Source organism: Corvus cornix, chromosome 9 (genome assembly GCF_000738735.6).
Source record: "Corvus cornix cornix isolate S_Up_H32 chromosome 9, ASM73873v5, whole genome shotgun sequence".
Classification (NCBI taxonomy): domain Eukaryota; kingdom Metazoa; phylum Chordata; class Aves; order Passeriformes; family Corvidae; genus Corvus; species Corvus cornix.
Window position 1 is genome coordinate 2,254,494 of NC_046339.1, and position 72,089 is coordinate 2,326,582.

Consider the following 72,089-nt stretch of genomic DNA (forward strand, 5'->3'; position numbering starts at 1 on the left):
GGGCTTGGAAAACAGGAAATTTAGTGTTGGGAGATATTGAATTCCGAACTTAAAAATTGATTCTGGATCTGCTTAGGGGGGTCTAAAATTCAATAAATCACCTGAAGGCCGGGGCTTTCAGCAGCTCTGCTGTCGTTGTGAGGTGACCCCTGCTCAGGTGGGGGTGCAGGAGGGGCTTGTGGTCCTGGAGCAGTTCTCAGCTCTTGTAGGAGTTCCCAAACCACACAACAGCTCCATGCCTTTCATCCTCTCTTTCATTCCAGCAGGGAACGAAGTGTGTGGAGAGGGAGTTGAGGTGATTAGATGGGAAGTGGTGAGATGGGATCCGCTGCAAGATTGATCCCAGCCCAACACACACGATCTCATGGAATGGTGTGGGTTGGAGGGACCTTAAAATCATCCAGTCCCACCCCCTACCAAGGACAGGGACACCTCCCACTGTCCCAGGCTGCTCCAAGCCTCATCCAACCTGGCCTTGGGCACTGCCAGGGATCCAGGGGCAGCCCCAGCTGCTCTGGGCACCCTGTGCCAGGGCCTCCCCACCCTCATAGGGAACAATTCCTTCCCAATATCCCATCAACCCTGCCTTCTTTTGGTTAGAAGCCTGGGAAGTTGACACTGTTGACCCTTAGATCCCATCCAAAGAATATTCTGAGGAATGAAGAATATTGGGAGAGCAGGAGGAGGAAGAACAGTTTGTGGTGCTCAGACCTCAATAATCTTCTTTTTTTCCTTCTTCCTTAAGTGATTACAGAGCTGAGGTCGCTGGAGGAGCAGAAAGGAATAAAGAAGAAGGGGGAAAGGAGATGGTTGTAGTCATAAAAGTTGCAGGAGAAGCATGACTTGTTTTATTGATGTGAAATTCCCTGGATGCCCGAGTGACTTCACTTAGGAGAAATCTCAGCAATGTTTCAGGAGGGGATATTCTAAATGAAATGTTTTATCTGCAAAGTGCTAAAATAGATTTTCTCTCAGGTGAGCTCTTTAACTTTGAGCTTTCTGGCCTTGGGAAATTATGTTTGAAGCTCCTGTTGTCTGCACCGCCTCTATGGGAGGTTGCTTCTTAAAAACGGGGCATTATGAGGGAAAGCAATACTTTTCTTGGTTTTCCATTTTGCAGGACAGGTTGTTCCTGCTGTTCTGCCACTTCAGGATCTCTTCCCTCAGGAGCACAGACATGGAAAAATACACTGACACAGCTCTGCAAGGAGACCTGACTGCTGTTGCCAAGGTGTCGGTGTTGTGAGACTTTATTGGAAATCTGGGAAAATTCGTGTCATCCCTGACAAAGATCTGTCCCCAGGGGGGTACAAGCCAACTCTGAGACAGAGAGAGAAAACAGAGCACCCCAAAGATGTCCAGAACATCTCCTCAGCGATTTCCTGCATTTCTCCAAGCACCAGCAGGTTTTAGGATGCACTTTAACACGCTTTTATCCTCCAGAAAAACTGAGCTCTTCCCCCCCACCAAGGTAAGCTCTGAGAAGTCTCTTTGTTTTGATTTCCTGTACATGATAAATATCCCTGTATTCTAACGAGAACCCTTGCTCAGAAATGGATAAATGGATAAATGTGGTGGTACAGTGGCACTTAGAGAGGATCCTTCTCTTTTAAGAAGCCTCGATTCCCTTTCTGAAGCCACTGGGACACCACGAGGGTAAAGCTGCCTTTAAAGAAATCTCTCTTTTCAGGGTTCCCACCAATGGGAGCCCTGTGCTGCTGAAAGGTGGCAATTAATCCTTAAACAAAGATTTATTTCTTGTCAGAGGTTCCTGCTGGCCCAGTCACACCAGAGCCATTTCCAGCTGGGAAAATCTGACTTTATTCTGTGATTGTCTCCCTGTCTCTCATAAACATTATCTCCCAAACAGGACTTTCTCTTTCCTTTTGCCGTTATGGCAGCTCGAGGAGGTGTTTTTCATTTCATAACCACATCCCTGAGGACACAGAGCCAACAGCGAGCCTGAATTCCCTAAAGCAATTTCCTTTGATATCCATACCCTCTTCTCCTTCCATTGGTGCAATCTAAAGCTGGGGATGGATAAAAGCTGCTGTGCTGCAAGTTCATCTCCTGCCAGGGCAGGAGTTGTTCTCTGTAGTTTATTTCTGCTGTTTTGACCAATTTGTTATTTCAAAGTTTATTGTATCTCTCTTTCAGGAAACAGGAGTTGCTCCTGTTATTCAGCCTAAATTTCTGTTGTCCTTATTTCATTTTTTTTCCTCTCCTCCCATTTCTATTTTCTTGCAGCTCGAAAGTAGAGAGCGACACACCTTTAATACTCACAGGGAAGAAACTTTCTGGGAAAATAACAAATTGGGGAAGCCTCATGTAAAGTTTCACTCCTAAATCTTTAGACAAGATAAATCTGGGTATGAAACATAAAGATTACTGGAGAAAAGAGCAGGCTGAGGCTCCTGGTGTCCCTTAAATTGCTGTAAGACAGTCTCTGGCTGAGGAATGGGAGAGAAATTAATCTGACAACTGTTGGCTTCTCCGTGGGTTTTGGAGGGCTCTTTTTTCGGTTGTGACAAACATTTGCTGTCACTGTAGTTGCAGTAAGTTCCATGAGATGATGTAAAATCCAGAAGTGGAGAAGCGTTTTGGGCAATTCTGCTGGCTCCTTTCAATGTCACTCACAGGGCTGGCAGCTGTCAAACCCACAGAGACGGGTCCTGGCCATGCTGAGAGGGATCAACACGGATCTTTCTGGAACAGGGAGTTGTAGGAAAGGCCCCTGGCCACGAGCCTTCAGCTGAGTGGCTTTGGGAAGGAGCAGAGCTGCCTCAGGCAGGTGATGGATGTGGGATGCCACCAGGACTGCGGAAATGTGGCTGCTCTGCAAGGCAGGAACAGATTAGTAAACACTGAGAGAGGGAGGGGAAAGAAATCAGAGCATAAAGGAAATTTCTCAGTGTCTCTTGCAGTCCTCTGGCTCCAGGTTAGCTCTGCTTGGCCTCCCCCTTTTCCCAGTCTATTCATAGCCTGTATTTAACACTCGCGTTTGCTTTACAAACCCCAAGTACATCAAGGCTAAATAGAAGCATCTCTGCAGCGCTTTGTTGTCTCTTACAAAGGCTGCAGCTGAGAGTCCTCCCTCCCTGGCACCTCCAGACACTAATTACAGATGTCAAACGAGGTGTGGACTGCCACCACCAACATCACAGGGGAGTTTGCTTTGATGTCTCACACCTTCCCTCTGCTGACTGAAGTCGCTGCCAGAGGTGCAAGACATCCTAATACGTCCCTCTCTTGCTGCCTGTTTATCTCTGGAAAGCTTTCCAATTAAAATACGGGAGTGAACCAGGGCGCTGGTGATACCCTCCTTGCTTTTGATGTGCTGCTTTTATAAAGTTTTTATGGTTGATGAGCCATTGCTGTTGCAATTCACCTCTGACGTGAGGTCAGATGCACACACAGCCTTTACTTCAAGGCACTTGGCAATCTTAGTTCAATAACAGCTCTGATAAACCCTTTTATTCTCGTGGAAGACAAAACCTTGATGCTTAAGGTAAACTTCGTCATTTTTTTCCCTAATTAAATAAATATCATTTTCTATAAAACTTCTGCAATGATCTCCCTGAAAGGAGATCGTGGTGAGGAGGGGCTCAGCCTCTTCTCCCAGTAAACCAGTGACTGGACAATGGGAAATGGCCTCAAGCTGTAGCAGGGGAAGTTCAGGCTGGATATTAGGAAGATTTTTTTCACTGGAAGGGTGGTTAAGCTTTGGAGCAGGCTGCCCAGGAAAGCAGTGGAGTCCCCATCCCTGGAAATGTTCAAGTGAGTAGAGGTGGCAGTTTGCAGTCTGGTTTAGGGCAGGGTGGTGATTGGTCAAAGGTTAGACTGGAGGTCTTGGAGGTCTTTTCTGACTTTAATTTCATTTAATTCTGTGATTCTGTGATCTGTTTCTTTTGAGAACTAACGATCCTGGTGTTCAGAGCACATTGAAATTCCCTCTCCCTCTGCTTTTTCCTTCCCTACATTTCTTCCCCCTGCTCTCTCTCTAATGTGTGATCAGCACCCCATTTCCATGGAGACTTTCTCATCCACCTGTTTGTGGGGATTAAAGGTCAGCGAGTCCAGGAACCCTGAGATTCCATCTCATACATTCCTCCAGGAGGGACCTTTCATTGAACCCCTCTACACCTCTCTGCTCTTCTGTGAAATCATAAATAATAACACGATGCTCATATCCGAAATATTTCTGCTTTGAATTTAACCTGCAGCAGGGATGTAAAACATCCTCCTGTGTCTGGAGAAAACTGTGTCTTGATGAAGCCTTGGGGCCATCCATGTGGGATTTGTTTATGGGAGACTCAGTGCAAACCTTGAGGAAATGTGTCTTGTAGTAAACAGGTTTCAAAGAGACAAAGCTGCCACAACTTCAGCTTTGAGCAGTGAACACTGTAAATATAAATGGCCATTATAAAATGCAGTAATTGTGATTTCCAGGAGTTTAACTTTCCTATTTTATCCTGCTGTTTATACCCAACCAAGAGCTGGAGCAGAATAAAAATACATGGATCCACTAATACACTGTGTAATTCAAATTGTCCTTAAATAGCTTTCTAAATTCTATTTCGTTTTGTTATTTTTGGATTTATTGCTGCTTTAGTTCATAAAGCTGCTGGATCCCAAAATCTGAATTACTGTCCCTCTCTTTTTTTTTACTACAATAAGTTGTATACAAGTATTCTTGATTATTTTCCTTTAGTTCCTCATGAAATAATAAAGTAACAGCTTTTTATGCTCTATTTAAATTTTGAGTGCCAGCCAAGCTCCGTCTCTCCCTGTTTTAGCATCCATTTAAAGTGAATTTTCTAATCAGCTCTGCCCTGCACATCATAAAGCCTCCCCTCGCTATCTGTGCTGATAACTCCAGAGATTTCCAGGCTGGGAAATTGTTGGTCATGCTTCTCTGCCTCTGCTTCCCCCAAGAATCCAGCCCTTAGGAAATTCATATTCCCTGATCCTGAGATTATACAGATTCCAGGAGCAGATGGTTCCGTGGAATTTCCAAGGTCGGCATTCAAGGAGGTTGGAAAACTTTCACTGAATATTTACACGCTCCACAACCTCAGTAACTTCTCTTTCTGATAAATTTATTTGGTTGATCTTAAGCTCGTTTTCTTTCTGAATGCTCTCCTACTTTCCAATAAAAGCCCTAAAAGGACAAGATTTAGTTTTAAGTCCTAATATTAGTTCAAAACAAGACTGCTGTTGGTTTAAAGGGACCTTTCACCCTTCTTGGGGCACCTCATGATGCCAATGTTTGTTCTTCTGGCAGCGTTCAACCTGTTTGCTGTGTAGTACCTCCAGTTCTGCTCATATGAGGTAAAAATAGAGCAGAGTGACTCTGGACATCAAATTATGGCTGTGATGATTCAAAGGATGGGGAGAAAATTGCAGAACTCAAAGTAACCCCATCCAAAACCGCTACACGATGGGAAAAAACGTGTTCCCCCTCAGCCATCTTCTCTCCTGACAAATGTCTGAGAAATTAAAAGCAAACAAATAGATGGAAAACTAAAATGCCCCCTCACACATGCTATTTTTTGGTTATATTCCCTCACCAGCAATGGGCTGATGTTGCAAATGAAAAACTTGGATTATTGCTGTGAAAATAATCTCTGCAGAGGAGATATCAAGCTCCATTCAGCTCCGAGGAACGGTGCTTAACTGGGGCTGTAAAATGAAAAGGCAGCAGCAGGAGAACGCAGCGCTGGGAGCCGGGTTATTATGCTCAGATTTGAACATTATCAAGGCGTGAGATGCAAAATGTGATTTCTAAACATCTCCACAAGCCTGTGCTTTTAAAATGGATTCATTTTAGGAGACACTCCGATGTCTGTATCCCCACAACGACTCACTAACCCTCTTATTATGCTTAAAGGTTGTTATTAAGAGTTTCATTCATAACACTTTTATTTCCCCTGTATTTTCTGAGATGCTTCTATGCTAAGAATTATCTCACTTTTAACATCGTAGTTGATATTTATGTTTTGTCTTTTTCTCCAATCTTTGTCTTTTAAAGAACAGCTCAAAATTTTGTCACTTGGCAGATGCAATAAAGCTGAATAGATATGAAAATGCTCCTCCTGATCTTTTTTTCCAGCAGTGCTTGTAGCAATCTTCCTTTTCAAGGTCAGTTCCCTCCTTATTTAGACCCAAACTTTGCAAAGCTGCTCTCAACAGCCTGCCATGTGAGATTTTGGTTGCTTTTCTTTGTTCCAGGATGGTTTTGCCTGGGTTTATCCACCTGAGGATAGGAAATCTATTCTAAGGCACAGCAAGGACAAAATCTCTGCCTCGTGCTGCAGGGAGAGGGTTAAAATGCTTCCAGTCAGGGAGTTTTGCTGTAACTCCGAAATGTTCGCTGCCTTCTCCGACCCTTTCTCTTGCTTGAGTTGGTTTCATCCTTTCCCTTTTGTCTGTTTTTGTTTGAAGGGAAGGTCAGGGAGCCACTGGTGTCCCAGCAGAGCAGGAGGGAGCTGCCGCGAGAGCGTGGCCGGAGCGACGGAGGCCGCCTGAAAGGGAACTTCTGATGGGAACAAAGGAAGCTGGAAGGACCCAGAGGTTTAAGCCACAACCCTTTGGAAACAAGAGGTCAGATCAAGGTTTCAAATTGTGTATAGTTTTCTCCTGGCTTTGATGGAAAGTTCTTTTCGAGCCCAGCTGGAAGAAAGGGCTCGGAGTGAGGGGAGGGTTTGCAGCAGCAGCACTGATTTTTCTGCCTTCTCATCAGGATTGCACACTCTGCAATATCCCCGGTCTTTTACTTGGCTGCTCAGAAGTCTGTGGAGAGGAGAGTAAATTATCCCCTTCAATGACAAATTGACTGTGTGACTAAAGTGCACACAGAGAAAATTAATTATAGCAACTTCACCTCAAAGATTTCCTCCTTCCTTCCTCCTCCAGCCTGGGAAAGGCTGAGGTGGAGCTGCCTGGGACAGCTCAGAGCACAGTTGGTTCTCACTCTGTGGAGCTCCACACAGTGCTTTGAGCACAGAAAATGTGGAGAGGTGAGGCTTTCTTTGAGCTGGGCACCTGAGAGGACTCCACAACACGCAGGGAAGCAGCAGCACTCGGAGCCTTTATAAGCAATACCATGGATCTGGAGAAACACGTCAAATAGTCCCTCTTTTCATTTAAAGATTCAAATCATAGAATGATGGAATGGTTTGGGTTGGAACAGATATTAAAGGTCTCATCCCACCCCCTGCCATGGACAGGGACACCTTCCACCATCCCAGGGTGCTCCAAGCCCCTCCAACCTGGCCTTGGACTCTTCTGGGGATGGGCACCCTGTGCCAGTCCCTCCCATCCTCCCAGGGAACAATTCCTTCCCAATATCCCATCTAACCCTGCTCTCTTTCGGTTCGAAGCCATTCTCACTTATCCTGTCATGTAAAAAAAAAAAAAAAAAAAAAAAAATCTATGGACCATTTGAAATTTCCATTTCTTTACCTTTTCTGCTTTATTTTTTTTGGCAGTACGGCTGCAGAAGGGTGATACTCTGACATTCTGCAAAGGACAGCAATTGGATTTTTTGCTGCTTCCAAATTGATTTGGGTTTCAAACATGACTCAACAGACATACAAATCTTACTTAAACTTGTCAGATCCAGAATAAAATGTATCAGTTGATACGGAGTGACATTTTTAACTGAGATGTTTGATTTGCAAAAATGTTCTCAATTCCAGCTTTTTTTCCCTCATGAACTGTAAAAGGAGTAGTTTCAGACATATCCTGACATATCTGAGTGGCCAATGATTGCCTTGATTGCTTTACTAGAGCAATAGATGACATAATTAAATCATGAGGCTTTAAATGTTTATATTTTGTTAATGCAAGGACAAGGCTTTAATTACTAAATTCAAATCAATAAAGCAGAGCATCTGCATTACAAAATTCTGGAGGCTGACAATGTTCCTGGAATGAGGCTGGACTTGCTCAAAACATAAAATGGAGAGAAACTGTAAAAAAAATTATAAAAAACATGTGGACCAAGAGCTGATTGCTTTTGAACCAGTGCAAGGTAAACAGGGTTATCCCAAAATCCATACAGACTCCCAGATTCATTCAGTTCTGCTGCCTCAGAGTCCTGGAATGGTTTGGGTTGGAAAGGAATATTAAAGCCCGTCCCATCCCATCCCCTGCCACGGGCAGGGACACCTTCTGCTATCCCAGGCTGCTCCAAGCCCCAGTGTCCAGCCTGGCCTTGAATATTTCCGGGAATGGGGCATCCCTGCCCTTTCTGGGCAACCCATTCCAGCTTTCCCTCACTCTCAAAGGCTTGGTTTTTACTTCATCCGAAGTCAAGGCTACGGAGTCACCATTGGTGCTTTTTGTGACAACCTTCTGGTCACAAAAAATATAAATTCTGCACTGAATTTATAAATTTTAATTAGTCAAGTTAAGAGCAGTTGCAGCAGCACAGATTCATAACCCTGCTCAGGCTGATCAATGCCCAGGGCTGGTGGAAAGGGTGGGCTCAGTCCTCCACCAGCTTGGGGAAAATAAAATGTAAATCCATACGACAGCACCAGAAACCTTGAGGAGAACTTGGTGCTATTAATGCCTAAAATGCCCCAAACCATGTGAATGAGCAGCAGTGACCTGGTTCTCTGGAAAAAAACCATCCAGAAAAACCTACTCGAGCTGTTTTAATTGATTGTTCAGTCACCTGCAAATGATGCCCCTGGCTAGAAAATGCAAATTGGCCTTGAAATATTCTCGTTCCTGTGAGGAGAACGAGGTCTGGTGTACTCGGAATCTCAATAAGCTTGGCTTGAGGAGCCTCTCCTCTGCACACAGTTATTTATACCATTTGGATATATAGATTATTATATAAATTATATCTTTTAAATGTGGATGTGTCATCTATTTGTATCATCCCTTTGGTCTCCGTGGTAGGAAAACTGTGAGTCTAGAGACAGGACTCTACCACCATTTATTTTCCAGATTGTCCCCTCAGATCCTGGGATATTTGCTGCATGTTTGAGCTTTTGGGGTATTTTCTCCAATCATATCAAGTTCTCTAAATGATAATGTTTTTTTTTCTTCCTTTGAGAGACAATCTGATCTTATAATCTATTTTCACAATCTAATATGTCACTGCCAAGGAGATATTTCCCTTTAAGCTATGCTCCCTTAGGTTACCCTACATCATTTTTTCCCTACTTCAGCTCATTCATCAAACATTTATATGCAGCTTATGCACCTATTTACTCATTACTTAACCACATTTTACACACTTAACTTATCCTTCAGTCTTCAAGCATTTACCCCAAAAGTTTATTGCAGCTCAGGATGGGATTTGATTGCTCGTGAAGAAGAAAGATAATTTTTTTCTAATTTGTGTCACCTTAAATATATTAGAACATTACCTGTCTTATTTACACAGTGCCAGTGCATGGAGAATTGTGAAAAAAGTACAGAAATGGGTCTGTTGGGCTCGTGTTGCACTTTGGGCAGAAGTTGGTGATCTGACGTGACATCCAGCTGAAAAACAGCAAAGAGCAGTGAGCCAGAATTGCTGTGCCTTGGCAAAATCCCGGCTCCTTCTTTGTACTCTGGCTGTTGGAGAGGCAGAGGAACACCTTTGGTCTGTGGGCCAGAACCCAAAAAGTTCATAAATATGGATTTCTGAGGACAGGTATATGTGGGCATGAGGATGGTAAAGAGAAGCAGTGCTGCTCTGAGAGAATGAGTCAAGCACAACCAGAAAATAGCAATAATCAGTGTTTTTATCATCTTTGCATTCATATTGCTGGGTTCCTTTTGCTTTGCTTGGGAAAACACACCTGTTCTGCATCATTTTGCTTCTGTAGGGCTGCTCAAAGTGCTCTGTTGATGTGAAGCCTCTGCTCTGAGCTGGCATGGGGTCTCTGCTCCTGCCCTATCCCAAGCCCTTTAGAGGAAATCTTTGTTATTGATGCCAGCAGTGTGTGAGCTGCCACAGGGCCGTGCTGAGCAGCCCAGTTGATCGATATTACTCATGCTCTTGGACTGGGGGACCTTGTGCAGCCGTCTGCTGAAGGAGGAATGTCCAATCTTCGGGTCTGGTGGTCTGGGGTGTGCTCGGGGAAGTTAAAATGTGATTTCTTTGGAACTCTGCAAATCTTTATTCCTGGCTGGGAACAAGTGTTTGGGGGGAGTGGTGTGTGGGCCATCTGCCAGCGTTGGATGTGTTGCTGAAACCCCAGCCTGAGTCTCTGGGGATGAAGGGAGGGAACTTCTGTCAGTTCTTTCTGATTTTAAATCTTTTTTTTTCAGGCATGAGGCAATTTTAATATTTCTCCAAGAATATCTCATCAGAAGAACTGGAATGTGCATGATGGGGCCATAAAACATCTTAATTTTCCAGGCAAAGGGAGATGTTGTCCCCCACAGGTGTTGTCTCTTTGCTGGGTTTCCCTTCCCACGTGTGTTATTCCGCATTTTTTACCTCTGCCAGAATCCAGCAGGTCCTGGAGCCTCCAGCCCCTGCTGGCACCTTCCAAACGCTGCAGCAGCCTGAGACTTTGGAGTTTGTCACAGTCCCCAAAGTGCCAAACCCATCCAGAGCTCACCCCTCCAAGCAAAGGCACTGACCTTCTCTCAAATATAATGATTTCCTTCCATAAACAACCGAGGGAACAAATGGCTGGAGTTCAGCATAAAAAAAAACCCACGGAGAGTAAAATCAATTTTAAATGACAGTTCTCATTAGAACTCTAAAGCTCAGGCAACGTGTCACCTACATTTATTTATCCCTCTTTATTCCTCCTTCCAAGTCCTCGTTGCTTCAGTGCTTTTCCCAGCTGGCTCTGCCTTGTTTCAGTTCTGTGTTGCAGTTGCTCCCTGTGGTTTTAGGGTTTTTTCTCTTTCCTGTGCAGTTCCTTGTGCTGAAAAAAGTGTCACCTGCTGCTCTGTGCTCACTCACCTGGGCTGAATGGGAAGAAATAAGGTTAAAGAAAGGGAAAGGTTGTAAAACTTCACAGGTGTGGTTCAAAACTATCATTCCTGACAGCTGGATTTCAAATCTGGACAGTGCTTTGATTTATTTACTTGTTTATGTGTTTAATTTCAAACCAGAAGCTGCCCTGCCAAGCTCCCAGCTGACTAAAACTGTGACTTTCCCTTCCCAAAACCAGTAAATAAAAAGGAGAATGTGGTGTCAGCATTGCCAGTCTTGTCCCATAAAAATTTAAACACCATATTTAAGGAAAAAACAAAGAGGGATGCAGACCTTTATGTTAAAAATGGTGAGTTTAATTTGATGTTTTTGTTTTCCCCCACAGAAAAAAGTTATTGAAGAGGAAGAACGTCGTGAGGTTGAACGGGAGAACATTTTCTGGGGATGGACAAGTAGATTTCAGACTAAATTATTTCCTCAATTTATGTAGAAGAGGATGAACTAAACATTCCATGGGATGTTTGCTACAAACATTTTTCTGGGATACCTTTAGGAAAAAAAATGAATTTAAAAAGTAAGTGAGACCAAATGATAGCTATGGTTGAGTTTTTCTACTTTTTAGACTGCACCATAAATAAATGCATTTAAATAAATTCTAAGGTACTCACAGTAAAAGTTCAAAGATTCAGAAATAACTGAGCTACTTTTACATATTTGCACTTTTAGTTCAGATTTTTCATTTGTTTCAGTTAAAATAGCCTTAAAGTTGTTGCTTTACTACAAAGCTTTTTATATCTCTTTAGGTAAGATCTTTATCTTCTCAATTTGGAGGTTTTGATCCCTTATAAAACACCAGCTATAAATGAAAAAATATGGTCCTTTCAATGGTGACCTGGGAAGGGAACATTTCCAATGCTCCATGAAACTTCTGAGCCTGAAATTTCTGAAAAGAAAGATAAATAAGAGAGCTGGGGAGTGCAAATAAAAGAGTGAGAGGTTTATGCTGCTGGATGCCAGGAATGCTGAATGCATTCAGGTTGGAGGGAAGGAACGACAATAAAACACCAGGCTGCAAATCCATAAAGTGATTTCATGGGAAGTAGAGGGACTAATTGTTCTTGTCAGGCTTCAAAGGGAAATGAAGGTGTGGTGGGGATGAATCCCAGACTGATTTGAGGTGGGGGGACCTTAAAGTCCATCCAGTGCCACCCCTGCCATGGGCAGGGACACCTCCCACTGTCCCAGGCGGCTCCAAGCCCCAGTGTCCAGCCTGGCCTTGGGCACTTCCAGGGATCCAGGGGCAGCCCCAGCTGCTCTGGGCACCCTCTGCCAGGGCCTGCCCACCCTCCCAGGGAACAATTCCTTCCCAATATCCCAGGGAACCTTCCACTAGATCATGAGACAGCAGAAAATGGGAGATCTTGATGCTTCCTGTGCTAGGACTGTGTCTTCAGTTATCCAAAGTTTTGCTGGATGGTGACGCCATTGGTTAATTGATTTTTTGATGGAGTTGTGCTGTTCATGGAGTGATAGGACACAGGGAATGGCTTCCCACTGCCAGAGGGCAGGGATGGATGGGATATTTGGAAGGAATTGTACCCTGTGAGGGTGGGCAGGCCCTGGCACAGGGTGCCCAGAGCAGCTGTGGCTGCCCCTGGATCCCTGGCAGTGCCCAAGGCCAGGCTGGACATTGGGGCTTGGAGCAATCTGGGACAGTGGAAGGTGTCCCTACCCGTGGGACTGGGTGATCCTTAATGTCCCTTTGAACCCAAACCTTTCCAGGATTTTAAACTGCCCACTTTCAGCAATAAGATCAAGTCACATTTCAAGGCATAAAAATTATTTTTTAGAAGCAATGTCTGCCAATGTTAGAATGTTTTGGTTTTTTGCATTTAAAAGAATTTTTATATCCCATCTCTTTAATTAAGAAGGGCAGAAAAATAGGAATTCTTCAGGGGAAAGCAAGAAGACACCATTTGATATTTTAAAAGTGCTCAGAAGTTTAGAAAGCTTAATTTAGTAATCAACCAGAAAATTATATTCCCTCTGTCCCCTTTCTTTTCTTTATCTTCCTCAATTTTGGGACCCTCCAAAGTGTCCAGGGAAGGTGTAGGGACAGTGACCAAACTTTTCCTGGTTACCTCCAGTGCCTCATTAGTGATCATGGCCCTGGGGATCTGTAAATCACAGACTGAGAGCAGATATTGGGATAATAAAGCTGCGGGATAACTCATTTAGAAGTTACTTTGTGGAGATGATGATTGCTGAGTCTTGCAGCAATATCCACGTGAATTGTCTCTTGACTTGGATTGAGTCAATTAAAGCTACTTAATTAGTGCAGTTAGTAATCATCTGCTAAAATTACAGAAGTTCTTTTGTGCCAGGGTTTGTCTGGTTTAATAACATTTTAAAACCATTTTTAAAAATGACCCTGTGCAGATGAATTTGGTTAAGCATTTTCTTTAGGCTGTTTTTGCAATAAAGGACAATTTTTACATCTTTTAATATCTGAGACTTCTCACAGCAATATAATTTCTATTTTTCTCCATGCTTGTGGTTCCAGCTTTGATTCCTTGTTACCCCTCATGGTTAAATCTTCTAAAATCTGACATTTGTGTCCATTTTCCTTGGCTTTTTTTGGTTTGTTTTCCCAATTAATTTATTAATCATGAAAGGCCATCAACCTTCCTTATGGGAAATGTCATTTAATGCACCAAACTAAACTCTTAGATTGCACTTTGATTTTGAAATAATCTGTTCCCTCTTGGAAGGAGTTATGGGACAAGGAAAACTGATAATCCCAAATTAAACATAAATCTTGGGGAAAAAGGCGGTGGGAGAAGCAGAGCCTGTAAATCCCCTCTTTTTAGGGGACAACAGGCTCATGACTGCCTGGGAAATCGGTGGGAGGGACTTTGAATCATTCCAGGAAATGCAGTCCTGTAACAAAGCTTTGGGATATTGATTCCTTTTGCCTTCTATAAACATCACAAATGTTTCCACACTGAGCAGGGATTCTGCCATTGTCTCCAGCCCGAACGTTTATGCCCAGTGTGGCACCTGGATCATCCCCAAGTGGGCAATTTGTCCCTGATTAGGAGCTGATTCCCCAGCACACAGAGTACTGGGATGGATGCAGCTTGTGTTTAGTTCTGGAGTTGGTTCTGCCATGACAAATCCCTCTAATTTTGACTTGCTTGTATTTGTCGAGCAAGTGGGAATCCAAAATATTGCGAGAATTATTTTCAAGCCAAGCATTTGTTTTGACAGTATTGAAAAAAACCAGGGAGAAAGCAGAGATATTATCCTGTGACAATACATCCTTTTATACCTGAGAGGCATCGATTCACAGCAGAGCCATTTGCAGCTCTTCACACGCCTCAAAAATTGTTTACAAGAACAAGAAACCTCTGCCAGGCTGATCTGTGAAATCCCGAGGTTTTTTTTCCTATAAAAATCATTCCATATTCAGGATGGGGTGGGTGGAAGGTGGCTTTGAACAATCTCTGTGCTCCTGCTTTGCAGGTCCTGTCAATAAAACCAGACCGGATTTATGGACGGACTGCAGAGCCCAGGAAAGGACTGGAATGCTCAACAGGGGATGAGATCACCACAAATAAACCCAGGAACACAGCAGAGGACACACGAGGTGCTCCAAAGGGTGATAGGACAAGGGGCAATAGCGTTAAGATTTAGGAGGGGAGATTTTGATTAGAGATTAGGAAAAAATTCTTTCCTGTGAAGGTGGAGAGGCCCTGGCACAGGGTGCCCAGAGCAGCTGGGGCTGCCCCTGGATCCCTGGCAGTGCCCAAGGCCAGGCTGGACATTGGGGCTTGGAGCAGCCTGGGACAGTGGAAGGTGTCCCTGCCATGGCAGGGGTGGGATGGGATGATTTTAAGGTCCCTTCCAGCCCAAACCTTTCTGTGATTTTGTGATTTTCTTCTCCCTACAGAAGCATCTGTCCTTCAGGGAGGAGTTTTGTTTCCCAGAGCTCCCATCACATTTAGTGTCAATTTGTTCAAAATGAAGACCCTCGAATCTTTCACTGGGCGAGGAATTGTCTCCAGCTGGGGAGATTCTCTTCGCAGCAGCGTGGGTGTATCCAGAGTAGCCAGGCTGAAGCCAATAAGGTATTTCAGATTTATTTGCTCTTAAAATCCTACATCTGAATTTAAGTTAAGATTCATTGCATAAACACTGCCCAAATGAAATATGATTTAAATGAATCCATTTACTGGGTAAATCTGGTTTTTTTTGTGGTTTAAATATTTCTCAGTTTTAAATAATGTGGAACCATACAGAACATGCCCCTTCCATTTCATTGGCTTTATCCATGCACGTGCATGGCCTTGACCTTGGAGAAAATGCCAGTAAATGTTTAATAAATCCACAGGCCAGCCCGAACTGTAAGAGTTGTTCCAATACATGGATCAACAGCACGTTGGAACACTGTTATTAAATAGAGAGCTGCCTCAGTAATGAAAAAAACACATCAACTTTCTATGAAAAGCTGTTTTTCAGAGGCAGAGTGAGCCATAGATCAAGCTTTGACAAATTCTGCTGCTGTTGAATAGATTAATTTTTTGCTATCAGCCCCTGTTTCTCCTGTAAGAGAGAAAAGGAAGGAATTTGTACTACAGAGACAAAGAGATTTAAAAGGAGGTGAAGGAAGGCACAGCTCCAAACAGCAATGTTTTGATTCACAAGCTTAACCACTGGAGCATCATAAATTGTAAAATGTGTTTATTTCTACTTAGTGATAATTCCTGTTTTAGGGGACAAAGGCTTTCTTTTATATTTCTGACAATCTGGAAAAAAAAAAAAAAAAATCAAGTCCTACTGTCTTTTTGCACGCAAAATTCCGCTCATTTGGAATTCTGTGAAATTTCTTTTCTTCACAAAAAGAAAATAAATGGTAAAATATTAAAATTTGAAATTTCAGTGCCTCCCCTGCTGCTTTGTCCCAACAGCACACGGTTGTGGAGCCTTCAGCTGGCACACGGATGTTCCAGGTCTTTGAGGGAAAAACTGGGAGTGAGCGACTCTGGCAGAGCCCAGAGGAATCCACAAACTCTGGAGTGGGACTGAAACTGCAAAGTTCTTTTTTTTCTTCATAGAATCATAAATGGTTTGGGTTGGAAGGGACCTTAAAGCTCATCCAGTGCCACCCCTGCCATGGCAGGGACACCTCCCACTGTCCCGGGCTGCTCCAGCCCCAATGTCCAGCCTGGCCTTGGACACTGCCAGGGACCCAGGGGCAGCCCCAGCTGCTCTGGGCACCCTGTGCCAGGGCCTGCCCACCCTCCCAGGGAGGAATTAGTTTCTAATACCCCATCTCTCCCTGCCCTCTGGCAGTGGGGAGCCATTCCCTGACCTGTTCCTCCATCCCTTGTAATGAGTCTCTCTCCATCTTTCCTGCAGCTCCTTCAGGCCCTGCAAGGCCGCACTGAGGTCACCCCAAAGCTTCTCCTCTCCAGGCTGAACAATCCCAGCTCTCCCAGCCTTTGCTCCCAGCAGAGCTGCTCCATCCCTGTGATCATCCTGGTGCCTCCTCTGGACTCACTCCAGCAGCTCCTCACCCCTCCTGTGCTGCGAATCCAGAGCACTGCTGGTGGGGGCCTCAAAAATCAATTATGAAATTTTATCAAAAGCATTTTGAAGTTTGATTGTCCTGGGTGGTGCCTTCCTGCCCACTTGGCAAAAGGACGTGGGTTTGAGATGTAAACCCATAAAATGCTGTGTGCTCCCAATCCTGCTGAAAATGATCTCACAGCACAGGACAATACATTCCAAATAATACCTGACATTAAATTATTCATCCTCTCCTGGGTGTTCCCCTTGTCAGTGAGCTCAGTGTGACTTTGGCTCCTCCTTTGTGCTGCCTCCCTGCTCTGTCACTGCGACACTTCCCATGTGTCCCAAATGTTCTCTGGGAGGCAGTTTCACTCAACAGGTGAAACAATCAGCATTTTTCCAGTAGTTTCCTGACGTGTCCAGCTCCACAGTGAGATCAGTTGCAATTCCTCCTATTCCGCTGTCCATCAGCTGTGGAAAATGGAATTATCCTTGTACCCCTCTTTTGAAAATTTGGCCATCAGTCAACGCTGTTTCCATGGCAAAGCCAACCTCTGAAGTCCCCAAAGTGCACCAGCTAAGCACATGTAGCCAAAATATCTCCCAAAATGTGAAATATGATGCTAAGATTATGTCAACAAATCCAGGACAGAGGATAACTCTTCCTATATAGTAACTGTATTATATCAGCAGCCATGAAAACCTTGGAAACACAAGATATTTGAAATCTCATTTGATAGAGATGATTTGTGCTAAAGCAATTTTTCCCAAAGAAATGTGGATCTAATTTGCCAACTGTGATTTGGAAGGAGAAATATATATATATTGATTTTTTTCTGTATTTTTTTTTTTTTGCCCTCACAGGATGGATTTTACTCCAGAGCAGGGAGGGGGACAGGGAATAAAATACTCAATTCTTCTCCCATAGTTCATCAAAATTCCCTGTAGGAAGAGATGTTCCATTCCATAGATGTGACAACCCCACACATCCCCAAATGGTTCATTTTTAAGCCCTGTATCATATTGTAGGTTATGAACTATCTTCTAACAAACACTAAATTTAAGGGGAATTTAACAAATTTTGGCAGAGTGTCCTCAAATCTGACTCCTCCCTTCACGACTTTGAGACTTCATTTGAATTAATAAAGGTATTAATTTACAACACAATGAAAATACTTGACAAAAAAAACCACAAAACATGGAATGATGCTTTTCCTTAATATCTTATTCCTGTATTTTCCAACAGCTGGAGATGGGCACGCTTTTGGAGTCGTGATTCCCAAAGTTTGCTGTGTGAAGCCACAAAAAATAAAAAGACCAAGCGTCTGTCACAGGTTTCTTGATTCCCACTGGAGTCAAAAGAAGTCACATAACTAAGAGCGAGTATTTTCCTTCGTGGGACATGGGAATACAGTTTCCAAGCCTGATTTTTTTGGGAAACTGTTGTGATCTGAAGTTGTTCAGGGCACGGTGGTGCCGAACTTTGTCCTTGTAATCCGTTATTTTAACAATAATACTTTGGAACCTCATGAGTCTCCCCCTGTCACCAAGTCCAAAGAAGATACAAAAAAGCTGGATAGGGATGAGAGGGAGATTAACGGACCAGGAATTCCATGGGAAATCTCTGGCTGTTTTATTCCAAGGCCTTAATGCTCATTTTGTACCTCCTCACAAAGGTGGTGTCCACCAGTCCGTGGTGTTTTCTTTGTAATTATGTATTAATGAGAAGGAATTAATACTTATTACTTCTTTTGACTGTAACTTATGATATTGTTGCTTCTTCCCTTCCTTTTCTACTGTTCTCTGTGTAAGTCAGTGCTAAAAACAAGCAAACATTTGCAGTTTTTCATCAGAAATTCTCTTTAAAGTTTGAGTGCTCTTCCCCAGACCGTGCTTGTTAATCCGGTGGCACGAACACTTCACTGTTCTCCTTGGATATTGAAGTTTAAGCTTGAAACATCGGTTCTGTTTGAAATCAAATACTTCTATTTTAAATCTAAACCAAAAGTATTGTTCTGCTATTCAAACCCCTCCATGCTGCTAAGGAAAAATCCTCTTTATGGTGTTTTGCAGATGCCACTGAAGCCAGAATCACTCCTAACTAACACACTCCTATCTGTGGTCCAGGACAGATAAACACAGGCTGAGGGGCTGTTTCCCTGCCACTCTCTCATGGTGTTTTTCCCCACTATTTTGAGTCCACAGTATGATATATGAAGCAAAATCAATAACTCTCACTTTTCAGGTTAAGGGCACAGCTGAATAAATAATTCATAAGTCATTTGATCAATGTGATTTCAGAGAACATCCACCAGCAGAGACCAATTTTCTCAGATACCCCCATTATTTGAAATTATCTGACAATTGCCTTGGGTAAATTTTTAAGTCCTTATATTGACCAGAACTAATTTGAAATAAGCACTCGCTATTTGTGCTGTGCTACTTCTTTGTGACCTGCCAGCTCTGAGTCACCTTGTGCTACCTGTTTGGATCAGAGCAGCAAATCCTTGAAGAAAAAGCCTTAAAAAAATAGAATTCCAGATTGCTTTGGGTTGGGGGGGACGTTAAATCCCATCCAGTTCCCACCCCTGTCATGGTGGAACTCCATGGAATCTTTCCAAAAACCAGATTGCTCCAACCTGGCCTTGGACACTTCCAGGGATGGGACAACAACAACCTCCCTGATCTGTGCACACTTCCTTGAGTGGGAAAAATATTTGTGCCATTAAGAAAAGTGTAGCGCTTTCCCAGTGATTTTTTTAGGGATAGATTGTCCGGAGTCGTAATCCGTTCTCCTTCCTATTCTTTATTGGCACTGTGGAAACAATGGCTGCAAAGGCATTAATCTTCCTGCAGCCTCTTTTTAAGGATTCACTCTGGAATGTGTAACACATTTATCTCCCAGTCCCACGGGGCTGATCCGAGCGCTCTCGGAATCAATGGAACAATTCTCGGTGTTTTCAGGGAAAGAGGAAATGTATTAAAAGGATGTTGGGACACGTTCCAGTGGCAGAGATTTCTTGCAAGGTAAAGTTCAGCACGATGTCTGTGCTGGTGAGTGGCAGAAATCAAAATGTTTTAATTCAGAAATTGAATGCAAAGATGGAAGAAGAGTAAAAAGAGACATTAATCAAAACTTTTCTGATACTCAGGCTTCACTTGCAGTTTTCCATAGTAGGTTTCCAATATCTCCTTCCACACGTAAGTCTTGTCCATATCACATCTTTTGTGATAAGGGCTATCTTGCCCACTGAAAAACCTGCTGATAATGCCTTTCCCAGTCCATTTTTTGCAGCATGGAATTTAGTCCTATGAATTTCTCAGCCAGGTTTTCTATTTTAAATTGTTTCAGCTATAGGTAGATTTGTTTCTAGTGCTATTAACAGCTTGTACCTCTCTGAAATCTCATTTTTTTCTTGCAGGTCTGACTCCTACCAGGATCACACTGGGACAACAGATCCCATGTACAGCTAAAAAATATTTAGTCCTGAGATCAGTCTTGCAGTTCTTTGCCCATGTACAAATCTACTTCTTTAACTTCTCGCCAAACTCTTAAAACCTGTTTTTACTATATTTACTATAATATTTATAAGCAAAAGAGGAGTCAGGGTGCTGATGGTGCACTCTGAGCACTCTCTCTTATCCTTCTGGCCTTTATTTTCTTGTTTTGGTGTACTCCTATGTTCTATTTTATCCTTAAATTTGGAGGCAAATTCCTGGCTGGGGAGCTTCCCTAGGAAGAGATGTAATTCCTCGTGTCCCTACTCCATGAAGAAAGCTGCAGGCACTGTATTTGTACAGATTATAACTGATTTTATATGTCCTTCTATAATGCATTCTAACAGATTTAAACTGGGAGAGCATTTTGTAACTTCTGTATCAGAGCTTCATCATCAAATCCTATTTGTCTTTCAGATTTCAGTTCTAATTCCCACGAATCCCTTTACAAATGTCCTTTTCTTCACGGAATAATGTCAAGAAACTTTTCTGATTCCTGGGTATTGTTTCTCCTGGAGCATGAGGGACTCCTCTAAGGTAGGATTTGTCAAGTTTTTACATCTCCTTTTCTGGTCATGACTGAGAGTATTACAAGGGTTTGGATTTTTGGATACTTTGTCCTGAAATCTCTCCTTAGTAACGAACTCAGGGAGGTTTTGTTAAGCGGGCTGGGATAGAAGATAACTAATTTTGAAGCCTTGGGTGCACTGTAATCTTGGATATCTCAGGCTGTTCTAACCACGAGTAGTTTTGGCAGTTATTTCAAGAGAAAAAATGACATTTAAAGCACAGCCATGATGATCAAGATTTCAGACATCCCAATGCAACAGCAAAAAGTTTTTTGACAGAATATTGGACTCTCTGTTTAAAATAATTAATAAATCCTTGGAAAACTATTGATATCATCAGTTTGCAGCTACTCTATGAAGGCTGTGCTGCTCTAAGTGCCCACGGAGGGATCTGCTCTGTAAATAAGATTTTACCATTCCTGCATCTCCATTTCCAGTCTATAAAACTGAGACTTCCCATGGAGGAATGGCCCAGTTATCACCAGCCTCATTTTGCATAATTGAGTTCTCTGGTGCTGCAATAAGAACTCCCATTAAATCCTAACCAGGCTGATGAAGCACAGAAGTGAGAGTGGAGAGCAGAAGTGAATCCTGGAGCACTGACATTCCCAAAAGCACCTCTGTGGAGCTGGCCAGCACTAAGACAGTGGGAAATGTTGTAATGGAAAGATGATCCAGATGTCCTGCGATTGGAACTGTTCCCACTGTGCTGTTCTGTGGGTGGATTTTAGTCCTACACTGATGCAAAGCCACTAAAAACTGGGGAAGATCTCCATGTGGGATGTGGGAATTAGACCCATGGTAGAGCAATATCCATAACCAGTGAGTTAAACCAACTGCTTCGATAGTCAGGATTGAATTTTGAATTCAAAGGATGAACAGCTTTTTGGTCTACAGTTTCTTACTAGCTCAGAACTATGTATAAAACCAGTATATCTGTGTATATTAAACTAGTGTAAACCAAATAATCTGTGTTAAACTGAGTTTACTCCCTCTGCTGCCTGTCATGGCCGTGTCTTATAATTATGGGACTCATCCCAACAGTTATATCATCCCTTCTTCCCTAGAACATGCTGTGTTTATTACAAACCTTCAGTTTCTCTGCTACTTTGAATATTTTAAACTTTTTCTTCAAATGCCCAGACAGTTTTCAGATCATTCTATCTTCTCACTCTGCTACTGCAATGATATTTCAGAGAGCAGTAATAACCTACATTTTAGAGTTTATCCTTTTCCTCTCAGAAAACATGATTAAAACTCTGTTCTCTCAGTTCTGAAGGCTTAGTTTATTTGTCTTTCACAGGAAGATTATTTAAAGTCTTCTAATATTCAAATGTAAATAATCAAATCTAAGGCCTATTTGCTGTAGATCTTAAAACAAAATCTCTGTTCTTTAAATCTTTGTTTCCAAGAGAGGAAAGAACCTTATGCCAAAAAAAAAAAAAGGAAAAAAGGAAAATTAATTTGCAGTTCATCTTTTGGATAAGACTATTACAAAGCTATTGGAAGCAAAAAGCCAACCTACAAAAATGCACATTGTATTGCCTCAGGTATAGAAGAATGAATTACAGGATTTGAGTCTTATTTATTTTCCAGAACTGTTTAAGAACGTTCAATCCCATGCTAAAAAGTAGTCGCTAGTTTCTTTGTTCGTGGGTTTGCTGTTGAGTCACTTGGGAGTTTTGATTGGGTGGGTTTTTTACTTAAACTTTAGCAAAGCAGAAGAGGAAAGTAGGGCACTGCAGCAGAGTGAGGGCCTCAGAGAGCAGAAAACAACCCCCAGCCCGTGGGGATGGGGCCATGACAGGGATGGGGCCATGATGGGGGTGGGGCTGTGACAGGGATGCAGCCATGGAGGGGATGGAGCTGTGACAGGAATGGGGCCATGGCAGGGATGGAGCCATATTGGGGATGGACCTGTGCTGGGGATGGAGCTGTGTTGGGGATGGAGCTGTGCTGGGGATGGAGCTGTGTTGGGGATGGAGCCATGATGGCGATGGAGCCATGATGGGGATGGAGCTGTGTTGGGGATGGAGCCATGATGGAGATGGAGCCATGATGGGGATGGAGCTGTGTTGGGGATGGAGCTGTGCTGGGGATGGAGCCATGATGGAGATGGAGCCATGATGGCGATGGAGCTGTGTTGGGGATGGAGCTGTGTTGGAGATGGAGCCATGACAGGGATGGAGCTGTGTTGGGGATGGAGCCATGATGGGGATGGAGCTGTGTTGGGAATTGAAGCCATGATGGGGATGGAGCTGTGTTGGGGATGGAGCTGTGTTGGGGATGGAGCTGTGTTGGGAATTGAAGCCATGATGGGGATGGAGCTGTGATGGGGATGGAGCTGTGTTGGGGATGGAGCTGTGTTGGGGATGGAGCTGTGTTGGGGATGGAGCCGTGATGGGGATTGAGCTGTGTTGGGGATGGAGCTGTGTTGGGGATGGAATCGTGATGGGGATTGAGCTGTGATGGGGATGGAGCTGTGTTGGGGATGGAGCTGTGATGGGGATGGAGCTGTGTTGGGGATGGAGCCATGATGGCGATGGAGCTGTGTTGGAGATGGAGCTGTGTTGGAGATGGAGCCATGACAGGGATGGAGCTGTGTTGGGGATGGAGCTGTGTTGGGGATGGAGCCATGATGGGGATGGAGCTGTGTTGGGGATGGAGCTGTGACGGGGATGGAGCTGTGACGGGGATGGAGCCGTGCTGGGGATGGAGCCGTGCTGGGGATGGAGCCGTGTTGGGGATGGAGCTGTGTTGGGGATGGAGCTGTGTTGGGGATGGAGCTGTGCTGGGGATGGAGCTGTGTTGGGGATGGAGCTGTGTTGGAGATGGAGCCATGACAGGGATGGAGCCATGACAGGGATGGAGCTGTGTTGGGGATGGAGCTGTGCTGGGGATGGAGCTGTGTTGGGGATGGAGCTGTGTTGGAGATGGAGCCATGACAGGGATGGAGCCATGACAGGGATGGAGCTGTGTTGGGGATGGAGCTGTGTTGGGGATGGAGCTGTGTTGGGGATGGAGCCATGATGGCGATGGAGCTGTGTTGGAGATGGAGCTGTGTTGGAGATGGAGCCATGACAGGCATGGAGCCATGACAGGGATGGAGCTGTGTTGGGGATGGAGCTGTGTTGGGGATTGAGCTGTGACAGGGATGGAGCCGTGACAGAGATGGAGCCATGACAGGGATCAAGGTGTGACTGACAGGGATGGAGCCGTGTCAGGGGCAGTGTCACATCGCGCTCTCAGAGCTGGCTCTGCACGAGCAGTGCAATTCCACAGCTCTGAAGAAAGGTTACCCACCCCCAGGACCTGCTGCCCAAGGCACCGTGTCACGCCTTGGGAACTCAGCCTCATCCAGAACCACGGTGACCAGGGAAGGTCAGGCTGGTCTTAGGCAGGACATTGGTATCATTTAATGTTTGTAGATGTTTGAAATCTGTGAAATCCTCCACCTTAGAAAAGAGATTTTTAGGATTGGAATGTTTGAACTTCCATATGGATCTATGGATTATGGCCACCATAAGGTTTCGGAGAAGGCACTGGAGAACAGTGCTGAATGGTCATTTTCCTTCTTGTTATTCCTTCCCTTTTAAGTATTTGTTATCTTCAGAGTGGATGAAAACTCCTGGAGAGGATTATCACACAGAGGAATTTGTTATCACTCTTTAACCCTGTGAAAACACCTCCACTCTGAACAAAGCCACCTTGCCTTTGATGTCTGCAGGAGTCGGGGAAAACAGGAGCGGGTGAGACAGCAGAGCAGAGCTGCTCCCTTTGGAAGTCTGAATCCATCAAACAAAACCTCAGGACATTGTTTTAAATGCGGAAAGCAAAGCAGAGCCCTGATAGGGCACATTGCTTTGTAGAGTTAATTTGGGGAGTTCTCAGATCCTTGGTGGCTGAACAGAAATCCTTCCTTAGAATTTTACTGTGGAGATTCTCCACTTTTTTATAGCCCCACCAGAGGAGGATTCTTGTCACAGATGGTTGATAAAAGCAGGGAAGCTGTGAGTGCCCACAGGTGAAGCGGCTCCAAAATGCTTTTTTTTGTGCACAGGGAATCTGTCATTGTAAGAAGTTTGAGGTTTTTTCAAATGTTGTATCTTTGAATCATGATTAAATTATAGTCTGATCATAGACTGAACATGAGGATGTTGATGAAATAACCTGTGGATAATGCAAGGATACTCATCCAGGTGCCTTACATAGGTCTGGGTGTGCCATCTCTGGAATTGAATTTGATATCTTGACTTTACCTAGAATTTTTTATAGTAATGTTAATAGTTACTATAAACACAAACTAATTTCATTGACAGCAAGAAGTTTGGCTTCTCTATTTATTTCCTTTTATCTAATGCAAAGTACTTTTTGAAATAATCCTAGAAATTTCTTGTGTGAAGTAGCTCCTGGCAAAGACAAAATAAAGGTGTGGTTCTGTTACATTTAACAAGCAGAGAAATGCTTTACAAGAATAAAAAATGATTAATGAATTTCTTGTATTTAACTTTAAATACGTCTAATTATGAGGAGAAATAAGAGAACAGACTGACACCTTTTTCTTTATATTGTCGAAATTAATATTAAGTTTAAAAGATTCGTTTTCATGTGGAACTGGCTTTAAAATGATGTTTTTAACTCCTGGAGTTTAACTGTTGCTCTATGAACATTTGAATTAAATCTCTGCTGGAGAGGCCAAGGTCCAGGACAACAGTGACACAGCAGAGGTGACTCTGAAAGAGAGGGAAAAAACCAGCACAGAAGCTTTAACTCCTTTCACAAGTTCAGACACATTTGCAAATAATTATTTTCAGCATCTTCCTGCTACATCCAAATCTGTCAGATCAACCTATTCTCAGCTGGTGTAGAATCAGATTGTTCCTGCTCTGAGGTGAAGCCTCATTAGCCTTCACGAAACAATATCAACAGGAAATGTCTGGAATGATGGGACTGCAGAGGTGGAAAACTGCTGGTGGAAACACAGATACCTGACAAGCCATTAATGAGATCATTAAAAACAGGCAAAAATTCAATTCCATCTGAAAATGCGAGACTTGTAAAATGCTGAAAAATACATCAAAAAGCTGTTACATAGCTAAAAATGCTCAGGGAGTTTTGCATCCTAATGTAGGGCATTGACTGACACGCAAGTGAAGGAAAAATATCAATATTAAATCAAATGGAATGGCAGGCTGTAACTTCTCCCATCCGTGGGAACATTTCATGTGGGAATTGTACAAGTATTTCAATGGAAGTGCACAAAAATCCCCTTAGGGAGACAGAGGTACAGAGGCTGCAGGGCTGCTCATGCCCAAAGCTACAGCAAGGGTGACAATGCAGCCTTGACAAATGTATTCCTCAATGGATTTTGTCAGGGAATTATATTTTTGGAAATATTGCTGGAAGTGTTTGAGGCCAGGTTGGATGGGGCTTGGAGTAACCTGGTATGTGGAAGGTCCCATGGCAGGGACAGGACTCAGTGGGCTTTAAGTTCCCTCAAACCCAAACCATTCTGGGATTTATGATAAGATTTTATGAAGTTCTTAGGAAATTGATCAGGTTTAAATGATCTGGATTGTGACAAAGGGATCTCTGATGCAAAAGCCTTAGATTAATGAATTTCTCTTACAGAATTGTGGAAAAATTTGGGTTTGAAGAGACCTCAAAGCTCATCTCATTCCAACCCTCTGCCGTGGGTGACTCATGGTGCTCAGTGTGGAATTCCAGCTGAGTAGGAGGTGGGAATGAGCTCCTGTGCAGATCATGCCCATCCCAAGGGACAGTGCTCAGCCTCCGGATCCATCGGCTCCCGTTCGATGGCCGCCTTGTCCGTAATCTCTCGGCAGACTCCTGCAGCTAATCTTCCTATTGATTTTGGTTTAGGAACACCTGGAGCTGTTCAATCCCTAATAAAATCTGAGGAGTTCGGTTTTCGAGCCATTTAACTCATTTGGAGGCAGAGTTTATTTATTTTCTGAGGAGCAATCGAAGAGCTCTGCTTGCTCCTGAGTAAAGGCGTCAGATGGACAAGTGAAAACCGAGCCAAAATCCATCCAACCACGCCGAGCTCCTGCCCTGCAACTGGAATGTTTTGGGCGACCATGCATCTGCCTGGATTTTCCCTCCTTTTCCTTCTCTTCAGCTCTATTTTCCCAGTTTAACTGGAGAGAAAAAGCCCATCTCTTCCTGATCCTGTGTTTCAATCCTGCACCACAAATCCCGATGGATCCGGGTTGGAAGGAATGCCAAACTTTCTGATTGCCTTTCCAATTGTTCTTCTGGTTTCCCCTTCTGTTATTTTCTCCACCCTGCTCCAGATCCAGATGTTTTGTTCAGGAATTCTGGCAGATTTGCTGCGGAGAAACCAAGGTGAGACAAAGCAAAAGGTGCAAATTTTGGGGGATCGGGTGTGCAGATGGGGTCACCTTCCTGTATTCAGTGCCAGATACCCTGGAATCCTGCTCAGTTCCTCAGGCAAGGCAGAAATTACCAAAGCTCAACAGGAGAAAAATCAAGGAACTTTTGCCTGGGTAGAAATTGTTACTGGAATGGGGAGAAGGCTGAGGTATGGAAATGGAAAAAACATGGGAAGAGTTCACACTTCCAGGTATTTATTTACCTTTATTTATGTTATTTACCGTTAAATAAAGCCAATTTTTTAGTGAAAATAGTGTTATATTTAATTGCAAGGCCCTTGCAGAAAGTCTGTAATATTTCATTGCATAGCTGATAAGCTTAAATCTCTGTCAGATAACATCTCACTTTTCTATTTATTTAAATGATGAAAGGTGGATGTTTTATGACTAAAATGATTTAATGACTTTTTCTTTTACGTTTTCTTAACCAGGGTGACATTTAGACAAGGGAAAGGAAAAAAAAAGTCAGACCAGCCATCAATAAATGGTTTCATTGGTTAAATTTTAATGTTATTTTTATGCAAATAATGAATTTGACTAATAACTGCAGAGCCAGACACTATTCATTCCATAATTAGCTTGACAGTCACCATCAATCCTGTAGTTTTGTTCAGCTTATTATAAAATCTTGTCTCCTTTTCCCACCTAACATCTTCCCAAGTTGCATTCCATGAAACAGGAGGTTTCTGAAGATTCTCCAAGCAAATCTTTGACAATGACAGAGCTCCAGCCACTGGAGGTGAGCACCCAGCCCTGAGATTGAGCCTGGAGCCAAAACGTGGGGAATATTGAGAATATTGACAGTCTGGGAGAGCTTTCAGCCTGGGTCAGGGCTATTTTGGTAGGAGAGTTAAACCTGCAAGCTTCAGATGGAAATCTGAATTGAGCCCAGCCAAAACACCTGCCCTGGTTGGGCACAGGCCAGCAGCTCTGGGGGACTGAGGGGACATCACACAGCCTTTAATCACAGGTCTGAGGAGAAGAAATTACCTTGGATGAGAAGCTTTGACACGTTCATGTCAGATGGATGGGAGATTCCTCAAATGCTGAATCCAAATAACAAAGCCTTCCCACTTTTCAGGAAATCAACTCAGTAGTGACAAGATAAGAGAAAATGGCGCCAAGCTGTGCCTGGGGAGGTTCAGGCTGGAGATCAGGAAGAATTTGTTCATGGAAAGGGTAGTCAGGCATTGCAAAGGGGTTGGAGTCCCTGGAGGTGTCCAAGGAATGCCTGGACGTAGCACTCAGTGCTCTGGGATCAGTCACAGGTTGGACTCAATGACCCTGGAGGTCTTTTCCAACCTAAATAATTACATCATTCTACTTCCAGCATAATGCCAAATAGGTGAGAAGATGTGGGGATTTGTGCATTAGGGAAAATGATTGCAACACTTTAATTCATTTGTTTTATTTATTTTTGTTATGAAAATACATCCACATCCATTGAGATGCTGCAACTCCTGTAGATAAAATGCATTATCTCCCTTTGCTCGTACTCCCAGGAGTGGGAGAAATTCTTGGAACCTTCCTGGACTTCCCGCAGTAGCTTGCAAAGTATTTATCATACAGCTGTGTTGGAGAATAAACATTTATTTTCCAATGGACAAAAAAAAAAAGAGTACAAATGTTTTGGTGTGTGTTAATAGTATTTAACACCTGAATTTGGCAGCAGTGCTGCCGTTGGGAAGCCAACTCTCACTGCTCCCTCTGCAAGGAGAAACTCCTCTTGTAACAAGTGGCTCACAATCCTCACGGTGTTTTTATTCTGTACTTCGCACTTGTGCTTCTTGACAGATTTAGAGCACTTTGTGAAAGCAATAATTGGCCTGGGAATACACCTGGCAGGCTTTCCCAGGGAGGAGCAGGAATTGGACTGCCTGAGGTCTTTCATTAAGCGCTAAAACCGACGGAACGTGGTACCAGGACTTCCGTGTCCTTCCAGGAACGCTGGGAGCCTGTGCCCCTCTCCACCCTCCCTGGAGCTTTGTGGCCTCATGCTGATAGAGAGGAGGGTTAGATGGGATGCTGGGAGGGAATTGTTCCCTGTGAGGGTGGTGGGGCCCTGGCAGAGAGTGCCCAGAGAAGCTGTGGCTGCCCCTGGATCCCTGCCCTATCCCAGTCTGGACAAGGTTTGGAACAACCTGGTCTATGGAAGGTGATTCCATGATGACCCAAGAAACCTGGAATGTCCTTTGGTGTAGAGGAAAGTCCAGAGAAGCTGAGCTGATCCATCTCCATGAAGGAATGCCCAGGATGGGCAGGGAGGTCCTGTCCTGCAGCACTTCCCATTCTTTGTCAGGAAGGAAGTTGTCAGGACAGACTTGTCCAGTGGGAAAGACAATCTGCTGGGTTTTGGGGTTGTTCTATTTTGATTTTGGGGGGTTGTTGTCATTGTGTTACTTTTTTTAAAATTTCAAACTGTCTCTTTTCTCACAAAACTGTAAAATCTCTTCTCATGAATTCACAGAAAGATGCTTTGGGAACTGAATGCAACAGGGCCGTGTTCTGGCCGTTAGTATTAATGCTTATGCCTGGATTTGGAGATGCCTCCTAGAATAAAACCAGAAAACTGCACCTCTGGAGGAGTTTTTAATAATACAGAAGGAGAAAAGTGTGTCCCACTTGAGCTGTTCATACTGCGAGCTCCTATCTGAAGAAATATTTCTGAGGGGATTCAAAGACCCTGGAAGAAATCCTATATAGGTAATATTTAGATTTATTGTCGATCGTAAGGAATTGATACCTAAGAAACTAAAAAGCTTTTTCTGTGCAATCATCAGATCTTTTTGAAGTGAAGAGAGATTGGATAGAAGTCAGTGGGAGAATTAAAATAGAATTATTATGTAAAATTGTTTTGGAAGGAAAATGAAGTGCTTTTCCATCCGAGACACCCCAGTTTCTTCCGTTCACTGTGGTTCTCTTTCCTCTTAAAAAAAAATTCTGATTATATTCCTTATGCCTGTTTTCACTCATGGAAGGTAATTTTAGGAAATTAATTTCCCTCATTAGGTTGTATAACTCAATACTAATTTACTGAAATGATCTCAGGAAGGAGAGGTAGGCTCATCTTTAGATATTACAATATTTCAGTAAGAAACCTGGGAACTTTATTATTTCTGTCAGCTTGGGGAATTTGGTTAAGGTCTGGTTTGAAGGATGGGCTATGAAATCCCTAATAAACATCTCTGCCCAGAACACTCAAGTGTTTTAAGGCTGCTCTAATATTCCTCTCACAGATGTGCTACTGAATGAATCAGAACCGAGCTTATACCCTTAGGTTAGGCCCTGTCTCAAACTCAGACTAAAAGTCCTTATTCAGGGAAATCATTTATGAAATGCAATTTGTCCTGAAGTGCTTCTGAAACCTCTATCCCTGAAACGAAAGCATAATTAAATAATAAACCCCCAGAATTAATGCAGAAGGTCTTTTTGGTAATTTGATATTTTTTGGAAGGAAATAAACAAGAGAAATAACACTTGGACTCTTTGGGAGAGGATCTTTCTTAGTAAAGTCATGTGCATTAGATTATAATATAATTACTTGTGTGTGGAAAATATAGATATTCCTATGGGTGATTCAGGCAGTAAAACTATATTAAATTAAAACAAAACTAGGAATTTATATTTTATTCAAGCCAGCAATACCAAATCCATTCCCTCCTTAAATCTCAGTAAAAAACCAGGTTTTCCATGACAGCATAACAAAAAAACCCCCATAAAACCAGATATTATCACCACTATGAGGCAGGGGAATGACAGGTTAAAACTTGAGGTCTAAAAGTCAATATCAAAGTGGAGAGGTTGATTAATGATCTTAAAATACAGGAAATAATGCCAAAGCTTCAAGAAAAGCAGGTTTTGCTGAATATGATTTTCAGCGGAAGAAATGAAGCCACAAGTTGAGAGCAGAACATGAAATAAATATAAGTGAGGAGAACTGGGAATAGAAAAAAGTGCAAGACAAGTTGGTGTGTTCCATAAAACATGAACAAATGCTTAGCAGCATTTTACAGTTAAAAAGAGGGATTTTGTTGAGCATGTACAGGTCAGAGATGTCTGGCCCTGAGCAGTTTGGAATCTGCAGCGCAGGTGGGCCCTAAATTGATGTATTTTTTACATCCATCACACACACACATTTGTATATGGACAAAACCCCCCAAAAATTCAACTTATTAGACAGAAAAAAAGAAATCAACACTGAATTTTGGGGGTTCTTAAAGTCTTTAGTTGGACCATGATTTTAACCAAACGTTTTTTTAGTGCTATCTTGGATTCTGTTGCTGCCTCATTGTTAATCTTCAATCTGGGCCGAAAACCTCAAATAAAAATATTGTCTTGCATATTTGCTGCTTTAAGTAACACACCCAGCTTCTTCCTAACCTCTTGCCTTGCTTTTGATGGCTTCATAAATACATAAAAGCTTGCCTTGAACGTTTTAGCAGTTGTTAAAGCAGCCAGAGAGATAAAAGAAGTTTAAAGGACACGCAAAGATTGAATTACGGCGTTTCCCAGCATTTGGATGACAAAGTTTGACCATTATGAGGGATAAATCAATTTGCAGGTGCTGTGGACAGGGAGCTGAGGCTGGAGCTGAAACTGCTCCCCTGGGAAATGTGCTCAGAGATAAAAGGAGTCATATTTCTTATTTTGTGTGGAGAAACACGGAAGGGATTTTTAGAGAGCGGGAGATACGCAAAAATTTCCCAGGAAAAGGAGAAGGGAGAAGAGAATGTGTATTACAGCTCTAAAACTTCCCAGTTAACAGTCTAAAGATATTTCACATTATTTAGAATTTAAAGTGAAATACGTACATCAATTACAAAAATTCAGTTATTTAGAAATTGAACAGGGTTTCATACATATTTGTGTTCTACATTTTACTTTTAAAGGAGTAAAATTCTGGGTTCCTAGCAAGATTCCCATGATTAGTTATTGGAATTGATGATCTTAGGGTTAATGATTCTATGAAATGAGGAGCACCACGAGAAACTGAAGAACATCCCCCGGTGCTACTGGAACCAAGAGCAAATGGCAGGAAGTGCTGTGGAAGTTCTCCTGTTTGTTATCCAAGGTCCCAAAATGTCCCTGGAAGGAGTGGCCTGGAGAAGGTTTGGAAATCTGGTCAGTGCTTTATAATGAGTAGAAATTTTCCTTTTTTTTTATCCTCTCATGTTTTCTCCTTCCCTTTTTATTCACCAAGAATCCCTAAACAATTGCAGATATTCCCTATTCTCCTCAGAGTAATTTCCTGCCCTTATCAAGATTGTGTCACATAAATGAAGAGTTTAATCCCCTGTAATCACATCTCAAATGGCAACCACTCCATCTCCTCAACCTTTGGAGCATTCTGTGATGGGATTAACTGGAGACTCTCCCCTTCTGCAGCCTCAGCAGCCTGGAAGGACAGGAATGGCAAAGGAAATCCAGCATTTAAAGGTTTAGTGTGGTTCCTCAGGCTGGGGGCTGTCCTGCCCACTTGCTAAATCAGGCACAAAGATTTATTTTCTGTTGTTTTATCAACATGAAACAAACTTGGAAAAGACCAAACTCTGGAATGCCACAAATCAATTTGTGTGGTTCTGGCTGTAATGAGAGAGACAAAAAGCGAGGGGGGGCTTTTTTTTATTCTGCTTTCCACTTCAGCTGTGTGTGTGCTGCTAATTGAAACCCTTCTCCTGGGCTCCAGCTGGAGCTGTTCCAGACGGGAGCAGGGGGAGCCAAGGTAATGTCTGCTCGAGTTTGTAAAGCTTTAACCTGCCTCAGACAGCAGATGAGTCCTTTCAGAGCACATGATCCACGAGAGCACTTGCAAATGAATTGCCACATGTTAGAACGCTATTCCAGCCTGGTGAGAGAGCCTGACTAAAGCCTGGATAAAGGAATCTGGGAAGCCCAGGGGAGGAAAGGGGAAAGGAAAGGGGAAAGGAAAAGTGAAAGGAAAGGGGAAAGGAAAGGAAAGGGGAAAGGAAAGGAAAGGGGAAAGGAAAGGAAAGGAAAGGAAAGGAAAGGAAAGGAAAGGAAAGGAAAGGAAAGGAAAGGAAAGGAAAGGAAAGGGGAAAGGAAAGGAAAGGGGAAAGGAAAGGAAAGGAAAGGAAAGGAAAGGAAAGGGGAAAGGAAAGGAAAGGGGAAAGGAAAGGAAAGGAAAGGGGAAAGGAAAGGAAAGGGGAAAGGAAAGGAAAGGAAAGGAAAGGAAAGGAAAGGAAAGGAAAGGAAAGGAAAGGAAAGGAAAGGAAAGGAAAGGAAAGGAAAGGAAAGGAAAGGAAAGGGGAAAGGCTTTCTGAAGTGGGCAGGGCTGGGGAAATGCTCTGGGAAAAGGAGGGACCACTTTCCTCCCAATATCAGCTCAGCTTTGCTTCTCTTCTTGGGATAGCTATATCCCTGTACTCCTTTGAGAATAACATTCAGTGATTCCAAATCCTGACTGTTTCTCTTTGATATCACAGAATCCTAGAACGGTTTGGGTTGGAAGGGAACTTAAAGTTCATCCAGTCCCACCCCCTGCCACGGGCAGGGACACCTTCCATTGTCCCAGGCTGCTCCAAGCTCAGTGCAACCTGGCCTTGGACACTTCCAGAGACCCAGGGGCAGCCCCAGCTTCTCTGGGCAGCCTGAAATATCAGCATAAGAACTGCTTGAACCCTGATGCAGAGAGAGTTTTCAGGTTAAATCGTGGTGCTCAGAGTGGGGGGTTTAGAAACCAATGTCCTCTGCATCTCAGTCTCAACACAAACAGCACAAAACATCAAAGTTATACCCCAAAAAACTGTCTGGCTGCTAATTCTAAAAACCCACTGAAACACTCTGACTTCAGTTCCACGAATATTTCTCTCCTGATGTGGACATGGAGTTCATTAGTGACTGTCTGGGAGTAAAACCCTGAATATTTATCCATAGCCTAAAGCCCCGGAGTCACATCCAGTGAAATCATCTCTTAACTGTGCACTGGTTGTGCTTGCCCACGTAATTGGGAGAGATGGTAAAATACTTAAGTGCTTCTTGGGAGCTTTGTGTCAGAGTTATTTCATCATGGACTTGTTTTTGGTGTTGTTACGGACCCGGCTGGGGCCCCCTTTTAGAGCACAGCCCTTGTTTCAGCAGAGATGAGGAAATCTCTCTGATCATCCCCCTCTGAGAGGAGATCTTTTCCTGGGTTAATTGGACAAGCAGTGACATTTTGAAAAATTAGAGGATTTGGCCATTCCAAAAATATTTCGAGTATATTTTTGCTGCCTCCAAACTCAACCACAGCTTGACCTAAAAAGTGCTTAACTTGCTGTGGTGCAATGTCATTTCTTCGGGAATTTTTAGTGCACTTTGGATGCGTGATTCCAGCGTGGCCTGCCAATGCTCCAGGAGAGGGGATTTATGTTCTCTACCCAAACCCATTCCAGTTTAATTAAAGAAAGCCAGCCTACACTTCCAGCATGAAAACCGTCAATACTCGAAATCAGTGAAATTCCTATTCATGCTCCACTTAAGACTTCGAGTCCTAATGGGAGCTGCAGTGGCACAAAATGATTCCATTTATTCTGGATAATTTCAGGAATACTCCAGTCAGCGTCTCTTTGGCAAACAGCCTTTAAAAGAAGGTGATTTCAGAAGCAGAACTCCCTCTGAACAAACTATTGTTCAGTGCCAGATGATTCTGCTTGGGTGGAGCCTGGTGGGTGTCTCAGAAATGTTACCACCCCGAGATGTTTACAATTTCTTCATCAGGTGGCTTTTAATGTCTGCAAGAGGCGTGTGACACTTATTTTTAGGTTCTGTCCTTTTCTTCCTCTCCTTGCAGCTCCCCCAATATTGGTGTTTCCTTAGAAACCCTGGCTGTCAGCTGGCATCATAAAAATCTGAGATGACACCGAGCTGGCTTTTGGGGGAGGTGATTATTGTGCAAACAATGTGTTTTCTATTGCTGGCAAAACTCCTGGCTTTAATCCTCATCCTGAAAACTATAATTTCAGTCAAGATTTAGGAGAGGGAGGGGTCTTTCCGTGCTTTTCTTTGCATTCCTGGTTGAGAAGGAGGATTACTCTGAGGGAAGGCTCATTGCTATGCAGAGGTAGAACCTTTTTAAGCCCTGGGTTGATGCTGGATGGATCTGTTGTCATGAGAGCAGCATGCTGGGCTTGCATAACTCTTTGGAGGTGTTTATGTACAAGCTCTCCCAAGGGTGATGTTTTATCAAACCTTATTACAAAAGTGCTCCTCTCTGCGAGCCATCGAATGCTTCGGGAGCATTAAAATGCAGAGTTGTGTCTGGTCAAGGAGAAGCAGAGGCTGTGTTTCATATTCATGTGAAAGATAACACCCAGAAATTTCCAGAAGATTTTATAGGAGCTGCAGCTGTCCTGTGCTGGGGTCACCTACAGGGACCTGCATTAGAATCTCAAAATGTTTTAGGTTGGAAGAGAGTTTGAAGCTCATTCCATTCCATCCCCTGCCATGGGCAGGGACACCTTCCACTGTCCCAGGCTGCTCCAAGCCCCAATGTCCAGCCTGGCCTTGGACTCTGCCAGGGATCCAGGGGCAGCCACAGCTTCCCGGGGCAGCCCAAGGACCCATTAGGATGGGTCGGTAGGTTTGTTTCTGTTTTGTTCAGATTTTTTATTTCTCTCTGCGCTGCTTGTGTGGAAGGGCCTTGATTAACCCCTTCTCCTGCCTCCTCTGCCCTCTGTGTCCCACCAGAGGGACCTCTTGTGCATTATGCCCAAATTCCTTATCTCCTTCTGGGAATATGAATTGGTGTTTGTTGCTGATTTAATCAAAGACAATGAATTCCAGCTGGGGTTTGTGGTTGTTATAAATTAAGAAGTGATCTCCTCCTGTACTTTGCATTGGTGAGGCCTCACTTGATGATCGTAGAGCTCTTTCCCATCCTAAATAATTCCACAATCCAAAGCTGGTTTCTTTACTCTGTCAGAGGTGAGGGATGACAGCGAGGACAGGAGGATCCTGGCAGAGAACTTTCCAGAAGAGACACAACAGCTGAACTCTCAACACTGAGAACCTCTCCCTCACACCTTCGAGCAGCAGGGAGAGCGCTGGGGCAAACCGTGGATGAATTCCTCATGGAGGGAACTGCCTCAATCCCCTGGATGAATTCCTCATGGAGTGAACTCACAATCCCTGGGCTCACACTGCTGCCCTGTGCTCTCAGCTGGGCTCCCTGGGGATTTCCCTCCGGGTTTTGAGGTGGGCAGGTGGATTTGGCTTTATTTGTCCCCAAATGTGCAAATTGCTGCCATCGCTTGTGTTGGAGCACTAAAGGTTAAATCCTGGGTGTGGCAGCTGCGCTGCTCTGCCAGAGGGTTTCTTTTGGGATGTGCCCAGGGAATGTGGGATGAGTGTTGGAGCTCGAACCAGGCTGGGTTTAACCCCACCAGAGCTAATTTCAGCACCTCGGATGTGATTTACAGCGTGATGCTGTCTCATACTCAGGAAGGATTTGCACATTGAGGTAGTTTCTGCTCTGGGTGAGGGCTGTGGCTGGTTAAATGCTGAAAGGAATAAAAACCCAAAACCCGTTCTGCCTTTGAAACAGAGGGATTTCCATGCAGGATCAGGCTGGGAATTTCCTTATTTTAACCTCTCTTCTGGCAGTCGTTCCTTACGAAGGTGTGAGGAGCTCATCACACACAACTGGGGAATGATTTTCTCACCAGGGAATGTTTTTTCCCTAATTCCCTCAGTTATCACTGACCCCTGACCCAAGCACAAGGCTTCTTATCTTTGATACAATTATTTTTATCCCAGAAAATGCCCAAATCTCAGAACTTCCCATACCCTCAGCAAACAGGTGCCCCTTGCACCATTCCCGTGGTGCAGAAAGGAAAGGAAAGCACATTCCTTCCTCTTCTAGTTCTTCCTCTAAAAAAAAAAATGCAAATCAGAAAGAATCAGAGCGAAATACTTGAGGAAAGGTCACTGTGCTGAGCTGCTTTGAAACTCAGGTAAAAGAACAGTGATAATCCCATTACAGAGGAGCCACAGATGCTTTAATTCAATCCTGCAAACCAGGGGAGCCCACACGGAGACGTCCCTGCTGCTCTCAGGAAGTTTTTGTGCTGCAGGAGAAGGTGCTGGTGGCACCTTGAGCTGCCCCCTTGGGCACAGGGAAAAGGGATGGGATGGTGATGGTGGGGAAATTGTGTGGGCGTGGAGATGCTGAGGAAGGGCATCCCATTCCGGGGTGATCCAAAACTTCACCTAAAGGAAACTGCAGCTTTACAGACTTGAGATTTTATTCATTTTTGGCTGATTTGGACAGTGATGCTCTGCCAGCCCTGGTGGGAAGGGACACTTGGTACCTTCTCCTGCTTGAACCTCCTGAGGCCAAGGAGGAGAGTTTTATTTTCTGTTTGCAGAGTTCAATTCTCCCCTCTCTTGAACCAGAAACCTCAATTCTTTTACGAGCCACGGCTTCAGGGCCTGCAACACCAAATCCCTGCCAGTGTTACCAAGTCAGATCTGTCCTCTATTTATGTTTATTTTATAACTGAGCAGGAAGGGTCAGTTTTGGTGTGTGGCAAAGGCCGTTTTTCCATGAGCAGACCTTGATGGACCAAGATACAAAGCGTGATAAAGTTATCACTTTGAAAATGTCTCTTTAGAGTACAGATATTATGAATTCATTCTTTCTTTTTTTTTTTTTTTTTTTTTTTGCCTTGAATTAAAACCCACCAAGTGCAGCTATCTTTGGTTCCCTTGTCTGACACGGCTTTGCCAGTCTGTAAATTTTCTTTCAAATTAGCAGACCGAGTTTCCTTATCAACCCTTAGCCAGTTGCAATTACTGTCACTCTTTTCAGCACAGTTAATAACTTTGTGCCAACTAAACTGAAACTTTTGTCAGGAATTGTGAGTTTCCTGAGTGCCCTGAAGTCGCTGATATTGTTTTAAACATAAGAGCTTTTTTAGACGTGAGGGTGACAGGCAGAGCCAAACTTTGCTCTCTGACTTCCCAAATTGCACTGGACAATTCAGCAGAAGCTGAGGGTGTGAAGGATTAGTTTTCCCCTCATTTTTTGAGGGATTATATACAATTTTTTTTCTGGAACAATACAGTTTAAAGTAGAATAAACAGAACATGCACAAAACAGCTTGTGAAAAATGTGTGGTACAAATGTAGGGTCTTTGGGGAATCAGTGTGATGCATCTAAAATGCTGCTGAAAATGTTAATTAGTCCCATATATCCAGGACAAAAGAGGTAGTTTTCATAATTAAGAAATGTATAGAACTGAGAGGAAAATAGATTCAGGTGCCAGGGCAGCTGGACTTGCCTTGCTGTGTTTTCTCACTAATATTTTTGCGAAAGGGTCTTTTATGGGAGAGAATCCTAGAGAGAGAGGGAGGTGCAGGTATTTCTTCTGACAAGAAAGGTAGTTTCAGCTCTTTTCTGATGTCAGTATCACTAAGGATACTTCACATCTCTTCCTGGTGTTTCCTGCCAGTGAATATTTAGACATTTACCAACTTGGAGGCTTTTGAGGTCGTAGGAAAGGGATCTATAACGTCTCTGGGGAGCTCAGCTGGCGTGTGACACAGGAATGTTTGGGATGGGGACCCTTCTCCATAGGACAGAGCCAGGCCTTGCCCTCTGCATGGGAATTAAAGCTCTTTCTGTAAGAAGTGAGGGGTTTACAAGGGATTTTTTTTGGAAAAAGAGCAAGTTTGCCTGATTTAAGGAGAGCATCCTTGCTCTGGGGCAGTGAGGCAGAAGATGTGAGAGCTCCTTTGCCTCCTTGCTGCTTTTCTGTATTCAGCTGTGGGAGGAGGGAGTTGGCAGCGGGTTTCTTTGCTGAACACATATTTATATACAACACTGGGGGGGATTTTAATGTTTGTCCCAGTGTTTTCCAAGCTTTTTTCTCCAAATGAGCCAAAGCAGCAGTGAGACCTCTCGGGCCCCATTGCAGCACTCAGAGCACAGTGGGAGAACAGCCCTGAGACCATCTGCCCATCATGTCCTGCCTCTGGCAGTGGCCAAGAGCAAATGTCCAGGGCCAGGATATAAAAACTGGGCAAACACTGAGAGAGAATTCCTCTGGATATCCTCTCCCAGCTTCCAATAATCTGCTGTTTAGGGATTTTCTGGGAAGTGGCAGCTACATCACAGCCTCTAACAGCCCTCAGTGGACCTTCCTGCTGCAAAGTCTGCCTCGTTATCCCTTTGCACAACGGGATGGAATGATTTGAACGAGCAGTCCTAAAGCAGAAATTTCCTCTTTTTCATGCTGGTTAGACCACCTCCAAAGCATTGTTCTAATGGGATTTATCCTGATTTGGTAAAACTGAGGGAATGTTGCAGCCAGCTCTCCCAATCATTATTACTGGGGTGTCTCTAAATAGGTGTTTGCTACCAGGGCTTGGCCTCCAAAGGAAAAAGGACAAGAGTTGCTGTAAAAAAAGATGGTCCAAACTGCTAAAAATATGTTGTTCTGGGGTTTGAAGTCACATTCATGCTTCCAACAGAGAAATTAATTTGGTTGTCCCTGACAGAGCCTTTGCTCCCTGTGGGTTTATCCACAGAACTGTTTCTTCAGGGGACAATTAAAGCACACAGTGCTGAGAGTAAGGGAGAAGGGTATGGACACAGTGGAATAATAACAGTGCCCCAAATGCTCCTTTAATTACTTCCTTCTCTTCAGATCTCCTTCCTGGCCTGTCTCTTTGTTTGTATTTGTTTTCCATCAGCAGGATCCAGTCTCTTCCTGAATATATTTCCCTGAGTAACTCGCTAGAAATAGCCCACATTTGATCCTACACTAAATGTTTTCATGGGGACCAAAATCCAGCTGAGTGAAGAACATTGGATCCAAAATATATATTTATAAAAACCAAATAAACTGAAAAACACCCTTCCCCCAACAAACCCGACCCTCAGGAATAAAAGTTCCTGCTGATACCCTGTTTTCCCTTTTTTCCTTCCCTTCTCTCTTAGTTATTTCTAAATGAAAAATAAACAACAATAAATTCAGGATCAGGCTCCCGCTGTTCCTGTAGAACCAGCAAGAATATTTGTTCCAAAATTTTTGCAGGGTAGTTGTGGGTTATTAGGAATAAAACACGGTAGAAGAAGTTCTTGGAAGTCTGGTTGGCCCCAGGACAGTGGAGCCTACACCAGGAAGCTGCCCAGCTTTGGAGGAGGATTTCCATCTTACACTGCTACTCCAGCTCTTGAAAAACCCCATTCTGCTGGCTCTTCAATTCCTGATTTTAAGCCAGGCCTTGGATGAACAATTGTGAGAGAAAAGAAGACACCTCTGCAACTTGAAGTGTAAGATTTTTACCCTTGTGTGTTCCTTTACACCTTTCTGGCTTAAAGCCTGTATGATTTCCCCTCCTGAACTCCCTGTGGTCCCAACCACCACTTTCTGGGCAAGTCTTCCTCTACCACCTCAGCCACACTAATTCCTGGGATATTTTCCATGCAAACATCAGCACTGGCTTATCCAGGTTGTTCTGCAGAACTCGGTGGCAGTGTTTCCTCAGGGTGGCAGTCCCTGAAATGTTCTGGTGGCTTTAGGGGCTGTTAATTTGTTCTTTTTCTGCTGTTTGCCTTTATAGGTAGAAACTCTTGGATTTTTTTTCTAGTGTTTTCTTGGGTTTTTCATTGCCAAAATCCAGCATGAGTGGCTACATAAAATGAAGCTGACTGAGGCTGGTGAAGTGTGCTTGGCTTGCATTTTAATGGCAATATTCAACCTACAGATGGGCTTGGAGAGAGGTCGCCTAAGTTCAAGTGAGAATTTCAGTGCAGATTCGTAGATTTTGAAGGCCAGATGGCACTGCTGTGATCATCTTGTCTGATCTCCTGCAGAACACAGGCCGTGGAATTGCACCCATCCATTCCCACCTCCAGCACAACGTTTTCCCTGCAGATGTTTCACTTCTCTGTCAGGCCAAAATTTCAGCTGACCTCACATCGATATCAGTGCTGTTAATGACCTGGATTATGGGAATATTAAAGAGAAAAGCTTGCAAGGTCTCCCCTGGAATCTTGTTGGCCTGGTTGCAATTCCTTTTTTTTTTTTAAATTATTTGTTGTAAGATCGATAGAGCTGTACAGTGGTTTTCAGGAGTGTTTAGTAAGAACTCCAGAGGGAGGATCTGACAGCCCTGCTCCGTGATGGATTGGAATGTCAGATCAGCATATGGAGAAAGGAGGAAAAAGGCAAGATGGGGAAAGCCAAACCAGAGCTCTTTTTAAAAACACCCTTGAAATTGGGTTGGTGACTAAATAAAGCTTTCTTGCCACCAAAAGTACAGCAACAACAGCAAAAAATTTGATCTGAAAATAAATCCCTTTTTTTGTTCAGAAAATCATCACATTTTCCTTGCACTTTAGGTGATTGTTGTTTTTCCCAGCAGGATTTCTCACTTTCCTGGAGAAACAATGAGTCTGTGAAACTTTTCCAAAAAAAACCAAACCAATTTTTGATTTTCCCAGCCAAATCCCAGTGTTGCTGTGTCACCCAGCCAGGACAAACATTGCATGAGGTACTGTGAGCCCAGCTCCCTTCTCTTTGTTCCCCCAAAAAGGCATTTTTTTCCTTGGAATTGTCTTATTGGGTCTGACAGGAGCTCGGCATGCGAATAAAACATTCTGCGACATGAATAATGATTGCAGAATCAGATGTTCTGCATGTAGCTGGTTTGAAGTAGGAATATATATAAAAAAAAAGAGGGCAAGTATTGTTCATGTTCATTTTGCAGTGTTGGCTGAAGTGAGTTCTCTTGGAGCTGGCTCCAAGCTGGGAATTCCAACCTGTCGAGTGCTCCTGCTCGAGATCAGGGTGTTTTCAGCAGGAGGTGAAATGAGCAATGATAGGGTGGCAAATGGGGACAGGGACTGGGCAGGGAGGATGAATTTAGCGGGAGAATGGGTGATACAGATCTTAAAAGGTGTTTTGGAGATCAGTCATTTTTTTGGAGATCCTCATTTCCTCCTCCCACAGGGAGAGCGTTGGACTGTGTGGTAAAAGGGGTGGAAGGAAGCAGCAAACCCCAGCCCTGAAGCTTCAGCGGGATACAACCAAATCCTGTTGTAGTCCTGCATCCCATCCCAGTGTCCTTCATCCAAAATCCTAGAATTGTTCAGGTTGGAAAAGCCCTCTGAGGTCATCGAGTCCAGCCTGTGACCAATCCCCACCTTGTCACCAGCCCAGAGCACCGAGTGCCATGTCCAGGCCTTCCTTGGACACCTCTAGGGATGGGCACTCCATCACCTCCTTGGAAAGCCCATTCCAATGTCTGACAACTTTTTTCCATGGAGAAATTCCCTTGATGTGTGTATGACTATGCAGATTGTGGGCTGCCCTTGCTTCCAGAACTTTGTTTTCCAGAACAAAGAATTTGGAGAATTTCCAGAACTTTCAGGGAACAAGCGCTAAAAGCAATAAATAATCAAATGCACAGAACTCTACAAACCAAATCCTCACACACAGAACACGTGGAGGACGTAACTTGGGACAGCGTGGGAGGGAACAGACTCTTAGTGGAGATCTTCAGAGACTACAACAAACCTTTCTTGACTGTGACCAGAAACACCTTGATATTCCTCACTTTCTTCCAGGTCAGAACGACTTTAATTTGCAGTTCACTGCATCATCTGCAGGGTCTTGGAGCAGTCTGTGTGCAGGAAGGACGGGCTGTGGGAGGGAGGAGGAAAATCCTCGGTGTTATTCCGCAGTGTTTACAGCTCCTGACAGGATGGCTTTAGGAGTGAAGGTTTCACTGTGGCTTAGCACACGCACGCTGTAATTTGTCTGTCAGTTCTCTAAAAGTTCATTGGCATTGTCGAGTCGTGTTTAACTCAGTGGGGAAATATGGATTTCATCCCTGGTGATTTCATGGAGCACTTTGATAGCCTGAAGGTTTCCCATCAGAAACACAATGTCCCATCTCCTCCCCACCTCCTTGGGAATTACTGCACCTCTTCATAGGAATTCAGCACACAAAGGACCCAAAATGAATGGGGAATGATTCTTTCAAGCTCTGGGTGCTGTTTGAAAGGATGAAATGCCTCATTGTGCAGGGATACCTGCAGGTCTGGAACCTCTCTGAATATATGTGTGAGTTGGTGTTCATAGAGCCAAAAGAAGGGCATGGGCAAAAATCAGTTTTCCTTGGTAGAAGATGGCACGTGCTGAGTATAACAGAGAACTCCACTTTCTGTGCTGGGTCATGTCCAGATAAATATGACAGGAATATTTTGGCACTTTGCTTCCCCTTTTTATTTTTAAAGAAGTGTAGGAAACTCTTTGCAGCGCTGTACCTGCTGGGCTTGGTCCAATACCAACAGAAAATCTCCACATCCATCGAGGAGCCCAAGCCAGAGGTGCCTCTGCCTTTCCACAGCTGTTGCAGACTTCAGATGGAGACCAAGAAACCTTGTGTATCTGGAGAACATTTAATTTTCCATGCTCAACCATTCAGTTAAAAGTGTTTCCAGAGCACATTAACAAAAATAAAAGCTGACGGATTAAAAGGAACTTTGTTCATTTTGGAGGAGTGCTCTGAGCTGAAATAATGTTTGGTGCTGATCCTCCACTGAGTTGTGCAAAGCACTCTCTGTGTGTTTTGGATGAGTAAATATTCCATGTAAAAATAAGGGTGTTTGTATCAAAACAGTCTTTAGTATTTCTTTTTCACTCTTCTGCCATGTTGTTTTTTAAATCTGATTTCATGTGCACATACACAGTTTTTATAGTGTCATTTTACCTGGTGAGTGAAAAGCCAAATTTTATAAACAAAACTTAATGCTAACAAGAAAACTGCATTTCTTCATGGTACAAATGAGCATAATTACAGTAAAACACTGCTTTTAAGAGTGTTCAGCTGCTGTCAGTGTGCCTGACATGCAGCAGAACTGGATACACATTCTGTTCCTGGGGAAAAAAGGCAGGAGACGTGGATTCTGTTGGGTACAACCTGAAGACAACTTTTAACCATCAGAAAACAACGTTTAATTATCAGAAGCCAACTATTAACCCTCAGAAGCCAAAGGGCATGATGCTGCCATTGATTTTCAATCCGAAGTTGGGTTCACAAGTTGGAGGAGGGAAAGAGTGGAGATAATTTTTCTGCTGACTGCATAGAACTGGCTGCTTGTTAAACTCCAAGAGTAGATTATTGCCACGTGGTCTTATTGTTTGGACTAGGCAGATCTGGCTGTGCAATATGGGATGTGCCAGGCTGGATCAATGTTCAATCTCATCTGGAACGCCAAGTGCTCTTTAACAGCACTGAAATGTCCCCACTCCTGCTCCACTGCAGGCTTGAGGGGATCCCAGCCTGACAAGCTGGCACAGCATCCCAGCAGTGGGAGGGGAGAGATGTGTGACGATGGGACTGAAATGAGGACCCCACGTGAAGCCCCTGCAGGGCAGGACCAGATGCCGTAGGCGGAGCGTTGGAGTTGGGTATTTCCCCCCAGGCTTCTCCAGCACCTCAGCAAAGCTTTGCAGGGATGTGAAGAGCCTTAGTTCGTCTCTGCTTTGTTGTTCCAGTCTCACTCCAATCCCTTCCCAGAATTCAAGAGTGGAAAGAACTCCAAGCAACTCGTGATAATAATTCTGTGGCTGTCTTGGTAATGCCTCCATAATTAACATTTGTCCTTACAGATACAATAACAGCCCGTAATGCAGACGTAAATATTCCATTTTAAATAGGCACCTGAAGTCCGGAGATGAGTGGTGTAAACTTTAATTACATTTCACAAGTGCATTTCCCTCATAATCCCATATTTTTCGTTAGACACAAAATAACATTTCTGCTCACTTTGGATAGGGTTTTTTTTCTTTGCTTTGTTCTGTTTAAATACAAAAAAATGTGAACAAGTAGAGGAAAGCCTGTTGACTTAGCCAAATTAAATATGTACAGAGAAAGTCATACAGAAAGTTTAATTTTTTCCCTCCGTCTCTATAAAGATATGATAATTTTCTGAATCAAAATCTTAAGCTCCATATTGCTGCCATCTCTTCAGGAAAACAAATGCTAGATTCATTTGAAAGTTCTTGTTTAACATATTACAAAGATTAATCTCTCAGTTGTTATTTAAAGCACATGTTGTTGAGTTTCAGTAATTCAAAGAAATATAAATACAATTGAATTTGATGAGGGTGTCTGCTGATGGAATATAGACTTTGCTTTCCAACCAGGATTTACCTGCTGATCTCATTTTTCCATGTAGGAAATCACAGCTGAGTTTGTGCAGAAATGGAACTTGAGTTTTATTCTGAAGGTGCGTCCCTGTGAGTAGAAACATCAGATTTTACTTTCTCATGGATTTTATACAAAGCCTCGGATCAACAGGACCCAGGGAATGGCTTCTCACTGCCAGAGGGCAGGGCTGGATGGGATATTGGGAAGGAATTGTTCCCTGGGAGGGTGGGCAGGCCCTGGCACAGGGTGCCCAGAGCAGCTGGGGCTGCCCCTGGATCCCTGGCAGTGCCCAAGGCCAGGCTGGACACTGGGGCTTGGAGCAGCCTGGGACAGTGGGAGGTGTCCCTGCCCATGGCAGGGGATGGAACAAGATGATCTTTAAGGTCCTTTCCAACCAAACCATTCTGGGACTCTGTGATTCGCTGAGATAAAAGTTGAGCTGTCGTCTAAAGCGATAAATCAAAAGTTGGGATTTAAAGCATAAATTTCTGTCATTTCTGAAAATAGACTCAAGAGCTTTAACGTTGCATTTTTGGTTGTTTCCAATTGACAGATCCTTTCTCTCTCCCTCTATTTATTGGATATTATCTCTCCATTCTGCTTGTCATGGCACTACCTGAAGTTTTGAGATACGCAGGCTTTGGCAGCGTTATTGACTTGGAAAGTTCCCGTGTCCTTCACATTCCATTGTGTTCAACTCCCCAGATAAGTTCATGGTTATATTGTATACATCTGATCCAATTTATTTCAACAACAAGATATTGCTTGGAAGGAAACAGATTCTGCTCTCTATCTTTAGGAATTACCTAAATGTGCTAAAATCCAAGCCTAACGATTTTTCACAATTAGGCTGATGGGCCTTGATGCCTTTCTGAGGGAAAAACCTGAGAAATATGCCCAGAATAACAAATCATTAGATGTGATAAGCCAGGAGGTCCAGTTTTCCTGATAACTTGTCTTAATTATCTTTTTGGGTTTTTTTCACTCTGGGCTACTTGTTTATATTGGAAGTAAAAACGATCCCTCTGTCATCCTTGGATATTCCCAGCAGCCAAGAAAGTCTTTTCCATCTATTTCCCCTCATCCCCCCAGCCCCTGCAGCCAAGCTGCCTTCCAAGGCATAATTAATTTATAGTTTGTACCCCAAGGAGGAAAAGTTGAGTGCTCATCAGTGTGATATTCTAGCACTTCAGTGCATTATTTTGGGAGATCTTATTGTGTTTATTCCAATACCCATGGCAAAAAAACCTGGATTCTTTGCCCTTCATTTCCTTCTTGAACGTAATAAACCTAATTCAAGCACTAATCATATTACAACCACTTATTATTTTGGTAATTCAGACTAAAAAGGGCCTGATTTTGGTGTTTCCACTGCAGTTGGTTGGGAGGGAGGTGGGTATCCACTGAAATAGTAAAATCCAAAACATCATGCCCAGAAATTGGCTCTGTTCTGAAAGAAAATCTCCAATTTGAGTTCCAGCCACTGTGTTTTAAAGTGCTTCGTGACGCAGAGTTCCTGCACAGGGCAAGAAAAGCTGCACAATTCTTGGTCCAGCTCATGGCACACTTTCATACAGGCTCGGGAATCTGAATTTCAGCACCTCATCTGGGAGTGTCAACCTTTGTAGGCAGTGGTAGAGCAAAAAATCCCACTGCCAGCAACTCTTGTTGTAATTGTCTGCCCTATTTTAGCAACTCCAGGTAAGTTTGTAAGGAATTTTCATTTTACAGGGACTGAAAGGATGTTTTTCAAAAATAGTGAATAGTGGTCCCATTTTCATCCAAAGATTTTTATTCATTTTATTCCTTTTTAATTTGGCATTCTGTTTTCTCTTCCTGTTCTAAACTGAGCTGTCAAAAACCAGTGCAGTGTCTGGAAAGTGTGCAGGGAGAAGGAAAAAAAAGTCACATTTCTGTGTTCTTTTATGTCCTTAATTTTCCAGGAGACTCAGTCTCAACCAAGACTTCAACTGGGAGAAAATACATTTCTATAACAACACTTGAAAAGAAAGAAAAGAGTAAATAGTTATTAAGTGAGATATTCTGGTGCATAAGTCTAAAATTATATATATATTCTATAAATTCAATCAGAAATCTTAAGTAGCTGAGTGCTGGTGAACTGTGGTGAGATCATGAAGGGGATACTGAAATTCTTAGCCCAAAATGACAGAATTTCATGTCCCTAAAACTTGGGAAAATCCTCCTTAAAGAGGCCATCTGAAGTCATCAGCAGAAACCTGATGTTTATTTTTCACAGTGAAATATGGTATTTTCTTACTTTCTCCTCTGAATACCAGGGAACTTTGTTGTTGTTGTTTGTAATTAATAATTCTTGGCATTTTTGCCTCACATTTTACTGGCTGTATTTATAGAACTGAATTTAATTCAACCTCACATTAGGAATACAAATATATTAAATCCCTAAGTCATGGTTCCTCTTCTTTTTTTTTTTTTTTTTTAACTCCTCGCATGCATTTAGTAAAAGCAACATTTCCAAAATTCCCATCTGTTCTGCATGTACACGCAGCTAATTATACACTGATTGACAAGGCTATAAAAGGACATTTTGGGGAGATGATGGGTTTAGGAGCTGCACTAAAAAATTCCCATGTGGAGGCATTCTGCAGTTTTCCCATGGAAACTCTGTGTGGGAGTCAGGGAGATACAAATACACACAACAAATTGTGCTCTGGCTGTCACCCGTGTGGTGTCAGAAAGGTTTGGGGTTGTTTGTGTGTATTTATCTGTGCTGGAGTAAATGTGTGTGTGGGGAGGGATCAATAACCCACAAATAATGACACAGCCCCGGCAGGAGCAGCCCTGCCCACCCCTCACCTGAATCCGCAGCAGTTCCTCAGGGCTCTGCTCCTGGTTGAAGGGATGCTGGAGGGATCCCAAAGAGCTGTGGATGGCCCCACAGGCACTGATGGGATCAGAGAATCCCAGGATCACTGAGGGTGGAAAAGATCTCCAAGGTCATCAAGTGACCGATGCCCACCTTGTCCCCTGCCCAGAGCACTGAGTGCCACCTCCAGCCCTTCCTTGGGCACCTCCAGGGATGGGCACTCCAAACCTCCCTGGGCAGCCCCTGCCAAGGCCTGAGCACCCTTTCCATGGGGAAATTCCTGCTGCTGTCCACCCTGAGCCTCCCCTGGCCCAGCCTGAGGCCGTTCCCTCTCCTCCTGTCCCTGTTCCCTGCGAGCAGAGCCCGACCCCCCCGGCTGCCCCCTCCTGTCAGGGACTTGTGCAGAGCCACAAGGTCCCCCCTGAGCCTCCTTTGCTCCAGCCTGAGCCCCTTTCCCAGCTCCCTCAGCCACTCCTGGGGCTCCAGACCCTTCCCAACCCCACTCCCTTCCCTGAACACACTCCAGCCCCTTTATTCATAGCATCATATCCAAGGGATGATGGATTTAGCAGCAGAGCTGCAACAATAAATTCTGGGCATCAGCAAACCTTGGATTTGAACCTTAAATGCTGAACTTCTGTCTAAAAATAGCCCTGGTGCAAGATGAGCCACTCAGTTTCTTTTAAATAAATCACCCACTTTTACAGAATAATTTATTTTATGTTTCTTTGTCCTTTCTGTTCTTCCTTTCTAAATTTTTTAATTTTTTTATTTCTTCTATACATAGACCACTTTTACTCTAGACAAGGAAGAGGAGAGCTTGTATTTTAAATATATTTCTGTGTGAGCAGGGCTATGCATGAGACAATCTAGGAGAAACATTATCAGAAAATTTTGACAGAAATGGAAGAAAAATTGGACACAGAAAAAGGTCAACCAAAAAGCAGACAATTTCTTAATTGTATTCTTAACAAGGGTAATTAAGCACTGGAACAGATTAATAATGGATGTGGTTCATGCAGCATCAATGAGGAGTCTTAAAATAAGATTGAATCTCTTCCTAAAATGCCTGATCTAATTTCAGCACAAGTTATTGGGTTAGATGAAGGCACCAAGAAATAAAATCCCAATCTGTGGCACAGGAGAAACATTCACAACATTTCTGATGGCCCGGAAATATCTGTTTCTGGAAAAATCCAGCAGGAGAAAATCCAATTGTTCTTCTAACGTGGAATGTGAGTATAATCAGGTCAATTTATTAACACATTGCCTAGACCAGAGAATAATATTGGCGTTGTGGGTTTCTCTTTGTTACATTTTATTTGTTCTTTTAAAGATTATAGACAAAAAGGATCAATCTGTATTTTATATTTTCTGATTTCACAGAAAAATGTGATGCGATGCTCGTTGATGACATCAACAAGGAGTTCTTGGCTGTCGTTCCCAGGTATTTGTAGGGAGTTCTAGAACATTTTAATTGTTTTTTTTTAGGATTTATTTGTAACATTGAGAGAGGAAACAACAGAGTTGAAATGCTGCTCAGATGCAGCCACAGCTCCATGTCACGGCCGTCCTGCCGTTCCCTGTCCTTCAGTGAAATGTGGGCGTGCATGGGATGCAATCCAGGGGCATCATTTAGTCCTTGTGGGAGCAGCTAAATCTGGGAACGATGTGTTCTGGAAATGGTTTTCCATGGATGGAATAGTTCATCCCCTTGTCCTTCAGGGGGCTGCACAGGATGCAATCCGGGAGCGTCATTGAGCCCTTGGAGGAGCAGCTAAATCTGGGAATGAAGTGTTCATGGAATGAAGTGCCTTTCCGTGGATGGAATGGTTCCTCCCCCAGCAGGTGACAGCCGGGAGCTCTGCTCCAGATGGGGAATGTCAAGCACCTCACAAGGTAATTAATCTCCCCCAAACTCCCGTCTAATTTAATGAGTCGTAGTTCATAGAGCGGTGTCAGTAAGGACCAAAACATTGGCTAAGGTCTGTGGGGAGCCTTAAATCAGGGAAGAGCACCACTAACGACTCCTGGAAGTCAATCCAAAGGCTTCTCTGAGCCTGGAATTAGCAGGACAGCTCCTGGTCCCTCCTTGTGGCACTAAATGACCTTTAAAAGTCCCTTCCAACCTAAACCATCCTGTGATTCTCTAGTGTTACACCACATTTACAATTCCATGTAATTTGGTGACCCACATGCACTGAAAAGGGGGAAAAAAATGGAATATCTGCAAATTTTCAAACCAATAGGAAATTTAGAATTGATTTTAGAAACAATCAATCAAAAATATGAAATTGAAGATTGCTATGGAGAGCTGAAAGGAGCAACCCAAACCACCTGCTGCCTGATGGTGTTGTCCAATTTCTGTATAAACTCAATTTAAATTTCTATATTTTGTGTTCAGGTAGCACAAAAAATAAACTCAATCAAGGAGGAGGTTCCAAATACCTCTCAGTAATGGAAACAACAATTTCAGGGCTCTAGTCCAGAAAATTCTGCAAAGAAAAATGATTGGCGTGAGCAGTAGTTGTCTCTTTGGGACTGTCACTGGGAATTGTTGGGAGCAATTCCTCTTGGTTGGTGATAGTGATTTACAATAACTCCCCCTTCACAACTGAATACATCCCTAAAATGATTCCTTGACAAAGAAAGTGTAATGCTTATTTTTATTTCTTTTTTACAGTGGGCTTGTTAGAATATTGAAGCAACCGGCCATCAAGGGAGCATCCAAAACACAGGGCACAGTCAAACCACACATTAGAGGGAAAGCACAAGATGTGGAGCTGTCAGAGAGAGTGTTGGACTCTGGGGACGGAGAAAGGACAGAGAAGGAGGGAAAAGAAAGGGGTTTGCAAATTATTTGCTCTATATTATCTCTTTATTTAATTTTAAAATGGTAGTTAGCTTCATTTTAATTTGTGTTTATTTATGTAATTGAATATTTATTTATATAATCAAATATTCATTTATTTGTGTGTTTACTTATTTTTATAGTAGGGGTTCACCTCTCCTTTTTTATTGAGTTTCTTGGAAAGTTCTCCCTCTGGAAAGATAGGATCCTTCCCAAGAAAAGTTCAGGCTGGGGAGCCCAACGTCCCACCCAGCTCAGGGCTAACTCCCAGGGATGGGTAGGAGCTGGATCCCTCTGCCAGTGATATTCCTGCTTTCCAGCAAACAGAAATACATGATCTTTCCTCTCATTCCCAGGAAACTTCACTCTTTCAGTGCTCTTTAATTCTGTTGCTATTGTCTCAGGGAACCATAAATGCTTAAATTTGGTGGATTTGATGCCATGAAATCCTGTAACTGATAATTAGACTGCAGGCTGGATGTTTACAACCCCATGCTCCGTGTTTTCAGCCAGTTCTTTCCCACTGAATTCCGTGAGGGTCTGGGTGCAATAACAGGAGTGTGTTTTCAAATAATGCAACTTCTGGCTGAATGAGATTTTAATTTTTGCCTTTCTTACAACCAGGGCTGCAAAAATATTTGGGTTTTTTCCTCGTAGCCTTTAATTTCTACAAGAACCCTTAATGACTACTGCTTAGCCACCAGGAGTCTGCATTTATTTAAATCAATATCTAATTAGCTTCCTTAATATATTACCTTTCACTCCAGAAATTTAAGGAATTTAAGCAATTAAGTTTGGGCACTGATATCCTCCTGCTTGCTTTTGTTTCTGCTTGACTAAATTTTGCCTCTATTTGATCATTTCTAGACCCCCAAATCCCATTGATTTCTTTAGTTTGTTGGTTTACTTGTGTATTTTTAAGGATTTTTTGTTTAAGGATTTTGCGGTGGAAGAATCTTTCCCTCTTAACTTTCATTTTTTTTTTCCAGCCAGTGGATGATGGAGTTGAAGGATAAGAAGAATGATTTTATGGATTCACAACACGATGCAAAGGTGAGATTTCCTCTTACTTCTACCTTGAAATTGCTTTGATTAAGAGAAAAAAATTGCTTCAGTAGAAAGAAATATTTGTAAAATGTAGAAGTTCCTAATCATAGGCAAAACAGAATATTTGAGGAACTTTTTAGGGTGGTGGGGACAGAGAAATCCATTTGAGGAACTTTTTGTGGTGGGGACAGGGAAATCCATCCTATGATACTTTATGTGTTTGATACAATTAATTTTTAAACCATTTAATAAATTAAAATCTTCTTTCTTTTTTTACAAGAAGGACCTGAAAAGCAAAAATGAGAAAGATGAGTTTCCCCCTTTCAGTATGAATATTAAATATATGAAAAACCAGAGCTGGGGCAAAATATTTCCCCTGTGTTCTTTGTAAAGCACCTGGAAGGCCTCACAGTAGAGGCCCATTAGGAAGGATGATTCCCTGCATGGGGATATGTGGGAATGACAACTTTCCAGGAAAAATGGAAGGGCTGGGGTTTTTTTAAAAGCCACGGAAAAATGAGCAACCATTTTGGGTGGAACAGAACAGCTGATACGCTCTTGCCAAGCTTGTTTCTTTATATAAGTGGTTTATTTATATTTGCAGATGTATGCAAATCCTCGACACCAAAACCACCCTGTAAGCAACGGAATTTTCAGGAGGTCCAGGAATTCCTGGAGCTGCCAAAGAAACTCTGCAGAACCAGAGACTCCCATGCAGGAGGCCCCTGGTTTGGAGTTTTGGGATTGTTTTCAGAGTTTTCAGCTTCTGATGTGAAAACCTAAGGTCGATGGTTGGACTTGATGACTTTAGAGAGCTTTTTCAACCTGAATGATTCTGTGATTCTGTGATTTTGGGGTGGCACACATGGACTATTCAGCACAGCTATGTCTGAGCAGATTTATTCTCTGCCAGTTCTCAGGACCTTTTCCTAAGTAAACTCACCATGGAAATGGTGCATTATGGAGGATGGATATCACTGGATTTAATTAGCAGCCTTGACAGGACAAGTGGCTGCCTGTTGTATTCCAGGACGGAGAATGGTTCAGAACAAACATCCCAGAAGGAATTTCTCATTATTACAGCACTGTCAACCTGAAATTGGACTTTCTAGGACTTGGAAATCCCATTCACACAGAGATATCAATTGTAACAGATAATCTCTTGACTCACTTTATTCTTATTCACCTTATTTAGCCTTATTGAATTAGGGAAACATAAGAATAACCCACTTGCTGAATGTTTCTGGATACATATTTGTCATCCATGTCAGTACAAAAATAGCTCGATTTATCTGGTGTGTCTTTTATTTTTCTTCCCCAAAAACTCGAGAACAGATTTTTGAGCTGCCTCAAAAAAAAGTTGCCTCAGAGATGACATTTCAAAGATCCAACCCAATAAATAAAGATATTGTGGCCATTTCCCTGTATTTCTAAGCTCGTTGTTGGAAACAACAGCCCGATAATTGTGGCTGCTCATGCCATTAATGAAGCAATGCCATCTGAAGCTCGGATTTTGCAATCTTTTCTGCATATGAATAGTCTGAAGTTCAATGTAAGCTGATGATTAAGACCCACTTGAAACATTTGATTCTGCAAGATGTTGTTTTGTGCCGCGGCTTTCGGCTCCCTTTGACTTCCAAGTGGCTGGAACGTTGTGAATCACGAGTGGGAGAGCAGCTAAATGGGGAAAGAGAAGTAAAGAGATGAAATATAAAAGAGTGTATTGGATTCTCTCTCCTTCCATCCCAACTCTGGGCACACAACAGCAACTCTTGACTCGAGGGACGTGAGGGAAAAGCGCTGGGGTTTCCAACGAGCCTCTGACATTTTTGATGTTGTGCATTTGTAGGATGACTCAGATTTGCCAACTGCTGCTGCCGTGGGTTTTGGATGCTCCATGCTCAGGGTTTTTTTGGGTGTTTGGTGCAGAGTCTGACCCCAGCACCTGCATCCACAGTTGCACCCTCTGCTTCCATCCCGAATTTTGTGGTTCATCCAAGTCCAGCAATGTCAATCCATGCAAAGATTGAGGTGAGATGACTTTGAAGTGCACAAGGAGCACACACAGGTCCTTGCTGGGTGCTGATAATAAAAAAAAAGAGAAAAATCTCCTCCTGATCAATCCCACACCCCACAATTTCATATTTTTTCCTCTTTTCTGTCTAGACAGGGAGGTTGGGAAGCGTGGTTTGATGGCAGCCTGCAACAGAAACTGATCCTGGGAAGGTATTTTTAATAAGGGCATGCAAGAATGAGCCAAATCAAATGTAAGCAACTTTTTTTTAGCCTAATCTGCCTCCAGAGAAATGGCAGACTCCCCTCCAGCACTAATGAAGGAATCTATTCCAACCTCACTTGATTTTCTAACGACATCCTACAGGAAAACCACACAGAATATCCCATATACAAATGCATGGAAGTGGAACTTGATGATCCCACGTGCCCATTACAACCTGAAATGTTCTGTGATTTATGGAACAGAAATGCAGGTAAAAAAAGAGTTTTAAAAATAATCCTGCCACTGGATTAAAGAAACGCTGAAGGTGTTTTCTTTCTTGTTTGGGACTAGAACAAGGTTGGTTCAATTGGATCCACAGTTTGTCAGTTCCTGGTGGCTTTTAATGATTCCTGGTTTTCAGCTTCATTTATCTGTGCACACCTTCCCTGCCACATTGAGAAATGGCTGGTGGGGAGGTGGAGTTGTGTCTCAGGCTGTTCTTCTTTAATATGGAAAATGTTTAAACATCCCATTTGGTTGAAAAAATCCATTATTTCCTAGTCAGTCTCATTCTTGAATATGTATTTCCCCAAAATACTTCTGAAGTGCTCCTTTCATCACGATTTTGAGGTGAAAATAAATAATAAAGATTTGGAGCTGGCCAACAAGCTGGAAAATCTATTTCTGAACCAGCTTTGTGTACAAGATGCTCAAAATAAGAGAGAAAGCAGGATGGAGATTTCATTCCTACTTGGAAGATAAAGCCCAGCTGTTCCAGAGCCATGGAGAATATAATTATCAAAAACCGCTAATGAGGCATCCCAGGTGGCACAGAAAACTCACCTGTATCTTATCTCTACGCTTAGCAAAGAGATTTGTTATGGAAGGAATGGTTAATGTCAAGACTGGGAAAAAGGAAATATTTGCTGCACGAATTCTCCCCTTTCAGCTTTATTTTTGTTTACAGCTGTGCAAGCTGAGTATAAAATGCAGCTATTTTGACTTCGTAGTATTTTATGTCTCGTTTGAACGGTTTTAAAAATTGATTGAAGGCGGCCAAGAATTGAACCTTTTCCCTCTTCTCATGTTCCGTGGTGCTTGGTTTTATGTGGCACCTTTTCCACTAAAAAGGCACAGAGGAGGCTAAACAGCAAAATAAAAGCCAGCCATGCTCTACTAAATCTTATTACCCAAACCAAAATCATTTGAATGTTTTAAAAGTTTTATCCATTGGGTCCCTGTGGGAGGGCAGTGTCGGGTTGGTGGTGAATTTATTTTCCCCAAATTTCTGAATTTCAATCAGGTTTGCTCTAATAGCTGTCAGCTGACCTGATTAAAGCCTACCTCTCCTCGAGTTGATTTAAATCAACTTGGCTGCCACACAGCAAGCTGAAATTCACGCTGGCCATCTGCTGCACTAAATCAATTTATTTTGGAGAACTTTAATTCAATTACCAGGCCCATATTCCATGGCAGGTGTAGGAGACAAATCCATATTTCAGGTTCCTATGTGGGATCTGGTGTAGGCAACTGAGGAGTGAGAGGAGGACTTGGGTAACATAAAAGGAGTAAGAAAGGATTTCCCTGAAAGCTTTAATTACAGTTTTAAAGCAGACAATTTAAACAGGTTTTGGAATTAGAAATATTTAAAAGAATCATATTGTGACCTTGCAAATCGCTGCTGCTGTTGCACACAATGCTACAGCCCGCTAGAAATTATATAAATACTGTGACTTGGTTAACATTTCAAATCTCTGACTCAGAAATTACCATGAAAATGGGGAATATTTCAGGATCCAATGAGGCCTTTACCCATTTCTTGGCTTAGGGTTGTAGATCTGGAAGGCCAAAGCATCAGAGCCAGCTCACATGTGGCTTTTGTGTGGTGCTTGGGAGCCCTCTTGTCACATCTGTCAGCTGTTGGGAGGAGCTGCACTCTATGGATCCTCTGGCATCCAGACCCACCAAGGCTGTGAATGCCCTCATCCAACGGGAAAACATGGAATTGTGGTTTAAAAGTTCAAACAAGCTCCTGGGCTGCTCTTGGTCTTACCATGACAGTGGCGGCTCTTCCTTATCTATCAACAACACAAGGGAAAAAAGTAGCCTTGGTTGTAGGAACCCAGAGTGCTGAGAATATTTCTGTGCCTGTTTTTAAGGGTTTTTACCCCCCTGGACACCACTGGTGTAGCTTTAAACCTTGGAAAAAATTACCAACAGTCAGACAACAGCTAGAAAATACAGTGGTGTGAATTAGGTGATAGACTACTAGATAAGATTGTTACAGGGTGAAAAATTTAGAGGTTTTAGGCTTCTCTTTATAGTAAATAGATAAGAGTAAAAAATACCAAAATGGAGGATTGTTGTTCTCTAAACATTCTTCTCCTTCTTCTACCACTCCATATTTTGCAGCAAAAGTAGTTTGGATTGATTGGATAGAAAATTCCGCAGTTCCTGGTCGTGTTACTGAATAATTGGTAAGAAAGTGAAAATAATGTACGTTTTTAGTAACTATTGGTTAAAATGTTTTTAAAAGGCTGTGTAAATCTTGATAATGGCTCTCACTCCTAGTTTTCCTCCTTCTATGCTGTACCTGGGTCACGCTAGTGGCTCAGTTCCTCTGATAAGACTTAATAAACAACTATCTGGAAGCATCGAAACTACAGAAGACGTCTCGTTTTGTCTTTTAAACGCCTTGCAAGGACTTTCAGCAAATTTTCTCCCATCAGGAGAGACTCGATTTATGGCACAATAAAGTGTCACTTGGTCTTTGTAATTCCAGGGGAGGCTCAGGGTGGACAGCAGCAGGAATTTCCCCATGGAAAGGGTGCTCAGGCCTTGGCAGGGGCTGCCCAGGGAGGTTTGGAGTGCCCATCCCTGGAGGTGTCCAAGGAAGGGCTGGAGGTGGCACTCGGTGCTCTGGGCTGGGGACAAGGTGGGCATCGGGCACTGCTTGGACTCGGTGACCTTGGAGAGCTTTCCCAGCCTCAATGATCCTGGGATTCTTTTGATGTGTCTTAAAGGAAAACTTTTGTTTTTCCTTCAAACGTTAGTTTCCTTCAAACTTTAGTCTTTCCTTCAGACTGCTCAACACTGAATCGGTTTTGGAGATAAAGGAAGAAAATATTTTACCAAGCTGCTGTAAATTTGTTCATTGATAATCACCTTTTGAGAAATGGACAACTTTTACTTTTAATCCTAATTTGGGAGGAAAAATATCCCAAATATCACTGCAATAAATCCATTTCTTGCCCAGCTCTACTCAACCTGCAGATTCATTTCACTACAAACTCGGTTACCTTCTCCTGAAAGGTCAAATAAAAATGGTCTTTTATTACTGGCCTGACATTTTATTAAAATCCTGGCTGTTTTATTGTGTATGGGAAGAGAAGTGGTGGTGTGGGAATGCACAAGAGTGGACAGGGAAGCTCTGCCAGGTTCCAGCCACTGGATTTGCATCCCTTTGTTGTCACTTAATCCTTGGATGTGCTGTGCCAGGGCTGAGCCTCATCACCATAGTAAATATTTTTCTCACCTGAGTTTCTGGCAATAAAATTGTTCCTAACTTTCCACTGTTTGTTTGTTTGTTTGTTGGGTGATTTTTTTAGTATTTTTCAGTCCTCCTGTTTATCTGGACTTTCAGGAATATCCATCAATTGTGCAGCCACAACCCCCTCCTGCCACCAACATGGCCTGGGGAGTCCCTGAGGGGCACCGAGCTCTGGAAAAGAGCAGGAATTGGGAATTACTGCTCTGAAAAGCAGCAGAATGAGGAGTTACTACTCCGAGCAGTAGCAGGAGTGGGGAGTTACTACAACCACCCCGAGCATGAGCACCTTGCACTGTGGTGACCTCAGTTTTCAGCCACCTTTGTTTCATTAAGGCAATTCTATCAGAATTAAAGTAAGAGTTAGTGCCTGCTTTAAGGGCCTATAATGAAAATTAATGGGTTTCATCTCTCAGAACCATTAGATTGTTAATCAGGACACACGTAGTTCAATAAGGGTGGTTGACGAAGATTTATGGTGTTACCAAAATGGAAAAGAAGAGAGACAAATCAAAAAAATGAAAAAATATTGGTGGGGTTTTGCATTTGCCACTCCTTTAGGGAAAAACACCCATAAATCCATCACTGCCCTACAGGCAGAGTAGGATTTGTTTCACTTGGTTCCGTGTTTCTGATGAACTCGTTCATATTCCGGTGAACAGAGGTTGTGAAATGCATTCAGCTTTTCATCCCTCATTTAGTTTTACTCATATTTTAAATAGTTGAATGGATTTTTTTTCCCCCTTTTCATGCCCTGTTTTCCTCCTACACTTGTGTGCTCAATTGAAGTTCATCAGGCTGTTGTGAGGACGCAAATGTAGAAGCTGTAGAAATTTTAAAAAATCTTTAATTATACATTTTAAGCAGAAAAAAACCCAATAATGTGAATAAATAACGATCCAGTGCCACCCCCTGCCACGGGCAGGGACACCTTCCACCATCCCAGGGTGCTCCAAGCCCCGTCCAGCCTGGCCTTGGATATTTCCAGGGATCCAGGGGCAGCCACAGCTTCCCTGGAAAATCCATTCCTTGCTGCCAAATTCCAGCATCTTCAAACTCTACTTGGGCCAGTCCAGCCCTATTTCCCAGGGTTCACTTTACATGCAATGCAAGGGTTGTGGAAGTTCTAATAAAAGGGGAATTTTCAAAAGGCTAAAAGCAATTTTGCCATTGCAAAATATTCACCAGCTTCCATTAAATATTTTCTCTTTTTAATTGCAAATGACAGCTCAGAATGGCTCTGTTTTTACTGCACTTAGGAACATATTAGTTTTTTCCCTTCAGGGGAAGAAATGAATTTTTCCCCTCCAATCAAATGTAATCTAGAGCATTTAAATAATTCCTTTCCCAAACACATTTTTCAGCCCTGCCTATGAATGAAAACAGAGATTTATTCTTTGTGCTCAAGTTTTAGGTTTTTTTTTCCTTCTTCAGTTTTGAGCTTATATTTTCTTTTGCAGTGGAAATGAAGCACTTTATCAATGCAATTATGAAATTCCAGCTTTCCCAGCACATTTCTGACTAATGTCTGTCCATTCATCTAGAAGGAAGGAATGCAGAACTGACTGAGGGAATACAGAATTCAACTTATTTTTGATTGATATAATCACAGCTCTCCAGGTCCTACTGTGATTGCGGGACTGGATATCTACTTTTATTTCAGTTTAGTGTTTTGGAACAAAGCCTTCTGAGGAAGAAAGTCATAGTTTCTTGTCAGCAGCAAGCTGTAATTATATGTATTTATATTTAACCTTTCCCGATCCCACTCATTAACATTTCCTTGGCACAGGCACAGTTTATATTTTGATACAGTCCTTCTGAGGAAAGGTTATAAGGACTCTGGTAATCTTTGACTTGTTGGTGTTTCCTCTTCTGAAAATGCTGGCGCTGCATGAAAACAGAGACTTGGGAGCAGAGAACAAAGCCTGAACTCTGGATTTTACTCTATTCTGCTAAACAATCACATTCCATCATGGTAATACTGATTTATCTCAATAAAACCAATAAAAGCCATTAACAGTTCAAGCCTTGATGCTGTAACTGCTCCTTGATGCTCAGAAAACTTCTGTTCCCCACCTCTGGAGAACATCTGGCCAAACCTTCTCCTCAAGCCAGGGCTGAAGCAAAATCAGATTTAACTTCAAAGTTGAGCCAGGCTGCTGAGGGCCTTGGTCACACAAGTTTGGAACATCTTCCAGGCAAATAAACTCAACCACAACATCTCTCTTCCATCCTGAGCTCTGCAGGGACATCACTTTTCTCTCTGCTTCCCGAAGATGGGAAGGTGCAGCTGGAAGCACTGTCCTGGGCTGAACTCTCCCCCTTTCCCTTCTTTCCCATCGAAAATAAAATTCTCATACAAAATCTTAAGTAGCAATAAAAATAAATCTATTGTCATCAGAGTGACTATACTAATTACGGTCTAATTAGAAGAAAATCAAGGGGGATACCTTGAAAGACACTTCTTCTCAGAGAGAGGAATTTTATTTGCTTGATTTTTCCTTCTTTCCCAACTCCTCCCTCTGTTGTTTGAAGCTGCAAAGAAAAGAGAAAGATTTTAGGGGAAAAGAAGGTATTTAAGTGCATGCTGGCATTTATTTCTGACCTCTGTAAGGTTCTTTTAATCTTCCACAGGTGGATTTCCTCAGTGGGATCCGTTAGTGGAACTGGGTATAATTATTGGTTCACCAAATATCCTACAGCCTGGTCTTCCCATTGTTTTCTTGTTCAGGTTTCCTTTTGTTTGAAAAGTAAGGAATCCCCCGGCTTTAAAAATATCTGGTAAAATTCCCTTCTGTAGATTCCAGCCTTGCAGACTGATCTCTGCTTCCTGCAAAGAGAAGTCTCCTGCTCCACTTCTGCTCCTGGCAGACTCCTCCAAAACTCAGCATTTTGGGGCTATTTGCTGTTACAATTCCATCATGGAATGCTTTGGGTTGGGAAAGAACTTAAAGTTCATCCAGTTCCACCCCCCTGTAAGGGCAGGAACACCCTCCATAGACCAGGTTGCTCCACTTTGGTGATTTCAAAGCTTTTTTCCTTTCCAACACTCAGAGTATTCACTGAGCACGATCCGCTTCCTTGTCCAAAGACGTTCATTAGAGCGTCTAGATTGCAGATCCACACTAAGAAAGGACAAATGCTGCTCCAAATTCACTGAGCTCTCCTTGGCTGGTGCTGTCCCCAAAATCCAGGTGTGACCAGCAGCCACCTGGCTGCAGATGGCTGCTAGTCCTAATTGCTGCAGGTTTTACCACGAGCTAATTGCCTGCTCAAAGCCCGTTGTGTAAAGCAGGAGAAGTAATGGCCCGTGAGACATTAGAGGTGATTAGGAAAAATAAAGTTCCTTGGAAGAGTGAGATGTTGACTGCCTGGAAGTGATTTCTTCACTTAAATTCCAGCAGCTCAGGTGGGCAGGAGGATGCACCAAGAAAAATTAAAAGTGAAGTGGTTAAGCTGCTACTCAGCCTGTAGAATTGGCAAGTTAAAAACAAGATAAATAAACAAATAAAAAGCTCCTCCAGATTATATTTGATCAAATAAAGAGGAAAAAAAAGCAGGCTAAGACCTGATACCAAATGAAAGAGGTGCAGAGTGAATTTTTCACGACTTCAAACAGAAGTGATTGCTGGAGAACTGGAGTAGGGAATGTGTGTTTGGTGGTGCTGTTGACCTGGGATTTTTCACACAGGATCTCAGCACCTTGGAAATACCCTGGTAGTCAAGAGGTCAAATAAAAAAATGGTTCTTGGGGAGGGGGGAAAATAAAAAATGGTGCTCACATTAAATCAAAATTGACTTTCATTCTGGCCAGAGTACAGCTACATGATGATACATTAATGTTTCATAGAGAAATTTGCTTAAAAGCACATGAACATATGAAGGGTAACTGGAGTGTCTGTGGCTGTAAAAATATTGCAGTAGAAAGATCTCTTTGAGTAAATTATTAAAAGCATATAGAAATTATAGAACAATGCAGTGTTTTAATAACCACTCCGAGCCTCAAACCTTTTCAGATCTAGGCTGGAATTTGTGTCCAACGAGAATTTAAAGGGCTCCACATCTTGGGGGTGGATCAGCAGTGCCCAGGATACCCACACTGCTCTGGGAAGCTCCTCCCCAGGGATTTATTAAACACAGATGATCTGTTCTTTCTTTTGAGAGTTCTTGATCTATCCTACAATAAAATCAAACCATACATTTTCATTTTAAGTGACAGATAGTCATGATCCTGTCAGAGCTTTCCATTGGGAAACCTAATTTTTAGTTTTGAAATAGCAAAATAATGCTAGAGACAAGTCTTAGAAGAATGAATTTGCATGTCAACATTCTCATATCTGCCAGCCTCTAACTTTAGGGGAACTTTGGGTCAGGCTTTGGATTGAAAAGTGGCAGGTTTTTTGAGGAAAATTATTGTGTGATATAAACCAGAAATCTTCCAGCCTAGTCTTTTAAATTCTGGAGCGTTCATGTTTAAAGAAATGCTTCGCTGTCAGCGGACAAATACTGAAATAATTGTTCTCTAGGGGATGAAAAGCACCCGTTAAAATGCAGACACACATCCAGTTCTTCATTTTTAGAGCACACTAGAAGTTTGATACACTGGGGACTGGCAGATTGATCAGGGAATGTGGAGGTTGGACAACAAACAATTGCTCATTTCTGTCTACAGCAGCTGAACCTGAGCTTTGAGGTGATAATGATTCAGTGGGACAAAAGGTTCTGATTCACCCCAGTTTTACAACATCTCCTTATGCTGAAAAGACGGTGGTGGAGGAATAGGGGGGGAGTTTGGTGTATGAGTGGCTCCTTTAGCCCAGCTGAGGTTTCCAAAAATGCAACAGGAATTGTGCCGATCTGCAAGAAAAGAGATGAGATCAATCAGGGGGTGTTGGGATAACCCCGTCCTGGTGTGGCTGTGAGGGCCAGAGGGAGGGGTCCAGTCATTGGGCCCAGCTGGGGTTAGGGTGGGTTTAGCTTTAGGCTTAGATTTAAGAGGGAGGAGAAGAGCTTTGGCTTTTGCTTTCAGAGAATTGTTTAGGCTGGAAAAGACCTCTTAAATATCCCAGCCCAAGAATCCACCTGGTACTGCTGAGCCCTTCGCTCATCCACATTCCCAAGAGCTACATCTCCTGGAAAAGGTAGGGAAGGAGGTGCTCTTGGTTGTGTTATTCATGATGGTTAAGATAATCCTTTTTGTGGCTTTTTTTCCTTGTTTGTAGTTGTATTAATGAGCGTTTTTGTGTCACAGAGAGTCTGGATGGAAGCCTCAGCTTTGGCAATGCATTAGGTGTCCTTTAAGGTGTTAAAAACAAGCAGAATTTATGTTTTCAACAGCATTTTGGCAAATCTTTTCAGAGGAGCTGTTTATTAGGTACTCTGGCTAATAAAGTGTCCTTTGATAATTAATTTGTCAGATTCAATTTATTGTTTCATAGGAAAGAAAGTAGAATAATGTTGAATGTCTGGCTTTGGTGTAAAATTCAGGGTGAGTGGGTTCAGACAACGTTGCCAAAAATAGCAAAAAAATTAGTGTTGGGGGTTCAGCCTGAACCTGCTGCATTAATGAACTTTGGCACTGGTGGATTAATGAATTTTGGGACTGGATTGGGTGGTGCAGGAGGTGGTTGTGTTGTAAATATTTGTGGTATGTGAGCACAGGACCCAATTCTCTTTGGGTAAATTTCTTTGGGGTTAATTCCACCCCAGGGCTTGACCTCCCTTCCTGCACAACAATTAGTGGGGCTTTTTTGTATGGAGAAAAGGTGGAGTTTGCACTCCTTGGTCTCAAATCTGTTGGAAAATCAGAGAAATGACTTTTACTAAAAGCAAGCTTTAATGGGAGAGGTTTGCTCAGCCCTGGGAAGCTTTAAGGACTTGGTTTTCTTTGCTCAGGTGCCGTTAGAAGGGAAAGAAAAAAAATACATCAGGCAGCAAAGCAGAAGGTGAGGGTCTCTGGAGCAATCTTGGTGCTGCTAAAATACAGCTAACCAGGGAATTCTGATATTTTAAAGAAAAAAATTCCCCAATGCAGCCGCTGCAATGTAATTGTGACAGCTTGAAGTCAACTAAACCTTGTTCCCTGTTTTCAGGAATGTTAATGAGGAGTTAACTGGTGTGGAAGGTTGGCTGTTTCTGGGATTTTTGGTGATTCTCTCTGGAGATGTGGGGATTAATAAGCCCCTGCCTGGGTGTTGGTTACTATGACACCATTAATAAGGCCAGGCTGTTTCTATGGTAGACATGCAGAATGTTTTAGGTGTAAAGATGGCTCCAAGACAAAAAAACCCAATTCCCTGTTTTCTCTTGATAACAACACAAATGAAAGCTGTCATTAGGAGGTTATTAAAGCTTTATGGATATTTTCCTTTTGCTGCTTGGGGCTGGGGAGGTTTGGGTCCGTGTGGTTTAAGGAATATTGCCTGGAAATTCACTTTGGTTTAGCGTTCCTCCTCAGACTCATCCAGGATGTCATTCCAAGCCATGTAAAAGTGCTAAGCCTTGTTTATAAACAAGAATAAAACAGAGTTTAGGCTGAAGCCTAACCTGGGCTGTTGGCAGAGTTTATTTGGGATGGGTCATCATCACATCTGTTCCTATTGGAATACAGAATTTTCTGCAAAAAATTAGAGTGCTGGCTACTCTGTATGATTCCAGGGAATTGTCAATCCAGAGGAGATTAAAATACATTTGTGCATATATTCACATCGTTTTAAATCCTCTGGGAGCCTTGCTTTCCCAGCACTGTTCAGGAGTGCCACCACTGGCTGTGGCAGGTTGTGTGCAAAGGACAAAACCCATGCTCGCCTCCAGCGCCTGTTTTGTCATTAAATGCCCCCAAACCAATTTCCACGGTCCAGTTTTGGTTTGTTGCTTTATTCTCTGCCTGCATTTATGCCTTTGCCATCCATTTTCACCAACTCCAGCGTTTTCCCTGGAGGGGACATCCTTGGGGAGCCGCTTTTATTTGTAGGGTCAGGATGTGAGGCAGCGACTAAATAAATATTGTCTTGGATGCTTCGGTGCTGCCTTTGGACTGCGCGCGAAGGGGGAAGCTGAGCTGAATCTCTGCGCTCCCATCCATCACTAGATGGCACGCTGGGAGTGGGAATGTGCCTTGGCTGCGTCGGGCCGGGCTGAGTCCATCCGTGCAGACGCTCAGGAGCTGAGCGGTGACGGGCGGTGCACCCGCACAGAACCCCGGAGAAAGGGACAACAGCAGAGCAGACAATTAACTGGGAGCAGACGCGTGTGGCACAGGCTGGGGACAGCTCCTGGCTGGGTGGGTGACACGGCTACCAGGGAATGTTTGCTGTTAAAACATGAAAGAAATTCTGGGGTTTTTTTTGGCTGTTATTATTTTATGTTGCTTGTATTTAATGTGGGTGCTACAGCCACACAACTGCTCTCAAACATCAGCAAAATTCAATTTTCGTTCTCCATCCCAAATGTGTTCCTTGAGCCACAGCAAAGGGACATAACTGGCAGTTTATAGTATTTATGTTATATAACTCTAAGAATTCCACTTAGAAGCAGACACAAAACGAGCTCTTGGAGAGTTTGGAATGGCAGCAGCCAAGCTCCTGCTCTCCATGTCCCCAGTGGCAACAGAGACCTGCTCTGCTTCATGTCAAGGGGGAATTCCTGCTTGTACAATCCTACCACAGTTTTAGGTCCTGAAATACGATTTGATCATTTTACTGACTCTTCTGAGGGTGCTGCTCATTGAATCCCCTCTGCTGCATGCCCAGACTTTGCTGCTCCCATGGGATGCTCCTGTGGCTGCTGCCTCTGGAATCGGTGTTGTGCTCAGTGCTTCTGGATCAGCTGGTGTTTGCTGCCACCGGGAAGAAAGAAAATAAAAGTGAGGAAAAAATAAACCCAATCCAAATAAATTAAACCCCATGCCCAACCCACATTTATTCACAGAAAGTGCAGGCATGGAATCATGGAGTTGAGGTTGGAGGGGACCTTAAAAATCATCAAATTCCACTCCCTGCTGTGGGCAGGGACACTTTTCACTGTCCCAGGCTGCTCCAAGCTCCATCCAACCTGGCCTTGGACACTGCCAGGGATCCAGGGGCAGCCCCAGCTGCTCTGGGCACCCTGTGCCAGGCCTCCCTGCCCTCACATTATGGAATTTTTTCCTAACATCTACTCCTGGTTTAAGCCATTCCCCTGTGTCCTGTTATCCAATATCCTGTTTAATCTTCTCTTTACTTCCACACATGATACAATTTTGTTGGGATTTTGTGCAGGGAGTCGGGATATAGCACAGAGTAATGGGAATTTCAGCAAGCTGGGACCTCATAGTTAAATATGATCTATCAAGGAGCGATCTCCAGCTGCTTCCATGTTTTCCACAGTGTTCTCCCCACCTGTACTTGATGAATTATTGCACCCTCACTGAGACCATTCTTGTGTCTTGGATTTGCACCCCTCCAAGAGCAAGAGATGGCTCTGCTGGGTGTCCCTGGCATCACTTGGATGCTGTGGTGGGAAAATGAGGAAATCTTGGCTAATTGCCTTCAGGAGGAGCAAACTGGGTGATGAAAGGAGCACTGATCCTCGTGGATGTTGTTGGATCCACTGATCCAGTGGATGTTGCTCCTCTGAGGTGAGCATCTTTGTGATATCTTCAGCTGAAAGGCGATGAAGGAATTCCTGCGTTATTCCAAGGAATGGGACAACTCCCAGTTTGGCCAAATGCCTGCAAATCCCTCCAATGTGATTCAGACACAGATAAATCTTTGACAGAGGCCCAATTTCATTGACATTTTAGATCTCCCTTTGACTGGATACGCTTTAGGCAACTTGATGACAACCCTAAACGTCAATATCATGGGAAGATCAATGGAGCAGAGACAACTTTGGAGTTTGGGCTGTTTCTGTGCACACTTGTCATGAGAACAGCAGGATGCCCTCAACTGCAGATGCCATGAAGAGCTCCAAAAAAGCATCACATCTCGTCTCTGTTGTAGGCAGCTGGATCAACAAATCCTTTGAAAAATAGATCCACGGTATCTGTGGGACTTCTGACAGGCTTTGGAAATTTTATCACCCTTGGAAGAAAACCCCAGCTCTGGAGTTAATAAAGGAATAAGAGAAGCCCCAGATTACCTTGAATGCAACAAAATCGAGATTCCGATAAAAGGAGAGAAAATTTATTTGTATAAACATGATCCTCCTCTGAAGTGTTACTTCCTTTCAGAGAATTAGTTACTCAAAATTGCCAAGAAAATAAGGGAATACAGCTTTTGGAGGAGGGCAGAGTGACAAGAAAATGCCAGTTCCCTCTTCTAGGAGAGTGCTGCATGAATATCTTCAAATTCCAATGAATTTTAGAGGAGCAAACAGTTTCTGCAGGAAAAAACTGACACTCGACTCTCCTTTCTGTCCCAGCCAGGTTCCTTTTAATATTAATAAGCTTCCAGGGGTGTTGTTAAAGGGAATGATATTAAAACAGTGTTCAAACGTGCTCGCTGGGGTTTAAAATGGCATCACACCATCAGAGAAGATCATAGGTAATCATGTCATCATGGAATGGTTTGGGTTGGGAGAGGCTTTAGGGACCATCTCATTCCACCTGTGCCAGGGCCTCCCCACCTTCACTGGGAAGAGGTTTTTCCTGATATCTACTCTAAATTTAGAGTCTTTCAGTTGGAAGCCATCCCATGGTCCATCAACCATAATCCATTGCACATGGACTGTCCACCTGAGGTCTCTATAGCCTAGAAAAAATTAGGACTTTTTTTATTTTCTGCTTTCCCCTCCAATTTTATCATGCTTTGATCATCACAGGAACTCTTGTAGAGGAGTTTTTGTGGTGAGCTGGATTTAAAAAAGGTATAAAAATAGGGATTGGTCTTACTTTAATTTTGTTGGGTTTTTTTCTGTCATTGTGCATCTTCATGTTCATACATGGGAATATTTTCTCTCTGCTGGTGATGTCCCCCATTGGATCATCCTTAGACCATTAAGGAAATCCTGCCTTTTAATTAAATGCTCAATTCTAAACAGGGATCAAGATCTATCCTTATCCAGAAAGGTTTTTTTAATATTAAAAATTATCAAGCATGTGTTGGCACGGCAACTCCTCCTTCCTTCTGCTGCTGCTCCTCCAGGACTGCTGACCTACAGCAGCCAGGAGAGTATTCCTTAAACTGGAGACTTCATGATACCCCTGGCAATTCAGAATCCCTGCTCAGCTGGGTGCACTGGAAAGCTCCAGCTGCAGTCCATCACTTTATTACTGTAACCTTCAGCAGCTGATTTTTAAATGTTAACATCTAATGTGGTTATGGAGTTATTGCTTCCCCTGGTTATGGAAGCTCTCAAGTGAGGTCAGATGTGTTTGTTTAATCCTGGGTTTTATAACCAGGCATGGGTGGGGCAGTGGGAGTCTGGCTGCTGGGATAGCTGGTGGTTTTTGATTGGAATTCAGCTCCTGATGTGCTCAAATCAGCCCTGTACTTTCTTAATTCCAGGTTCATGACCCTAACTGAGAGGATGTGGGGAGAAGGAAATACTGAAAAAGGATATTAATTAAAATTATTGGGAAACACAGAGGCTTTCCCTCCCAAGATACTGAGTGGAGACAGTGCATGTCACTATAACTGTGGTGCTGTAGTGGGGTGAGCTGTTATTGGTCACTACACATAAGAACTGGGATAAAGACAGTTTAATTCCATGTCTTTTCTATTCCCAACCTCTCTCTTTGAGCTGTGCATCCCAAGAGGAAGGAGCCTGTGTGCATCCACCACCATACACAGAACATACCTTGGGTTTTATCTGTAGCACTGCTGAAAAATAAGAACTGATGGGTTTTTTTTCATGTTAAACTGTCCTTCACTGGTGAAATGTGTGGAAAAACCCATGTGGATTTCAGTGTGGATACTTTACTCTGACCATAAGGGTATCACTTAATTAATGAATACCCCATGACAAATTTGCATATCAGTACAGCAGTGCTGTGGTTTTGGTGGTGGATGATCTTGGACAGAGCATAAAAAGTAATTTTGATGGGAAAAATACAGGAATATAACACTTTCCTGTGCCAGCTTCTTCTGGATGGATGCACATTCCAAAGTCAGAAGGTTCATCCCTGGAGCACCCACAAAGTGGGATATCTGCAACTGGAAAATATTTCAGCATATCACATTTTGGTATAAATATCTTTAATTGGGCTGTAAGATGGTGGATCGGGCAGTGATTTTGGTTTAGATCTGCAATTCAGACAATTCTTTTCCCTGAAAAATGATGAATATATTGAAAAATGAAGAATAAAAGGAAGAAATAAGTGATTATTTTAACTTGGGGTTTTAACATGGTGGATGAAAAGCAGCACAAAGATTTCATGTGTGTGCAGGAAATCTAGAACTGAGCAGATGCATTGTCCAGAATCTTTGAAATATGAAATTAAATGTTCCCCAGGGAATCAAATGAAATAATGCAACGTAATTTATATCCTTATTTGAAGCTGTGTCATCTCCCATACAATTCCTATGAGCAGCTCTTTTATTGAGAAGCATTGCTGCTATCAGCGCCACTTTTATGTTGGAATCTTTTTTTACAATGCAAAGCTGGGAAGAAAAATGTATTCCTTCTTTCAGTCACTCATCCCTGTAAACCCCAAAGACAAACAGCTGAAGTTCCTGGGGGTGAGGCAGAAGTGTTTATCACTCCAAATTCTGGAACATAAAGCCTGGGAGATCAGGCTGGTTTCTGAATGCTGAGAGACAACTGACATTCCACTCCAGGAAAAAAGGAGGGGAAGGGTGGAATTCACTCCAGAGCTTTCACAGTGGGGGAAACAAACAGGGTGAAAAACATCATGTTACAGATGTAGAGGAGAGATGAGATTTATCTGGCATTACTGCTTCTAAAATCCTGGGTGATCTGAAACAATTCTTGAGGAGTGGGTTTAGGCCCTGGTAAGTTTTATTTAATAACCCTCAGTACAAGACCCAGCTCTGATCCTGCAGCTCATATGGAGGCACCTCAAGGCAATGATATTTTTTCACCCCTCTGTTACAGATAAGAGAATTAAGGGAAGGAAAGGTGAAACTGGGTGGCAGCAAGAGTCAGAAAAGGAGCCCTGTGGGTTTTTCAGTGTAGCTTCCCTGATCTGATGTAATTAGGAGAGGTGACTTTATTGTGTAAGTAATAATTTAGTTCACTCTGGAATAATTGTTTTGAGTGCAGAGTGGTGAAAGCTGACCCTTGCACGGATGTTTTCTCAGTCCTTTGATGCCTGTGCTGGCTCGGGGGGGCAAAAATGGTCAGTGATCAAGTCGGTCACTGCTGGGAATTTAACTATTTAGCTCTAATTCATGATTTTAAATATGCACACACATCTCTGGGAAAGAAACAGCTCCTTTTCAGATGGGTTTTGACCGGATATTTTTCAGATAATTTCAGTTCTTGAGCTGGCATGGACACTCCTGACGTTTTTCCTCTCCACTCATCAAAGTTCTCTCAGTCCTGCCTGGCTGCAGAGCCACGAGATCTCCCAAACTAGTATTAACCCAAAACACAGCGCTGAAATCTTTAGTTCTGTCCCCTCTTGGAGTTAACTACAAGCTCTCCCAGCTGATTCTTTAATTTTCAAGCTGTTTTTTTCACCTCCTGAGAGGTTGGTGTTGCGTTTGGGGAGGGTTTTTAGAAACTGCCTTGGTTTCCTCCTGCGGGTTGTGAATTTTTAAGTGCTCTGCCCTTCCTGCACCAGTGGCCCTTGCTTTGATCTGGTTAAACTCCTGAGAGGGGAGCCCTGGGGCTTTCCTCACTGTGGGAAGGAAATAATCCACATTTCTTGAGGTAAAAAAACAAGCCCCAAACCACTGTCTTTGAGACACGTTCAGTGAGGAAAGTGTGCAAGGTCAGTGCAGCCCTGGGGCGACAGCAATGTCTGCTCCACATCCACACGAGCCTGACATTGTGGGCTTTTCAAACAAAAAGCTGCTGTGAGCAGAGCCCTGTGCAGCACTGAGCAGTGCACAGCTCTTCCCAGAATCGCTGGGATGCTGGGAGCTGCAGGAATTAATGCAGCCAAACAGGCACCTTGCTAAGGAGTCTGAAGTGGAGTTGTCTTTGAGGAGAGGACGACTTCATTTTCAGCTGAGAAAGGGTTGGGAGAGCATTTTGAGGTGGTGGAGTTGGTGGACAGGTGACTCTGAAGGTTTAGGGTGAGTTCTGTTTACTTTTGGTGGGGTCCAGTGGAGTGATCCTGGTCAGTGCTCTCATCCTTGTTTATTTTTTTGAATTTCATAACGTTTATACAGATTTCTCTTATTTTATCTTTGTGGCAAAATCCTGTGGGAATTCATTAAACTGAGTTAGGAGAGGAATGTCAGCTCTTGCAGGATGTGTTTTGTTGTATTGTCCCAAACCCAGGGTTATTTTGACAGAGGAATAATGGAGATAGCCATGATTTAAAGAACAGGAGGAATTCCTGACAGGAATGGGGATCTGTCCTTGTTGGGAGCCAGCCTGGGGTACTTGATCATGGGTATTGATTCAGCCCATCAAAATTTGTTGTAGGAAGTGTAATTTATGCTCCGACCTTCAGACAGCTCTCAGCTGGAGTGGAAAAACACGGCCCAGATCCTTACAGATGGGTCTGCTTATCACTGGCTCCAAGGAAATGCAGGATGGATGGAGGAATTCGAGCAGTTGTGCAGGCTGGGAGGACTTTCCAGTGGAAAAAACATGGAAATATCTGTTCTACAGGCACTGCTGCGCATAAAATTCTGTCCTAAAATTCCTTGGATAGAAGACTTACAGATCCCAGGAAGTAAAAAAACTCTTCGCTGCTCCCCTTTTCAATTCCATGATGATTTTATTTTCATTAGAGATGCAGGATATTGTTAATTTGATTTTTGGTTTAGGCCAATTCCAGGTCTGGAAATGGTGTAGTCACCTGGGGAAGGTGCACTGGAGCAGGAGCTGAAGGGGTGTTTTTACCTGCTGTAAGGGTTAAAGATATATTTAAAAGAACAGAGTGATGAGAGATGATTGGGAATGGGATGAACATCACTGTAAAGGCAAGGAAAGAGCAGGAACTCTTATTCCCAATTAGTTTTGGGAAAGTCACCTGTCAGGGAATCTTTTGGCAGGATGACCTAAAGTATCTTCATAGAATCCCAGAATGGTTTGGGATGGAGGGGACATTAAATCCCATCCAGTGCCACCCCTGCCATGGCAGGGACACCTCCCACTGTCCCAGGCTGCTCCAAGCCCCAGTGTCCAGCCTGGCCTTGGGCACTGCCAGGGATCCAGGGGCAGCCCCAGCTGCTCTGGGCACCCTGTGCCAGGGCCGGCCCACCCTCCCAGGGAACAATTCCTTCCCCAGATCCCATCTAAACCTCCTCTCTGTCAGTTTGAAGCCATTCTTCCCATCCTATCCACACCAGGATACTGCATCCAGTTTTGCTTCTCTGCTGTTCAAGAGAGAGGAAAAACTA

The 72,089-nt window shown here is 43.1% G+C and overlaps 1 long non-coding RNA gene across 1 annotated transcript; it reads left to right on the forward strand.

Annotated features, from left to right (window-relative positions):
- Positions 1–6,208: 6,208 nt before the first annotated feature.
- Positions 6,209–55,266, forward strand: LOC120410484. The gene is made up of 17 exons (XR_005602685.1): positions 6,209–6,603; positions 10,276–10,392; positions 11,283–11,471; positions 14,423–14,546; positions 14,850–15,027; positions 20,387–20,506; positions 26,170–27,693; positions 29,422–29,657; positions 31,844–32,075; positions 45,148–45,198; positions 45,673–46,820; positions 49,049–49,199; positions 49,351–49,411; positions 49,690–49,863; positions 50,648–50,811; positions 51,805–51,868; positions 52,467–55,266. It is a non-coding gene; the product is annotated as an uncharacterized LOC120410484 (long non-coding RNA).
- The last annotated feature ends 16,823 nt before the right edge of the window (positions 55,267–72,089 follow it).